The sequence below is a fragment of the Vespula pensylvanica genome, chromosome 4 (genome assembly GCF_014466175.1).
Source record: "Vespula pensylvanica isolate Volc-1 chromosome 4, ASM1446617v1, whole genome shotgun sequence".
NCBI lineage: Eukaryota > Metazoa > Arthropoda > Insecta > Hymenoptera > Vespidae > Vespula > Vespula pensylvanica.
Window position 1 is genome coordinate 2,248,542 of NC_057688.1, and position 69,137 is coordinate 2,317,678.

Consider the following 69,137-nt stretch of genomic DNA (forward strand, 5'->3'; position numbering starts at 1 on the left):
AGGAGAAAAAGGCCATCCATCCGGCCAATGATTCGAGTCGTCCAAGAAACGGGCGAAAAGATTCATATGGTCGAGAGAGTGAGGGAAGGGGGAGGTAAGGGGAGAAACGGAAGAGTTAGTAGATTAGAAAAGTGTCGGGGTTAAGAGAGATCTTGTAAAAATACGCAGTAATTAAATCGATGTCGTTCTCTTTATGCTATACGCCAGAAATCCATATTTTCCGTCCTTGCTAAATTCTCTTTCTTTCTCTCTATCTCTTTGTCCTGCTTCTTATTTCTCTTGATTATCTCTGTATACGTGAAAACATTCACAAACGCTTAAGACCCACACACATAGGCGAACTTGTAGTACGGCAAAAGCCTCGTAACGTGTATCTTTCTCCGAGCAATCTAACAGAGTCGCGGTGGCGCGATAAAGTCTCGAAGTAATTAGCTCGATGTTTACACAGTTTAGCGTTTCTCCTGTATCTTCGGCTTGCCTCCACCTCCAACGCGGCACCTCAATTAAGTTACGGCGTACTTAATTAGTCGTCCGGGCTCTTAGCGTTAGCAAGAAGGTGCAACTGAATCGTTCTTGCCGATGATGATCAAGACGACCAACCAGTTTCGCTTCCATAATATAATCGGTCATTGCAAAATTTTACTTCGGTCGTTTCGCATTAGTTTTTCTCAGATTTCCTCATTTCTTTTCTTTTTTCTTTCTTTCTTTTTTTTGTTCTTATTCCCTTATAATCAGATTTGAATTTGGAAATTAGAAGAATAATAGATATCTATCTCTTGGTATTGTAAAGAACATTGCTGTGTAATGAGCAAACAGGACGTGTCGTTCTAGAAAATTTTTCAACGAGCACTTTATTCATCGGAAGTCCCAACACGGAGAGACAGTTCTCAGCGACGACTCAAGAGAGCAAGTATCTACGTAAGAGAAATTGGAGCGAAGAAGAGGGTAAAGAAACAAGAGAGAAAGAAAGAGAAAAGAGAAGACTGGTGAGTGCCTAATTTACACAGCCGCCACATTCCCTGGAGCCTATCTTCCTCTCGCTTCTTCATTCGTATCTCTCTTTTTCCCTCTTTCTCTTTCTCTTTCTTTGGCCCAGGTTCCATCGTTGGTGCAGCATCGTCGGAACTTTGCCGACGATTAAAACGGTTTAGTAATTAACTAGGTCTCCTCACGTTTCGTGGTAACAGTTGCCAAGCCACCTTTCCCACCTTTTTCGCCTACCCCTTTTCCTTCCACCTTTGGAAGCATACGTAATCTCTCTATCTCTGTCCTTCCTCTCTTGTCCTCTTCGTCGCGCATATTTAGGGGGTCGCTTGGTTAGGGGTTGCCCGGGCAACCACGTCGGGAAACCCTCTATCGTTGCCACGGCAACCACTGCTACTCCTTCATCTTAGCCTCTTACCCTCCGAACTCCTTTCGAGTTTCACGGGAGATTCAATTCGTGAGAGAGCGAGAACGAATCGACTGAGTGGAAAGAGGGAGACGATCTGTTCGCGAAAAGGTGAAGTAGAAAGAGGGATGGAAAGGATACGATGGAAGGCCAACGATGAGGACCGTTCGACGATGGCGTTTAATGTTCTGAATAGAGATCGAAATCTGATTCTGATGGAACGACATTGCTGAATCTAACATTCTTTTTTCTTTTTCTTTTTCTTTTATCACTTTATTGACAAAATTGTACTACTTTTTAAATTTGCCTTCAATTCAATTGCAAATTTTATTGCAATGACAATGCATCTTTGCAATGACAAAGAATCTTAATGTTAACAATGTCCATAAATCTGTAGTATTTTACAAGTAACAAATAAACAAAAAAAATTTCTTTTATTCAAATTCTTTATGTGTCGTCATAAAAATTTAATGACGAATTTTACTGGCATTTGACTGGAAGTCGAGATAATGAATGACGAGGATACTTAAAATTCTTTGGGATAGTATCAAATTAAGAAGAGATCGAGAAGTTTGTCCTCCAAAGGGAGGAGGAAGAGGGGTTGGTCGAAGTACGGAAGAACGTGGAAAGTCGAAAGCTTCGCTTGGAGTAGGATGAGAGAAAAGGGTACGGTATCGGATATTGCGGCGAATACGGGGTTATGAAAAATTGATCGAGCGCGATATCTCTCATGTTTAGGCGGATACGTTGAAAGAAGCAGGACACGCGCGGACCATAGATCACGAAGAGACTACGCCGGCTCTCTCCGAGCCGTGCTTTAATATAAAACTTAAATAACGATACGGTAGCGTCATGGTGAAAATGGGAAATAATCTTATGAATAAGTTCTTCCCTCGAGGGCGTGCTTCACCGGCGCTCAGCTGCTCCTGTGTGCGCGCTCGCGACCGTAAACTTTTCGAGAATTTCTTCGTACATCGAGAGGAAGAATAAGAAGATCCCATCTTGGTGGGAGAATTTTAACGCTCGCACGATAATGTCGATTCTCATTAAACTATAACATACTATCTGGATATACGAAAACGTCCGAAAATTTGCCAGGCGATAGATCAAAAAAAAAAAAAATATTCGAGAGAAGAACATTATCTAATACACGCATACATATATCGAAAAAATTGAGAAGATAAATAATAAATTAACTTGATTGTAATAATAGAAATCACGAATTAAACATTTGCAAAGTGAGTTAAGACAGATTTTGATTTTCGTCAATTCGTCAAAAATTAAATCGACTATTTCTTTTTTTTTTAAACAGAAGAGCGAACATCGATTATACGCGAAAATAATGCAATGTACAAATGGGACATTGACAGGATGTAACTAATCTCAATAAAACTTTACTGGGTAAAACGTATGAAAGAATGTCTTCGAGGAGTCTCCTTCGAAAGACTAGATAAAAGCTATGATCGAGCTGCTTGGATCAGAACTAACTTGGCGTCACGCGCTAAATAACTTTGCTAACAAGGTGCTGCCGCCACTGTAAAAAGATTACGTAAGCGGTAATGGCCGCCGGCTCCTCCTAAATTTGAGAATGGAGCGTTCTCGTGGAGTGAGTGAGATAATACGAAAGAAAAAGATAGAAAGAAGAAAGGAAGCGAGAGAAAATGAGAGAGAGAGAGAGAGAGAGAGAGAGAGAGAGAGGCAGGGGACAATTTAAAGCGGGAGAAAAGGAGAAGAGGGATGGAAGAGTAGCAAGGAGGAGTAAGTCGGGATCGTGGCGGGAGTTAATTTTAATTTCCTAATTTTTCCCACCCCGTGGGCTAAGGTAATTCCGTCCCCAGAAGAGAATAGATGTAATTACTTAACGCCTTCGAACTGGGAGCTCTGCTCTTATTAAAAGAGGATCGCGCCCACGGGGGTTAGAGGGGCGGAAGATACGCCCATATTGGAGTGAAGGAAGAATGGAAGGAAGGAAGTAGAAGGGGTTAGGGGATGAGGATTTACCAGCGAAGTAGGAGAAAGGAGCCAGGTTAGAGTGCCATTACGAAAGTAGTTTGACTTATTATATCTTTTGCTCTTTTCTGTAATCGATCGATGAAAGATCCATTCGTTGATCTAAGATCACTTTGGAAAGCTTTGGATATCAAGGATCTTCGATAATATCTGTCATTCGTCCTAGCTCAACCCGCACTCGTTCCGTAATCAGAGTTCCGAAGCGTGGAATATTTAATAGAGGTGCCACGGGGTCCAGCTTGTGGATGGAATTAGAGGGTAAGTTCAGTGGCATATCGGGTGACTTGGCTAGACTCGGTCGACTTGGTGAGGGAATGAGTCTAGGGGTAGCTCAGTGAAGCGCGCGCGTGTGTGGGCAGGGAGGAGCCATCTTGCGGCCGCTTTCAGGGCAGCCGCCAATTGATTCGTCCCCACCAAGGGTCGAGTGCGAGCAAGGAAGGGGCGTCGATTCAATTCGAGGGCAAAAAAAGCTCCCCGTGGGCGTTGCTGAGTGAGTAATCCGCGAGTCCGGATTGGTAGACGATATCGTGGTATCCGCGATGCCAACAGTGGGACGGCCAATCCACGTTACCTTGGGTGGAAACCCAAACCAGTTTTGGTTAGGCGAACAGAGGGGAGCTCCGTTTACTCGAGTCTCCGGGCAGATAGTGCTGTGCCGTTGGCTCGTGCCGTAGTGGGTCTCAACAACAACTGACAGCTCGACTTACCGAGCAAGGATTCCCTGGAAAATCGGCGAGTTTCGCGTTTGGACCCAATCGACGATTTGTTTTTCTAATTTAGCCTAAACCATCAAAATTCCGGTTTTGATTTCTTTCTTTCCTGAGGACTACCATGAGGGCCATCTAACATGGACGAAAGTGTTGCGTTGACGTTTATTGTTTGGAAAAGACAAAGATAGTGTTAGTGACTCTACCTTGAACCGTCAGGATCCGGTGTTGACAGCAATGCATGAGATTCTCACTGTTTGGTTTTGTTCAGAACCTTTGTCAATCTGTGTTGTCAGTGGAATGACTAAAAGGGATGCTGAAGTGTCAATGGATTCATTGTTCTAATCTTATCATTGTATCTTATCGACCCTTTATTCTTAAATCGACCGAGGTCTAGTCTATGAATCGAGAAAGTACCAAAGCATAGGCTAAAAAGTTTTCTCGGTAAACCCGATCTCTTGTCGCCGGGTTTTTCCTTATCGTGACACCTGACGTATGCCATACACGGCTCGTGCGTGCTACGATACATCTCCACTTTACATAATAAACGTTTTTCTGAGATATGCTTGATAATTAATGAAAACATCATAATACTTATCGATAAGGTCGCATGCTTCAACTCGCACTATCCGACGGACAGAGATATAGCGTCGAGACACGCGGTTGGTTTCTGTCGTTTATTTATTTTTGTATCACGAACATTCGTCGAATATCTGTTCCTGAAAGACTATGCCAAAATACTTTTATATCGTATCGGAGCTTGTGAAAATGATCGTATGAGCTTTGTCGATGCGTGGATCGAGGAATAATCAGAAAATGTGATCGCAAAAACCTCAAAGAGAGAACATAAAAAGAGTATCCAATTCTTGAATCCCTTTGATGAGAAAAGATTGAGACCTCTCCGCAGGAGAGAAGATCAATCATCGAGCTGGTACCAAACATGGTCCTGGAACCAGGAGGCGGTTTATCCTTTCCTTTGCCTCCTGGTAGCGGGTCCACTGCATCCGGCGGCTCGCTTCTGGCACCAGCCAGATTATTTCAAAGAGCGACACCAGTATTCCCGTTTCATCTTACGGGATGGCCACCTCATCATCCGGTTCTTGGGCAGGTCCAAAGCCAAGTTCAACAGACGATGCAGGCGCAGCATCAAGCAGCTGCAGCTGCTGTCAGATTCCTCAGTCATCATCATCCTCATCATCCTCATCCTGCTTTGGGAAATCATCCATTGGTACCGACGATCACCGGTCATCATCCGGCAGCTCATCATCTTCATCACAACACAGATCACGGCGATGAGGACGATGAGAAAAAAGGTACGATTCGTAATATTTGTAGTCTCTTTTAACTAGTATTTTTCTTTCTTTCATAATATTCGTCTTTATCGATAGCTATCGTTCATAATCAACGGATTCCAGCAACATATGTGAGAATCTGGCAGGGTAACATCATAGTTTTCTTCGAGAGAAAAAGAACAAAAAAATCTCCTCTCGAAAGGCGGATCAAAAAGTGGTCTATTGGGAGTGTCGTAACGCGGTCAATCATAAGATCGTTCCTGACGAGCCCTTGGGATCGCTTACAAGCTTAGACCCTATCTGCGACGCCCTTTTTCGACTCCCTATCTAACATAGAAGTCGAGTCAAAATCACGTTCCGTGCCGACGGAAAATCCGTAAGACGATCGAGGGTGGAAATCTGTTTTTTACGTGATCTCATTCATACCCCTAACTCGTGTTTATCCTTCAAAGGGTGCGCCACTTAACCATACAGGATTAAACATTCTGTTCGTCGGCACCGGTCATCTTATGTGCGTTTACTATTTTATTCTTTCTTTCTTTTTTTCTTATTTATTTTTGCTTCTTTTTCTTTTTTCTTTTTATATAATATAATGTCAATTATTCTTGTTTTAATTACTCTTTCGTATTTGAAAGTATTTATTGCAAACGGTATTTAACTCGAGTAGATAGATATGTACGTATATAAATTTTTCTAAGTTAATCGATGGAACGAGAAATTTTCGACGTGTTTCGTTACGATGACATTATCGTCAGTATTTAGAATAATAATATAACAAACGTGTACGGCTGCGTGACTTGGCACTACTTTTGAATTTCCCTACTCGAGTACGTGTTATCGTTCTTTTACATTGAATTTACATCGTAGTTTTTTACTAGAAATATTTCTTCATTTTTCTATGACATATTTAGATAGGTACTTACATGTATGAGAGTAAAAATGAGCTAGCGATAGAAAGACAAACAGACAAACAGACAGAGAGAAAGAGAGAGAGAAAGAGAGAGAGAGAGAGTGAGAATGAGAAAATGAGAGTTTTAAGAAGTGAAAAAAACAATGTAAATATGTATTTTATCAGAAATGACAATTTTTTTAAAATGTAAATACTCAATCGTATATTCTTTAATGTAACGTGTTGCTGTATTGCCACTATGATTTAATCGTTATCATTCTAATTAATGTAACACGCGTAGAGACGTCAGGTAAGTTGAAATCGTTGCCGCTCTTCTGGGATCGAGAGCTTTGCAAAAGTCTCGTTTACATAATTAGTTCAACGGCCATGCTTGCTGTCAGCATCGCGTGCGTGAGTTCTACTCGACCGTTATTCTTGTATCTAAGTTATTTTTTCTTTCCGCTTTCAACTGTATGGTTTTCTTTTCTCGTTTTTCAAAAGTTGTATTCCACTGATCTGAATGTTATCAGTGAAATTCTGAATCTCGTACACGTACTTTATGAATTTTTATTCGAATTTTCGATAAGTTTCAATCAATCGGAACCATTTGAAAAAGAAAAATAGATAGTGTACAAGTTTCATTCGTTTCGCGTTCGAAATAATTAGAAAGACGAGAAAATTAAGCGAATAATTATTTGCCATCAACGAGTGGTTTAGTTAGAACCGATAAAAAAGTTCTTATCTTTTTACCTCATTAAGTAAAACACTTATCTCAATTAAGAGTAATTCGATTGGATAGGTATTCTTGTTGAAGAAACCTTTCGATATTCGTTCGACTTGTACGAGTAAAAAATGCTGCAAATACTGATGATACTGATCGTGAAAGGCCCATTTATTTCGAATTTCCCGCTTTTAACAAAAGAGAAGGGAATGAGAAGGGAACTTTATATCGAACATCCCGTTTAACTTCTCTTGCCCCCTCTTCTGTCTGTTAACCCTACCACAGCGAATCAACTTTTTTTTTTGTTAAGCAACCTAATATACCCTTCTTCGCTCAGTCTTTCTAATCGTAAAATAATGGCTGGATTCTCAACACGGTAATGCCTGAGAAAAAGCTTGTGCCATTTTCGTAGCTTTTTTCTTTCCTTTTTTTTCTATTTTTCTTTCTTTCATATTTCGCAGAAGGCATAACATTTATTAAAGAAAACCAGCGATATCTTCTATTTCAGACGTTCTAACAGAGTGGTGACAAAAAATTAATGGGTTGACATAAAGGAGATTAAACCAATTAGGAGAAGGATTGAAGTTGTGACAAATTTTTGATCAATGTAAAACGTTGTGAAATTTTTACGAATGATGAAAGGTAAAAAGTCAAAAGACGAAGAGATGAAAAAGAAGACAGAGGTATGAACAAGAAAAAGAGAGAAAGAAATAGAGAGAACGAGAAGATAAAGATAAAGAGAGAAAGAGAAAGAGAAAGGGTCATAGTCGTGGAACAAAAGGACAAACAAAACGTACGGGCTCCGAGTAATAACTTAATTTAAACTAAACTACAGTTTAATAATTCTCGGGCTGGCCTGGCCGTAGAAGATGCAGCGGGCAACCAGCAATTTCAGAGCCGCCGTTAACTGCCGGTCGTTAGTCCCTTTTCAAAACTTCTTTCTTTCTTCTACCGTCCGCCTTCTCCCAGCCCTACGTCCTCTCTTTCTATCTTTCTCTTTCTCTCTCTCTCTGCCTGTCTCTCTTTCTTTTCCTTCTTTGGAAATACGTTTGCTCTCTTTTCTTCTTCTTCTTCTTCTTCTTCTTCTTCTTCTCTTCTTCTTCTTCTCTTCTTCTTCTCTTCTTCTCTTCTTCGTATTCCTCTTCCTTCTACCTTCACCCTCATCCACTCTTCTTATTATAACTACTACCATTGCGATCACCAATACCGTCGTCTCTTCTATTCGGTCACGAGCTAATTTTCGAACGTGGTTTGCGTGCCACGCTGTGAATTTCGCCACGGGCCGCTAGAAATACTCACACCACGACCGACAAATTGAATCGTCCCGTAGGTTTATCCTTTAAAAATCTCCATACGAATCAGACTATCGATTATCCAGCCTCGATAACTCGTTTTTCTTTATTCTACATCGAATCTATGATCTATTGGCTAGTTTGTGTTCTTCTTCTTGTAAATAGCCAAATGTGCGTGTATGTCTATGTATAGGTATTTTTTCAACTTTCTTCAAGGATTTTCCCATATCTTTAATGTTTTAAGATATCGTCAAATATTCTAATATAGTATAAAAATGTGTTCCTTCTTTTTCCTCAAATTTGAAGATAGATCTTTCTTTCAATAGACGCATTCTTAATTTTTCAAGAAGCACTAATATCAGTATAATCTACTGTTCATTAAAATGAATAATGATTTTTCGAGGATTAATTTGTCTTAATTTTATTACCTGAAAACATATCGTCTCGATTTTAGAGAATCTTCACTTTGTCATGTTCCACTACGAGCGTCGTTATCTCCTTCGGTCCACGAGAGCGTGAAAAAAGGGATTCTGTATCGTATTTCCCCGAGGATCCAATAATTAGTCTCTGGGGTTTGGTCCCTAGAGAGAACTAAGAGAAAATCGACAGCTTATAAGCAAAAACTATGCCGGTCTTATTATCGCGTCGCACAAGAGCAACGAAGTCGTTCTTATCTCTTGTCCTCGCACGATCTTCTTCGCCTACATTTCTTGTCCTCGACATTTCTTTTTATTTCCCTTTTCTCCTTCTCTCTCTCTCTCTCTCTCTCTCTCTCCCTCTGTTCGACTACTTCGTTTTTTGCTTCCACTTGAAATCGAATCGATCATCATTCGTTATACACGAGAGACTTCATTTTTTCTTTCTATGTTTTTTTTCTTTTTTTCCTTTCGTTCTTTTCGCTTCTCTTCTCGCTCGTCTAAAAACATTCACACAACATAATAATATCTACCGATAGAATGATCGAAAACACTAATAAAAATAGTTACGTCACGAGGAATTTTTTTTTCAAACTATTATATCATATCTTTATTATGATTTATTCGTCTTCGATTCTTTCGTATCTCTTCGTTCTGAGTAGGGGGAAAAACATTAATTAAATAGTTTGAATTACGATAATGGCGCGGGGTTAGTCGGCGAGAAGGAGGCAGAAAGAAAAGGAGGAAGAAGAAGAGAAGAAGAAAAGGAAGAATGAAGCGAGTAAGATACGGCTGACAGACTATAAATACGTCATATTTATATGCTCCGCTAATTGTCTTGGACGATAGGAATCTCCCTTTTATTACTTTTCGAGTTATTTCTCCCGCAAATTCAGCGACTCGTGCCGACTTTCTCTCTCTCTCTCTCTCTCTCTCTCTCTCTCTCTCTCTCTCTCTCTCTTATTTTTTCTGTTTCACCTTCTCTGTTACCGTCAGAATATAATTTCTTCTTGGGCGAAATTATTTCAGAAATTTGTTCGCGACAACGACCAATTAAAATCGGACAAACTTTACGAGGAGATACAAAAGATATATAAACATTAACAAAATAGTATTATCTAATCGTAATAGAAAATATGGTGAAGACCAGTGATGATAGTTGGAATATGAACACCGGATATATTTTCATCCTTTTTACGAATAATTTCAAATTAGATCTTAAGGGTGAAAGCCATACGAAATCATTGGATTATTTTAAGTCTCGTATTCTGAAAATTTCGAATTCAAACATTACATTAACGGGGTTATCAATAAGTAGATATTTAGGTATTCCAAATTGAAAAGATATTCCGTCGATGTTAGCAACGCGAGTAATACACCGGAAACTTTGACGTAAAAGAGAAAAAGAAGAGGAGGAAATGGGAGAAGACGTATTTCTGGAAAAAGTTGTCTTGTCGGAAAAGTAATTACGGTAGAAGCATTTATCATGAATTCCCGTTTGCGGCTGTCTAGCGGTTCGCAACTCGAACGTCTAAGAATCGTTTGTCGTTTATCACGATCATTCTTAAGACGATCGAGAGATCTATCGATAATAATATAAATAATTACAGTTATTATCATTATTATTGTTATTACCATCATCATACTTATTTTAGTGAGAAGAAAAATATTTCAATGACAGCTCGTTAATTATATTTTGGAGGGGTGGGGCCATACGAGTGAAAAAGAAAAGAAGAAAGTAAATACATATTTTCTTTAAATATGTGAAAAAAACAATTACTGGGCCAAAACGGGCGATTTTGCTATTACTCCCGTTAGCATGTCTTTTCCTTTGCAGTTACGATAGTCGGTACGATAAAAGGTGAACTGCATTAAAAATGCATGTACTAACGAGCGTATACTAATGGCTGACAATAACCTGGTAATATCTTACAGTCGAGGATATCTTACGTAGAAAACAATGTAGGAACATACATACCTCGTGATAAGGAATTGAGTATGCAGGATCAATTATTCGAACAAATTAGACATGCTATATCTATAAAGATGTTAGTTATTAAAAAATTTTCCGATATTTTGTAAGATTAAAAGAAGATATAGGAAATGGGACGATGATAAATAAAAATTACTCTACAAACGAATGGTTTTTATATTAGAAAGAAACGGATTTTAAAGCGTTGACATTTGCATTCTAACGAAGAAAAATGGAAATAGAGAGAAAGGATTGTGAATTAAAGTAATAAAACAAAAAACGAATGTTTGTTTAAGAGAAAAAAGACAACAGATATTGTTTAGCGTACATTTTGACACTAAAATTTTCGTAAAATATCAGCACTTAATAACCGTTATTAGAAAATAAAATTAACACAGTCGATAAGTTTATAATCAATTTGATGGTAAATTCGATGAAGATAGAATCAATGAGATAATTAACGTCAAAGTATTTGTTGTTTCTCTATTCGTTTCGATACATCTAAATCAATACAAGTAAAGATATTTATTACGTTTTTCAAAAAGGAACTTGGTGAAATTTAGCCGTGGGCAAAACGCGTGGCTCGTATAAAGATTACGATAATATTTCGATTTAACAAAACCATTTGTAAAAGGTATACCAAAAGATACCGATTATCTTTCTGAAAAGGACACCTGTCGGTTGAACGTTGTCGACGCTTATATTTATTACTTGATCCGTTAGTTTCATAGATCTATTAAAGATAATTAATATTGAGGATGAAGTATCATGGTACATATGGTACACACGAACCAAGTTCAATTTTTAGAAGGATCTATCATCTAGGATAATAATTTTTTTAAATCATAAAAGTTGGTAGCTTTCATTGAAACTCAGGAGCGCATTGAGTTATCAGGATGTAAAAATTGTGTAGTAAAATAAGTCTAATCATCGAGTTTAATGAGTTTAGTTACAATCTATGGAAACAATCTATGGAAAATCATACTTTGTATACTTTGTATATAATAATGTATCTACTTACATAATATGCATATTAGATTCTAGAATTATATAGAATTATATAAAATAATACATCTCTGCTAAATTAATTCAACATACATAGGGTGAATAGTATTATTGTAATTTTCAAAAATAACATACTTTATAAAGTTTGAATTGCATTTTTGAATTACCCAGATATAATAAATATTTCTATTAAAATCTTCATTATTTAACGAAATATGAATTCGTAACAAGTTACACTATTCAACCTGTATTGTTGATTATGTTAGGACAGGCAAGGAGTATTTCTCTAACTTGTCCTAAAGGAGCCCTTTGCACGATTAAGAGAAGCCGCTAAGCAATTACGTCGTCTGTTTCGTGGATTCGTACGTCGCTCTACAAGAACCTTACAAATGATTCCGTTAAATGGACGCGAATCGCTTGTTACTTATCATCGTGTCTTCTTCAACATAGACATGTACACACACACACACATACACACACTTCTATACGTCTATTCACGTAGATACATACGCGCTCGAGCGAGAACTCTACGAATTTCATGCGAAATCGCCGGTGAAATTTCGCCAACGGCTCACTCTGCTTGCCACGCTCGCTGATAATTAAAATTGTTATTTATTGCATCGGCCCTAATCGTCCCGCCGCCTCTTGCGTAACGAGCATTAATTAGCCTCTGTCGGATTACCGCGCTCGCTGTGCGTCGAAGCAGACACTCTTCCGAGCTCTCATAGACATGATATTTCTTTTTTTCTTTCTCTTTTTTCTTTTCTTTTTCTTTTCTTTTTTATTTTTTATTGTTCTACATTTTGCTCCCTTCCTCTCAATTACATGTCTTTCATCTTCCTTCGGAAAATTCCAAAGAATTGATCCACTAAACTAAATTGCCTCAATTGGTTTTTCTTTCTTTTTCTTATCTTATTATTATCCTATTACAAATTATATATTTGCTTCATGATTTATAATTAACTTTTCTTACGTTAACCGTGCCGAGCGTAATTGCATATCAATTAGAAGATTTTTCAAGAAAAGAAAAAAATATTCAATTTACCTAGTTGTATTTTTTCATGTTCATATAAATCGATTCGAGTTTATCTCACTATAGAGACATTTAATTTCTTAGAGCTCAAGGCGAAAAACGAGAAAATTAAAATTCATGTTACATTGCTTCTAGAAACGATCAATCTTGTTGATAATTTTGCTACGTATAGAATGTCGGTCCTTTCTTTTGTTTTCTTCTTTACTTTTCTAAGGAAAAATTTGGATATTTTGATGAAAATTGAAGCATGATGAAATTAAAGATATCTTTCGTCTAAATCGTTTAAGTTCTTTTCTTACAGTGATATGTAATTAACTTAATCGTTGACGCCAGTCGAATCGCTTAAAAAGGTTACCCATAGAAAATTAATTTACGCCACATAATCTATCTGTCTATCTAGAAATATACTTACTCGATGTTCTTATCTCGCTTAGGGTAGCGTATAATTAAAATTATTAAAGCAGGTAGAGAATATCTCGCTTGTTCAACTGTAACTCACCTTTAAGGATAAGAGTCAAGATAGGCCGTGAGTTAAATCCTCTTCAAAAGAATCTATGATCGATTTGATGTCACAAATTAGTTCCAGCTTCGTCGGCATGACCGATAATCCTTTTATAACATTTTCAATATTCACGCAATACAACGTCAAAGTTTACAAAATTTATACGTATTGCTCGATGTTTTTAACAGTTTTATATAAAGGTGAAAATATTCATAATAATGTACATTTCATTGAAATTAATTCAACAGAAATTGTAATAATTCTCATAAGTAGACAGAGGAGGAGAAAGAGAAAAAAGGAAAGAGTTACGTAGGGACATATTTCACAGTATTTTTTCAATGTTACGTTATCATTTAATATTATATTTCGTATTATTCTGATAAAAATTGAATCGAATAGAGATACATTATTTTTCAATAAATACCTTGAGCACGTGAGAATACGTAAAGACGAGTACGAGAATAGAAAGATAATAATCGTAGGCGCGAATAAAGACGAAAGGGAATTCGATTCCAATCGGTCGTTTAAAACAATCGGCCAACTAAGCCTGGAAAAGATCCGTCGGAGATCTCACGCGACGACGGGAGTATAATATCGTAGGGCAAATGACATGCCGCAAGAGTAACAACCCGTGGTTAGTAATTAGGGGTTGTGAGCGAGTAAGCAAGTAAGCGAAAGAAAGAAAGAGAAAGAAAGAGGGAGAGAGAGAGAGAGAAAGAGAGCGAGAGAGACAGAGGGAAAAAGGGGAAAGGGTTGTGCTCGTGAGGGCCGTGTTCACGGCACGCAATTTCTCTTTTTTTATTGGCGGCAAAACGCGATCGAGCACGAGCCGACGGAATTATTCCTTCCTTGATAAATTCGCGCCCAACGAATTGTTAATTAACGATTGATCCAAAAAAATTCGTTCCGTTATTTGATAAACTTCATGAGGAAGTCGTGACGGCCATGTTCGACTTAAGATCATCTTTTAATCTCACATATTAAAATTGTTTCTAACGTACGAAATGCACTCAATAAATATTCTATCGGTAGGCGTGATCCAGCGCATAAAAATTAACATTGTCGGTTCTCTTAACGAGTAACACGTTATTAGCTACAATCGTATCGAATATGTCGAACCCTTTTTATCATGGCAGATGGAAAACGATAATAAAAATAATTCGTACCATTCACTGAAACGCCTTAGCTTTCATGTTCGAATAGCACCTCGATAGAGATCACGATAAATTCAGCTGGCGGGCTTCGGGCTGGCTCGCAAATATCATATTGAAAAGGTGCTTGCTAACTTAACTGACTTTGACATTACTATCATCGCGCATACTTTTGACTGTGTGTATATATATATATATATATATATATATATATATATATATACATATATACACACACACACATAATTATCGTTTATCAACGCGTGTAATGATGATTGATACCATTCGAGAAAGGTATTAAACTTTCGAACGAAGCTGTGCTTCTGCATCGAACTTTTTTTCTGGTTATTATTACTATTGTTGTTATTATTATTAACATTCAAGGTAGGTTGAACAACGTTTCGTGACGAAGAAGTAGCAACGGTGTAGATAATTTAACAATCTCTAACGAACGTGTATCGTTGTGTTTCGTGAAAATTAATTAAAGCGAGAACTTTGTCGGCTTATAGCGTGATGATACTTAATTCGATCGTAACGCCGCGGATGTCGGAGAGGGTGAGAGAGAGAGAGAGAGTGAAAGACAGAGAGAGAGAAAGGGAATATCGTAGCAAAAAAGAAAAAAGAAAAAGAAAAAATTATTAGTGGCCGAGCAAATAATGACGTTTTACGAGCGTCGGAGTAGTCGAATTAGCCGGTCAAAGATTTACAACGTGTTTTCGTCCGTTTCAGCGCATAGCTTTCGGTTGAACGAAATTTCAAAGTGGAAATAAGACTGGTCCTGGGTTACCACGGTAGTTCGTACATTATGCATACGGGTGCATGCTAAGTGGCGAGGATATTAAAATATGATAGATAAAAGAAAACACTGTGTTTTAATTGAGGTTGAGCGGTACAAATTATGCTGTCAGGAATGTCGTTAATTTTTATTCCACCGGGACACGTAAAAAGAGACCGGCTTTTTCGACCGTTAAAAAGGGAAGAACGGAACGCATCGTATTTCTCTTCGCGATATCGACGATTCGATACAGTTTGGAAACGTTTAACAGTCTCATCGACGTTCGATCTTCCGCAAAAATAACAAAAAAAGGAAACAACAAAAAGAAGAAAGAATCGTTCGTAGTTAAAAAACGCTTTGCAAAGGATTAATATTAGCGGCGTTCAATAAACCGGATCCCGAAGGCGATTCATCATGAAAGGCAAATGATCGAGCGTGATCGAGTTCTTCAATCGAGAGGTCGAAATCGATCTTTCCTAGAGCCGATAGAAAGAGAGAAGAAGAGAGAGAAACGAAGAAAACGATCTTCGTGATCAAAGAGGTATTCTATCTCACTCTTTCTTAGAGTCTCGCGTGTGCCTTACGTTGTTCGCGTGTGTTGGCCAGCGAGTAACGACGTCTCAATTTTACGCTCGAAAAATGTAAGAGAGGCATGCCAGGAACGGTCCTCTACTTGGATAGACCCTTTTCGCCATTGCCAGTTTTCTCGACACCCTCCAGCCATCTTTTTCTCTTTCTCCTTTTATTTCGAAGGTTAGACGATGTTGAGAGAGAAAAAGAAAGAGAGGGAGAGAGAGGGAAAGAGAGAGAGAGAGGGAGAGAAAGATCTCGTCTCACTCGTCCCTTAACGTCGACCATACGCAGCCAAGGATTGCACGCGAAGGTATTAATATATAATTAACCAGCCTGCTTGTAGATCGTATCTGAAAACCTCCTTATCGGATGGCAGCCCGTCGATTCCAGGGCTACCCGTATTATGCGAAGACCTTTTACGTTGCCTTCCTTAGCCAGCCCGTTCGACGAGCTGCTGTTGCTATTGCTGCCGCTGTTGTTGCTGCTGCTGTTGATGCTGCTGGGACTGTTACATTGCCGTGGGACTACTACCTTCTCCCCATCCTTCGATTTTCTTTTATTTCTTCAACCTTTTGCATCCGAGAAACATCCAAGGGTTTTTTCAGATCGATCGAGACGCGATACCGCGTTTTATATCTAGTACCTATATATATATATGTGTGTGTGTGTGTGTGTGTGTGTGTATAATATATATGTTGTACATATGTCGTTTAAGAAATTCTTTCAATCTATCGAATGAGTCCTCGGATAGGATTATTAAGTAATTATGATGAGAATCGTTATATTTATTTTGACTTGTTTGTAATAACTTCAATGAAATTTGAGATAGAAAAAAGTAAAAAAGAAAAAAATAACTACGAGTATTTGAAGGTAACCAGTCAGATTTTACCATGAACCAATATCCGACATTATTTCTTGATATCGTTCATTCATTCTTTTTTTCTTGTCTAGTTTTATCTGACGAGGTCATCGTTTTTCATACTATAAGCCTTATTCATGAAACCATTATGTCAATGTATTTACATATATTGTATATTTAATATCGAATACGAACAGGGTTATACGATCGTGATAATGTAATGACGCTGCTGCTGATCTACGTGAAACTGGGTAATAAAATAAGAAAATGAAAAATGGACCGTAACTAACATTTAATGCCGATCGTATAGAAGTTGTCGTGTTTTACGTGCGTTTGTTCGTATACGAATATAATGATTGATAATCGTCCGTCTTATACGTACGGCAAGTGGTATGACAAATAAAGAAAAAAGAAATGTTTACCCGCATCGCGATTCTAAAGACATAATAAGCAATCGAAGGTATTCATTAAGAGGAATTAAAAATATCGTGAGTGATGTTCGTCGTTTGACCAGTCCTTATTGCACCTGTCAGGAATATAGTTTTGTTTTTATTACCAATTCGATCCATCTTACAATTTTAATTACGACCCATTGACATATTTTTTCTTCTTTATTTCTTCTTCCTTTGTTTTATAGCAAATTTTATCTTTATTTAGAAGATCTTTTAATACTCTTGCAAAAAATGTAGGAAAGGTAAAAGAGCAAAAATTTTCAATATACGAAACAACTCTGATAACAATCTCATGAATTTGATAAAAACGAGACTCTATAAGATGTTTACCCACATAACTACATAAAAAAAACGTTTTAAGTAATAGATGATTTCAATTATTGACGGAAATACCCTTAAGAAATTTTCAATTATCCATACGAAGTAATTGAAAATTAGCATCAACTGGCTATGATATACTTAGATTATTTCACGATAAAAAAGTTGATACTATCTCTACGTTAAGAATTGTTAAAGTGTTAAGCGCGTTACACGGTTTTTCTAAAATTTTTACTTTTTTTTCTAAACTCGACTTTTTTAACGTTAGGAAAGATCGAATAAGAGAGAGAAAGAAAAAAAAAGAGAGAGTAGCTATTATTGCGGAAAAGGAGAGGAAGAGAAAGAAAGAGAAAGAGATTAAAATGGAGATAAAAAAGAAGAGAGAAGGATATTTAATTCGGTTCTCGTCAGGGCCGGAGAGACGAGAACGTGTAACCTGGGGCAACGTGAGGTAAGAGAGGTAGAGAGAAAGGAAGAAAGAAAGAAAGAAAGAAAGAAAGAAAGAAAAGAAGAATATAGACGGAGAAAGATAGATAGATAGAGAAAGAGAGAGAGAAAGAGAGAGAGAAAAGGACTCTAAGAGAAGGGCCCCGTAGGATTGCTGAAGGGGTGGTGGAGGGAGTGTAACCGGGCGTCAGGAGGATTGATGGCGTCTAGATGCAAATGCAGTCAGTCTGGCACGCAAGCAACGTATCCACCTACCGACGCCTTATGCCAGTTAACGCCTTACAGCTTAATAATCTTGTTCATTCCTCCCTCCATCTCTTCTCCTCCTCCTTCTCACATTGGCAAGCGAGCACCTTACCACCCTTTCTCCGTTCTATTCCGTGTCTTTTATCACTCTCTCGCGTCGGTTAAATTACTTTATTAACCCCCTTTTCTTGGGTCCTACCTTCTCGCGCATCGTTGGAAAACCGAGCTACTGATGTATGTGTGTATATATGAGAAAGAGAGAGAAAAATAAAGAGGGTGGATCGTATTTCTCTGCAGGAAGATTCTAATACATGGAAAATTGGTCTACCGTTTGTTAAACGTTTCTATAATTAACTTTGTATTAATGATCTTAGAAGATTCATTAATATATATATGATTATTGATATGGAAAAGGAGTGAGGGAGGATTATATAGAAGTCGTTTACAAATTGTTTTCGAGAAGATATTAAATAGATTTACTTGGAAAGAGATATATCATCTTTACTTGTTTTATATCAATGAGTTATGTATATGATACTTATTAAATCATCGGATTCGTTCTTCATCGATTAGATAGATTGATATTTGGATCAATTTCTAAGAAACTTCTCGTAGAACAAAAATTTTAATTTTCTTTATAGATTTTATCTTCGAAAATGGAAAAGTATGAAAATAATTTGAACAAAGAAAAATCTCATGAAAGATCGAATGCATTAACCTTTGCGTGGTATCGTAGCGTGGGATGCATTCTGTGCTAATTCTCTCTCGTATTGCTATATTATCCCTTCTATTGTACTCCCCTTCAACATTGATTCATCGCAGCCCAGCAATATTAATTTCTCGAGTCGATAATAGTGAGCTCTTGCTCTATACCATCAAGTAATATATCTACACCTACCTACGTGTAACGATTCGATGTACCAAATGTTTCTAGCATAAAGTTCGAGCGGTAATCTCTATTTATTGAATATTTATCGTTCCCAAGGTATAAAACGTGTTTTAGAATTTGCTTCGAATACGAGAATTTATTATGGTAGAGACTATTATTTAGTATAATTTCATTAAAAAGTAGAAATGATGATCTTTACGATTTTCCGATAAAAATTCCCGAACAAAAATATTTTATGTGCGTACGTATATATATATATATATATATATATATATATATATATGTCATGAAAGATTGTCTATAGTAACAGGAGGAAGAGCACCTGGAAAGTTCGTGTGCGATATTCCAGGTAGAAAGTGCTGGTCTCAAGGGTGTCAGGATGTCGTTCCTAACGCTAATGACGTCGTTGACTCTCACTTAACAAGAGACTACCCTCTAAATGGGGGGGTTGCGTTCTGGAAGTCGCTCGTCCAGCCTTTGCTCAGCGAGACCATGATTACGAAACTCGAATTCACTTCTGAATTACATTGCTCGTAAATGCCGTTAACGTCTCTGCAAAATCGTCGGTAAATTAGAGAAGCTAGAAATTAGATCGTACCGCACGAATTCCGTCTGTCTCGAGTTAATTAAAAGCATACGGGCGAACGGAGGATGTTGATTTTAATAAAGAAAATATTATCGATTAGTATTTGTTGGTGAAGGAAACAAGTGATTTGGGTTTATCAACTTTCGTATTATTATTCGATGTCGTTACGAACGTGTCAGAAAATATAACGTCCTGTCGGTTGAAAATAAAAAGAAACGTGGAAGGGAAAAAGAGATAGATAGAAAGAGAGAACGAGGAAGGAGAGGCGGAGTTTGAAGTGCGTATGGAAATATTCGGCGTTCTTGACGCGTTGGGCCCGGGCCGCGTTGTAATTACAATTTAATTGCATGTTATACCGGCCAGAAACGTCCGGACAGTCCATCAGGGTTCTTTCATTAAAAGTTGCATTCACAACTCAATTCGGTTTTTGGCCGGCGCGTAATCAGAGAAGGCAGCAACATAGTAGTGCGTGAGAGAGAAAACGCACAATGTGAACGTATAATATAATTTCTCTCAGAAATCATATTACATTGAAATTTTTATTCTTTTTCTTTTTTGTTTCTTTTTTCTTTTCTTTTTTTTCTCTTTGTTCGACTTTATAATTCATTGTCCGCGAGCTACAAACGTAGAGAATTCAAAAATCAACTCCAGAACGTAAAACGAAAAACAAATTGGTATTCAATTTGCTTTCGCAAAGAAATTAGATCTCGTCGGCTGTAATTATAAAACAGGATTACAGGAATACGGTTCTGTCTCGTGAAAATTTGACGTATCATTATGATTATCTCTTCGTTGCATTAATTTTCGTTTCTTATTCTGAAGCTCCCTCGACCCTCTTAGCTATCGTTTTATGTCTTACGTTAGCCGAGCGTGATGTCGTAAAACCAGCGTAAAACCATAAAAATATACTCGAGTTTCTCGTATTACGTACGAAGAACCGTACAAACGATTAAAGGGCACCTTGCCATTTCCGATACGTCCCTTTCCCTTTTTGCGCGTGCGCTCGCGCACACACAAGCCGCGGACCGGTTGTTCCTGTCAAAAGGACGTCAAGATAGCACGTAAAAGGCGAAAGCGTTCGTCGATATGCCGCTCGGCTATAATTTCAATTTAATTGCACGTTATTTCGGATATGCGTAAGTGTATCCGCACGCGTACCTATCATTCTCATACATGTTGCGTATATGAGTATATACATAAGTGTACGCACATCTCTCTCAGTGTGTATCAATATAACACATATATAAATGCGTAAAGACGAGGAGGCTCATTAAACGCCTTAAGCGAGCACGCCATTCCGCAGTTTGCCTGAAACCTGCCACAACTAGTACAACCACCATCACCACCAAAGTTTCGCTGTCTTCAAAGACGACGTATCTGGGATGTGAATCGAACCATGTTATGAACTTCATCCTTACTTCTCAACTTGCTTGTCTTCTTTCCAATGTCTTATTCATCTTATTGCATATTCATGGAGCTATAAGATAATTAGGAAGAACGATTTAATTGTATGGTTGAATGAGAGTTGATATTTTCTAAGTTTTTTTTTTTTGAAGTTTTAATGAAAAAGGGTTGGAGATAGTTATTGTGATTTCATCATTTTGGTTAAATTAAATTCATTTACTTTTTTCTCTTTAATAATTTAGTCGAGAACTTCGTTATAACTTAGGTTTTCAAAAATTTTGGGGAAAAAAGATTGAAATAGAAAACTTCATGAAGAAAATGAATTTATGATTGCACCTTGTAGGTGGATACTCGCCCGTTGCATGCCAGAACAAAATAAGGCGAGTAGTTAATACGCGACGACGTGCCGCGTTTTTCGCGTGGTATAATCGTATGATGATACGTTACAACTGCGTTGGCTCCCTTAACGACACACGCGACCCTGCGCGAATATCGTTCTGTCCTTCCTTTTATTACTCGACATCTTCGTTTGGATGAACGAAGTAAGAGAAAATATATTTCAGTACGAGAATTCGTCGAAATCTTTTTGACGATCGTACTCGGAAACATTCTGACATAATCTCTTTCGTACATTTTTGTAGGTACTAATTCACATTCGCAAGATATTTTAATTTTTATATTCATATTATTATCATGTTACTCTTCTTCATTTAAATTTAACGTGTATGATCTCTTATATATCAACGTGTTTTATTCAATATTTTTTGTATCACGTTAATCCTTTATAAATTCGTACAATCTTTAAGAAACACATTCATACATTTATTTTTGGAATTCTATTTCATTTTTTTCATCAGCAAATTCGTTATATAAATCAATAATCAGTTCATGTTCGAAGATTAATGTTATCTCTAAATATAAATTACATTCGATATAGTGAAGTTATGCTAGTATATATAAATTTCATATTGTATCTATCGTTCTTTTTTCTTTTTTAGACACGAAAAAGTGAAGTTGTAAAAGGTTAATAGTATATTCATTCAGAACACAGAAAATTGGTAGGATACATCGCCAACGAGATTTCGAGATTATTAACGCTATTGAAGGAATCTTTCGATTTAACGTGAAGAGAATTCGAAGGAACGCGTGCGTACACCGGATTTACGAAGACGAGTCTTTACTGAGTGGGATAATCCTTCAAGCTGCCACTGTGCACGAGATCCGGTCGAGTACTTATTATGAATTACGGATTATCAATAACGAAGAGGTTCGATCGATATCCATTCTGGTCTCGGTTACCTCGGTTCGAGCAAAGCGCCTCGGGATAAATCGTATCTAATTACGTTGATTAATGAGCGACTCGATGATTTTTTTCTTCCTTTCGGCGATGTTCAGTATACGTTCACTTTACCTACAGGATTTTACGTAGATGTTAGATCTTAATTGGCCGATGTATGCGTCTACGTTCTAAAGCTATTCATTAAATTCGAATATTATATACAAATAAGAAATCGTTCTTTCAAAATAGACGTTGACCTCTCTTTTGAAACGTTTTAAACCATTGATATATGTTTTGTCATAAATTTAATAAAGTTCATGAGCAAATATTTTTTCATGGTAAAAATTTGAAATTTCTCATTTTAATTATTGAATCTTAAGTAATTCGTCATATTTTTTATCTATTAATAAATTTAAGATTATATTTTTGGATGGATAATATCAGTGAATAAATTAGCATTGATCGTTCTTGAACAAACGAAAAATATGTTAAAGGTCAACAAATATAAGTTTTAGATTGAGATTTCAAATAGTATTAGATCTCTGATAGTTGATGGGAAGGGAGATGTTGACGAATAGTATCCTCTACCAATAATTAAACGATCTTTTGAAAGGAAAGGACGAGAAGAATGAGGATCAGTCGAAGAGTCAATAAATCACAGTTGCTCGCGGTCACGAAACGAAACTTGGCCGAAACGCGAGAACTTTGGCAATTTCTTCGACGAACTTGCCCGTTCGTCGGTTTAACGAGCGAATTTATTCTCTATCTCTCTTTCTCTCTCTCTCTCTCTCTCTCTCTCTCTCTCTCTCTCTCTTTTCTACAATACGGCTTCGGCGTGTTCACGGAAATGGCGGCCAGCTATATGAAAAGGAGAGGAATTTCGGGAGAGTATGAGAGATACTCCGAAACGAATGACATCGTAAAACTGTGGATTGTAAAGCTACGGAGAATGAAACGCTGGCGAAGGTTTGCCTCGTTCCTTTTAATTCGATGAACCAAAATTGAATCCTCTCCTCGTGAAATCATCGGGCCCTCGTGTCACCACGTTCCTTATTACCTTTCGCCAATAACTTTCTGCTTTTTTAAGCGAACAAGATATCTCGTGACGCGTTATTAATTTCGTTGGGCTATTTGTTCAAGTCATATCTTTAATAATAATACTTCGGAGTAGATTATTATTCTCTGGTAACATCTACAACTTAAATTTCGGATGATATTAATGAATGGATTAATTAACGAATTACGTTTCTCTCAGGATAAATTAATTTAGACATCGAAGAGGATGTAATTTGTACACGTTAACCGGTTCGATTATTTATCCTATAGCTACTAGGAAAGAATATTAGGGAACATGAAAAAAGGGGAAAAAATAATTTGTTCGTTAAAATTCGATATCCTTGCGGTTGTACTCGAAAATAACTACAAAATTAGTCGATTCATTATACTCGTATGTATACACTCCGATCCATCATTCGCCGGCTGTATTACCCATCGCCGAGCGACTTCCTCTCCGTTTTCTCGAATAAAAGCAAAAAGAGAAGAAATAATTTGCGAGGAGTAGAACGTCGACTGGTAACTCTCATGGAAAATGGCCGAACGGGAAGACGACCATTACCTGAAGATTGTTTAACTCGTTATCTCATAAATTATTTAACGCCAGCGATGCAGCCGACAATGTTTATCGGCTTTCTCGTAATTACCCTCGATGATAATAATAGAGGGTGCTATGGAATGCGAGTAATAAAGAATAGATAAACGAGTGTCGCGCTTTTATTAACGGAAAGATTCATAAATTTACTTTTAAATCGTTTCGCTTTACTAGTTCGAAGCTTTTCACGTACTCTTCTGTCTCGATTAACATAATTACTGAGCTATCATAAACTTTCGTAAATCATTGTTGCGAACAAAAAAAAAAGTAACTTTGGAGGACATCATTGGAATACATAATTAGAAACATTTTACCCGTACGGCATGAGGCGCATAGCCTGAGAATTTAAAAACTTAGGAGTAAGTACCTAGATGTCGATATTTACGTCAAACTCGACTGAGTTTTTTCGTAGCAGAATTTTCGTAAAGAAATAGAGGAACTAGGTTCGCAGCAGCCGAGAATGCCAAAAATTTATTGTTCGTGGGTATATTCGGCATAACACGCAATAAAGACGAACGATAATACCACGAGCTTCGTTTCGTAATGGTCTATTTTCGTGATCGAGCCTGGAGTTTAGAAGAGAAAGGATCTTTCGTCGTCTCCTTCTTTGCCGTTTCATCTTTATTTTTATATATGTATGTCTAGGTATATATACGTGCGTGCACGAGCACACTCATACACGCAAAATGTACATATACGTAATATATACGGATGTCTATATATCGATTAAGATAAGGATTCTCTCTCGGGCGAGTATCGCCAAGTCAATCATAATTTCCGATCTTTTATTCAATTCTGTGTGTTCCCTGGTATATTAGCATACATATGTTTCTATGTATGTATGTGTATATATATAATATATATATGAGCACTGGTAAAAGAGATTCACCGTACGACAAGGAGGAAAGAGGACGAAACGATTACTGGGACTGGCAGATCCCTGAGGAAGATACGGACCTACCGTATGCTGGAGCATTCTCGTAAAATCACTGAAATTCCATGTTTATTCAATATGTCGAGATTTCAGATTCGTATTTCGCTTTATCTGCACGAATAGAGAAAAAGAGAGAAAGAGAGGAAGTTAAATGTTAGGTGGTTTGGAAGGGTGGTGTAGAAGAGAGGGTAGATCGGTATGATGGTTGCTCCATGTTCGTCGACTATTTTCCTACAGATAAGCCTCGATTCTCGATTCGAACGTCTTCCACGTTTATAGAAGGCAGACATAGCACGAGTTGAGTCGGACATGCGACTCACGAAACGTCTTTCGTAGACGAAACCTTTTCGAAGCACCGTAAGCATCTACGAGAAAATACCCTCTCGAGGTCAGCGTTCTCATAAATTCGTTTCGGATAAAAATTGATTCGATTATACAATTTCTGCTATCTCTATTAGTATTAGACGTATCGTATTTCGTACTTATATACACGAATTAGCGAGGACGATGACAGCAATCGTCCAAAATGTTATTTTGAATATTGCATGCTAATCTTTCATATATATTTGCATATATCTATTTATAAAAAGCGAAGGGTAAACGAAATTGATATGAATTAATTTATGATGTTTTCAAATCGTAATCGAAACAAGTTTTTTCTTTCCTTTTTTTCTTTTTGTTTTTTGAGTTTTCAATAGCAATAATTGCCCAGTTTATAAACAGAAGAGATTAAAAGAGATTTCTCTTGGTTAATTTTATATTAGGTCATTTAATCAATCGATTTTTGTGTGTTAAAACAATAACGTTCAAGGTGACAATTTTTTTTTCCTCGTTTCAGGCTGCGATGGCGAATCCGACGAAGGTGGTAGCAAAAGACGAAGGAGCAGGACTAACTTTAATAGCTGGCAACTGGAGGAATTGGAACGAGCCTTCTTGTCGAGTCATTATCCCGATGTATTTATGCGGGAAGCTTTGGCAGTCAGACTTGAACTGAAAGAAAGCCGCGTCGCTGTGAGTACCCTATTCCTTCCTCCTTTTTCTTTTTTCTTTTTTCCTCCTTCTTCCCACTCTCCTTCTTTTTGTTCCTTTTAAAGATTATTAGCCTGATCAGAATACCAAGACAACTTTTTCTCTGGAGATGATCCTCTTACCACCGGTAGTACCGACGATAAAATATATTCTTCTGCAGGTGTCGTGCCTGGATACAAAGTCTTTAAGCTCGTATCAACGTTAAAGCTTGATATATAGTTTGTAAAGTAACCTACTAGCGTGCTACTTTGTGGACGGTCTTAAAATATAGATAATACCCGAGTGCCGAAATTCCTTCCTCGTGAGATGATCCATTTTATAACTTTCTTTATTGTTCAAGATAATTGTCGAACAGGGGACGACAAATTATCATTTCGTTCATTTTACGAGGATCAAAAGGAAATAGATGTTTTTTTTTAAAATTGCAAGTGTAACAATGTTTTAAGAAATTGTTAAAAAAAAAAAGAACAAAACGAATGCTTTTCAAATAAAAAAGGATCGTTGACGTTTTAGATACGTATGTATAAGGGAAGTTATGATGTAAAGAAAATGTAACTTTATTCGGCCATTTTCATAATGCGAAGGGAGACGGAGAAAGAAAGAGAGCAGCGTCGATTCGACGACGCTTTACATTGGCGTATTTTTCGTTTATAGACACTACACTTCGAGATCGGTCGTTGTGATATGCACGAATTTAAAGTCACTTCGGAATCGTGTTTCGAGGGTTGATGCTCGACAGACGTCGGGGGTGGCTCCGCGTTACCGACCTTTGCCCCTTGGCCTGACTATCTCTCTTTCTCTCTTTTTCTCATGGGGGTAGTTAGTCCATCTGCTACATTTTGAATACGGTTACCTCTGAAGAAAAGCACCCGAATCCCGGTCAAATATGTTCGAGGGTGCTAAACCGAAAGAGATCTATCTCGTATAACGTACCCTCGTCCCTCTTCAAATCGATCGTCTCTATTTAAATAATGACCGGGCCCGGGATGTTTAAGGTAGCCTATCGACAAAAGGGAGCTCGTAACTTTCGATTCTTCAACGTCATTTTTATCTTTCTATCATAAGTTTGTTTCTCTTCCGCATTTCTGAATATTTTTTTATTATTATCTTTTATCATTAATTTATTTTTACAAACGAGAGAGAAAGAAAGAGAAAGATTCTGAAATAAAGTTATATCGATTAATAGTATTGTAAAATATATAATTTATATTATTGTGTATAAGAATTAAACCATCTTATTTTCTTTCCTTATCGTTTTGCATGTATTTTTATTGCTACTTGATTGCTATTTTTTTTTATACGAATTAATCTAAAACGAAAAACCCATACTTGTGAACTAAATCATGAAATATGTAATTTATATTCACTGTAAAGTTTTATACCTTAAAAAGAAATTTTTTGAAGGAAATTTTATATCATTATAAAAATCATATAAAAAGTTATTAAATATCGAACATTCCATTTTCTCTATCAAAGAGACTTATCGATCTCTCCATCAGAGAAGAGAACCAACTTAGGGTGGACCCTTAATTTCACGGCTGATCTGCCAAAGGGCTACCCTCGAACTAAGAGGGCCCTCTTCGACAAGGATATTTAAATTTACGCGCTTAGACACGCTTCGAGCAGTTTCCGTTCGACTTCTACCGAAAATATCGACAGGAATACGTTTTTTGATGGACAGAAGCATATTCAAAACGAGTACGTTGAGTACGTTGAGTACATAAGTTGAACGTAATAGAATCATGATAAGATTACATTAGTTGAAAGATATTCTTATTATTAATAAAATTTAAAGTAAAATGAGATTTATACAAGATTAAAGTCGATTAGAAAAAAAGAAAAATTGTTAGGTTTTGAGTCAATAACAAAAAATTATACTCTTCTTTCTAAGAGTATCAGATATAAATCTGAGACCATGTGAGAGAGAAAGACAAGGAAAAAGATCGTGGATGATAACCTAAACTGGTGACACGGTGTCACACAGCCGGTGCGTCTCTCTTCGAGAAAGGGACATCACCGCGATGGGAAACGGTTCTTTTAGATTAGATAGACTCGATCCCCGCAATAGATAACCTCACGAAATACGGGTGCTTTTGGACGAGCGTTTAAAAAATATTGTCACGTAGAGAGATAAGCGGATGACATCGTCGAATCGACAAAACTGGGAGCTCTTCACGAAGGATACGTGAAAAGATTCGTTTACGGTACAACGAATTTGAAACGATTCATTTTCCTTTTTTCCTTCCTTTTTATCATGCAACATATATAAAATTCACATTACAGTAATTTATTTCGAAACATTACATATAACTTACCCTTAATCATTTTTATATTTAAAAACGAAGACTTTTGTTCTTTCCTTTTTTCATTTCCTTCTTTATTTTTTTTTCAATAATCTTACGATTAGAAGGGAAGACACGAAGTTATCGTTCAAAGATAGCTATAAACGCCACGTAGGGGAACACGAAAGAGGATGCCACTGGTATTTTCCTGACGTGTGATTGGTCGTAGAACAGTTTGTTAGACGTTATCGTTAAGCGATAGTTTCTGACATGTAACGGTAATAACCTTACGCTAACGCTTTCCCACGCATCACTCTTAACAAGCCACAGCTGCACCCATACCGATTTCTCCTAATGCTCTTCTTCGTTCCTTCGTGTGCACGGAAGTGCCGATAATTATCGGTCGTCCGTGCATACCCACGCGAAATGTAAAATGAATTTACATAATCCATACTCTTGTTGGATCGATCGATCGATCGTTCGTATTGATTAATTGTTAATTACGTATCGTTAGTAACCGAACTTCCTTAGCTAATAAATTAATTTCTCATATATATATATATATATATATATATATATATTTATACAAATATTAATAAACGTATAAGAGCTATAAGATATTGTAAATTGTTTTAATATTAATTTTAGCTAATGGTGCTATTAATTATGTTTGAACAGAAAACGAATTTTCCTGTTTGATTTCCTTTAGAAGAAAATAAAGGAAAGAGAGAAAGAAAAAGACATCAGGAAATTTATGGGGACGTTTTAACTGGTGTTCCTGAAATTCCAGCGTTGTTGAGCAAATTGTAGGAGAGAACGCACGATTAGAGATGATGGTCGGGAGAAGTCATAAAGGCGTACGACGTGATGAAGGTGTTTCAGCGGTCGAAGAGGGCTATTGATCTTTGGTTGCGTGTGAGAGCAGCGCCACGTATTGGCCAACCCTCGCAACTAATGTCTTCATCCCTCTCCTCCGACCGCCTACGCGAGCCCTGTTCGTTTCCTCTTCCTCTCTTCTCTATTGTTCTCCTCTCTTTCTCTCTATCTCGTTCTCTTTCCCTCTCTCCTCTTTCTCTCTCTCTCCCTTTCTTGCACACGTTGACTCCGCACGCCATCCCTAAATCGTGCTTCACGCTACGCGAGTATTCACGCGAATACGACCAAAGGGTTAGTGTTCTTGATGTATCAGGACACCCTCGGGGGTCGTTGGTCCTTCGTCCAACAGCAAGAGACAGACATTGCTTCTTCTCCTGTAATTTTGAATCTGAACATCTTTATTGAGACTAAAGAAAAAAAAAAGGTGGGGAAAGGGAAATCTGATATCGTTCAAAGTATGCAAATTTGCAAACTCGTAGAAAAAAATTAGAAGATTCGTCGTTGATTGCGAGCTCTTCTTGTTCTCTGTTTCAGGTATGGTTTCAAAATCGAAGAGCAAAGTGGAGGAAAAAGGAACATACGAAGAAAGGACCTGGTAGGCCGGCACACAATGCTCATCCTCAGAGTTGCAGCGGTGAACCGATACCACCCGAGGAATTGAGGAGGAAAGAACGTGAAAGGCGGCAAAAGAAATTGTTGAAAGCTCTTGAGCGACAACAACGAAAACTCGCCGCTAAGGTAAGCAAGAATAATTTAATTGAAGTTGTTAGATATTTTCTAATGATTTCTGAAAGAATCTCAAAATCACTTCGAAAACTTGTTTCAATTGTTCCAGGGTATAACAGTGGACTTGTCGACTTTAAGAGCCGAGTGGGAGTCTCGAACAGCTGCGGCGTCAGGTAGCAATTCTCTAAGCGGCCATCTTGGAAATTCCTTTGGGCATTTAGGTAGTAACAACGAAAGTAGCAGCGTCTCCGGTTCTGGTAACGACGCTAACGAAGAGATCGACGTTGTTGGGGGTTTGGATTCCTGTAGCGAAAGTGGAAGTGAGAGAGTCGATTCAGCAGCCGACGGTTCCATTGATGGAGAATCTTATCCAAGATTGGTTAATGGCAGTAACGATCAGACAGATCAGAGACAGAGCTCGAATCACGCGAGTACCAATACACAAAATCCGAACTCGTCTTTGAGTCTGGATCATTTGAATCATCAACAAGGTATTCATCATTGGGGTTTGAGTCTTCTCGAGCGAAGACGGGAATTAGTGAATATATCTGCGGTCCGACAGGCAGCGAATAATAGTAACAACAACAATAACAACAATAACAATAACAATGTTACTCGACTGATTAGGCAACAAAGTAACGAAGAGGACGTTCAGAGTAGCAGCATAGACTTGTCCGTGAAGGGTCGCGAGGAGAGAAAAAGGCTGAATCCATTTTCTATCGACAGTCTACTCGGTAACAATAACAGGACAAGTACACCTGTAATTAATCAGAACGAGCATCGAGCTTCCACGCCTACGTTGTCAAATGGAAGGGAGTCAAGTACTCCGACGTCACCTATTTCGGTGCCCACTTCGCCGTCCACGACGTAGTGACGTTTCGATAGTTTAGTCCGATTTTCTGTATGTTCATTTTTGACGAAGTCGAATGAAGAAAGACGTTGACGTGTCGGTTTCGGACTTTTGATATTCTTTCAATTCAAATATCGTGATCGTCCGAGTAATTAAACACGTTTATCAGAAATTACAAATGAATACAGGACTTATCGGTAACTTCGATAACTTTTCGCGACCGAAGTAAATCTTCCAAACTTCCAAAGACTGGGGCTATCGAGAAAGAATAATAATAAGAAAAAAAAAAGTATAAAAAGGAACTTCTCAAAAAAGTTACGAGTCTGTAAAGTGTTTCCAAGATATCACCTAAGGGATAGACCAACAACAACGATTTACTTTGACAAAGCGAAGGAAGAGAAAAAAAACAACGCCTATATCAGTTACGACATATCTGCAGCGAGTGGACGCCGATTTGAACGAAGTTTATCTTTCGCTAGGGCATACGCGAGGTGAAAGATAAATGAAGAGGAGAATGTGCAATAAAATACGAATGGGTAGTTCGAAATGACTTCGGTCAATAATCGGAACGATGTCGTGATCGATAGTACCGAAGGTAAAAGTGTGAATCGTGCATGCGTGGTTCTTTGATGGTGTGATAGTGATAGAAGAAGATAGCTAAGAAAAGATGATGGAAAGAGGAAAAATATCGAATTAAATGTGTGCGCGCGTGTGTATATGTGTGTACGTGCGAGTGCATGTTCGTATGTACGTGTGCGTGTGTGTCCATACAAGAGAGAAAGAAAGAGAGAAAGACAAATAGAAATGAAAGACAAGCATGTGTATTTAATGTATATAATTAGATCCAAAATAACGGAGGATTCACGTTTTATTTAATTCACGTAGCTGATAAAAAGCAAGTGTTCGTCGAATCGCGGATATTATTTAAATTTTAAAGCAATAGAGATTTCGCCTGGTATACCTATGTATATAATAGAAGAACTTATAAAAGATCTAGGCAAGCGCGATAAGCCGAAATAACGACAAAGGGATACAGAAAGGGATGCGTTTTCCTTTGACCCTCATTCACACATTCACATCGAGCATAAACGTTGGCCGGTGGAAAGTTGTGGGAAAGCGAGGGAGAGAGAGAGAGAAAGAGAGAGAGAGGGAGAGAGAGAGAGAGAGAGAGAGAGAGAGAGAGAGAGAGAGAAGGAAGGAATGAGAAGAATAAAGCGATGCCATAAAATCCAGGATGCAAGATAGTACGTATCATATATCCATTAAAAATATATTAATTTATTCTCAAGACTATGCTGCTCGTTCTATCCTAACAACCTTATCCACTTCTTCATTCATTCATAGGCTCCATATTATATCCGAAACAAACTTTTGCTTCGTGCTCCTTTTCTCGCCATTATCTTGATGAAATAATTCTTCATCAAAAATCTTCATCCTACCAATAATTTCGAGAAACAAAAATTATTTACTCGAAACGCGCTCAAACATTACGTCACGATCTTAATTGTTCGCTTTGAACTTTTTGATATTTAGACTGGAAATGATAATAAATTCATGCTCAAAAAATTTCGGTACTTTCAGTCGTCTCTGCTTCGATTATTAATATTCGAATAATAATAATAAAAATAAAAATAATAATAATAATAATAATAATAATATTAATATTAATATTAATAATGACAGTAATAATATTTTTATTAATGAGAATAATTAGTTTTTTCAGAAAGTAAAACAAATTCATTCAACATGGTTTGCATCATTGTGTTACTTTTTGTCTTCTTTTTCATTAATCTTCGTTCGCCTCTTTTGCGTTATCATATCAAAGCTATGTTAATGCGCGAAATCGCAAATCCGCCGAGTTTGCGCGTGCATATACACATACAAACGTAGATTGTATGTATCTACGTGGGTTACCCTGTCCCATTCGTAATAATTTAAAGCGCGCGTGCGCACCTAGTTAATTACACGTTTATCGCGGAGCTCTGCTAGTTCGTCGTAATTTACGACGAGGCGATTGCACCCGCGCTCGCTCGTGTCTCCGTGCCGAATCGTGGACTTTAAACGAGATCGAATTTTTTTTTTTTTTTATTTCCTTTTCTTTTTTCTCTGTTTTCATGTGCTTTAAGTCGACATTTACTTTTAATCTTGCGATATCAACTCGAAAACACGACATTAACTTCAAGTTGATTTCCGATTTTCAATCAACTTATTGCATCATGTCATTTTATTATTGTTATTATTATTTATTCAATGTACAAGACAAACCCTACGATACTTATAAATAATATTATTGGAATGAGCTGATATTTTCTTCATATTGATGCCAATTAAGAATGATCGTTAATGAGATTTCTGTTTTCGTGCTACGTTCTACATGCATTGTGTTGCTTCTGAGCGTACGTATATGTATTTATGTATATAATATATGTATATTAGCCTCTGAACGTTACGTTGCGTTGGTACGATAAGCTTTGAATCGAAGTAATAATTAATAAATCACGGGTGTATTATTTCCGTAGTGAAACAAACCAATAGAAGTTGACTTTATCGTGTATCGTAGGGATATTATTGACATGAAACGCATTCCGTACTCGCAATAACATTTACAACTTTATTGAAGCACGATCCCTCGTGGATTGATTCATTTCATCCGCGAGAGATAGGACGAACGAGAAAGGGAGAAGGCAAAAGCTTTGAAAAGATATTCCAGCTTGTCGGTTTCATCGAACAGCAAAATATAGACTGCTCGAGAAATTTAATTTATATTCCATTATTAACCAGACAATGACATATTACAATCAGTAATGATATTTCATTCTATAGTGACATGGAGAAAGAGATGAAAGGGAATCGACTGAAATCGTTGTAAATTCGCTCGCAATATGGTGATGCAAGAAATAATCTGTCCAATCATTCCAAGTAAATAAAACTTTTCCAATTGCAACACGGTAAGTCGGATATTTTTAGCAATGATTAAAAATAATCAGAGTTAGAAAATTTACATAATAGAACGTACATTATTTGAAATTTATGAAAAATAATTCGTAAAAATAAAATGAAATCTTTTTTCAAGATACGTTTTTATTAAACTTATTTTTTAATTAGAATTTTCGAAGAATTTACTGATTTTTTTATCGAAGAAAGAAAAATTGTTAGTTCATTATAAAAGAGAAAGAGTCGAAGCGAAGGAGTAGGAGTAAGAAAAGATGGCGGAAGACGGGGGTCGTCGTCGTCGCGCGATTTATGTGCTTCGCGTGTGTGTTAGTTCGTGCATGCGCAGCGTTTACGCGCGCGACTGGACGCCTCCTCGACAAAAGGCCATTGTGCGCATCGTCGAGCCCTCTGTAATATTATTATTCACGTAGAAAGGAGCGTCGCTGTGCTCGATGGACCGATACTTCTTTCGTCGCGAAGATAGTCTTCATGAACGATCATCGAAAGATTTTTTGCCGATTATATTCGTATGACGCATTCTTCAGGTAAGTTTATTTTTTTTTCTAACCCTTTCTCTCATTTTCTCATTTTAAACATCTTCCGATATTATAATTTTCTTAGATATCGAATAAAAATAATCGATTACTTGCGCGATAATATATTTTCTATTTCAAACTGCAAAACATAAATTATTAAAATGAATTCGATTTCGATAAAATATTATTTCACGATTTTAATGAAGTTTCAATTAATAGTTCAAAAAAATTAAAAGATAGAGATCACATGGCTATTATAATATTTGTATAGATCATAATAGGATCGATCAAATGCTATCTTATAACAATATAACCTTTAAAGTTAACGAGTAATCCGGGTAAGCTATTTACAAACATTTTCTTTGAAAGTCTTCGTGTTGATAGATCGAGGGTAATGGTAGAGAATAATCGGAGAAAAAAGGGAGTGGGGAGAGAAAAACTCAAGATCAACAATGAAGGCGTCTCTTTTCTTAACGAAGGAAGATCGTCGACGATCTCGTAAATCCTTGGATTATTAATACCTGGCAGTCTTCGTGCGTGAATCCGGCAGGTGGTTGGCCGGCCACCTCTAATCGCGATCCCCGAGAATAATTTACGTTCGTATTCCTCGGGTGCCGAAGAAGGAAACGTTAACGACTATCGGGGGGCCTTTCGAGCTTCTCTCTCTATCTTTATCTCTCTCTCTTTCTGTTGCTCTCTATCTCTCGCGTGATTTCCTCGTCGATCGTGTGCCGAGCCAGGTGACCGGGACTCGACTCGATCTGTATTTCCTCTTATCCTTTTCCTATTTCTTCTCTAATCTTTTATCGTTTCTCTATCGTTTTTTATTTTTATTCTGTCGAACGGAAACCCGATCATCGCAATTCTTAGATTCTGATCTCTAAAGTATTGGATTAAGAAGAATTGTAATAGAATGGGCGAAAGGTGTCTTACGTTAACAGTGTCGTTCATTTTAAAAAGATGTCCAAAAATATTATTCAATGGAAGCGAGATTTATCAGACAACGAAGACTCGTAAAAAACATAATCGTTCAAATCCTTAAAGAACAAAGAAGATAAAGTTCCAGTCTCCTCGTAAGCAAGGTGTAAGACGATCGAATTCGATCCAATAGATCAGGCGGCAGATTCCTTACCAGTTATTACAAGAGGTCGAAGGTCGATCGCTCGCATAAACCATTTAGGCCCGATCGACTATCGATACCGATATTTCCCAGAGGTATCGACTATCTTCTCCGTCGATCTCTTGCTCGGACAGGACCTCGTTCTTCTTCCTTTCTCTCTTTCTCTCCCTCTCTTCCTCCCTCTCTCTTTTTCTCATTTTCTTTACCATCATACTTCCCATCTATAGGACCATCCACTCTCACCCACGCTGGACCAGATATCAAATATCTCCCCTTGACTTCTTCCCTTTCACTTTTTTTTTCCTGTATTTTTTGTCGTACTATACAACGTGTTCATGATAAAAAACCAAACTGCGTGGATACCCATTACTGTGTATTAATTAATCCATCTAATTAATATTCCGTAAGTAAATATTCGATAATATTCTATTATATTCTATATATCTTATATTCTATATAGTAAACTGTCATGAGATATTTATAAAAATTGCGATTGAACAGCGAGAATTTTTTCGAGTGTAAAATAATTAAAAGAAATCTTTAATGATATTTATAACGAAGAATGAAAAAAAAGAAAAGAGAGATCGAGTGAGGAGGAGAGGAAGTTGGAGAAAAAAATAAAAGGAACGCGAAGATTACATACAGCGAAATTAATGATAAGTTCAAGTGACCAATGCGGATTATTCATTTTTCTTCTTTGATATCAGCATTTGTAAGTATAGAATTTATAAGAATATGAACAGGATTTAGAACAGAAAAAGATATAATTTATTCATTAATTTTATTGATCTATTACTATACGTTACTTTTGTTATCTAATACTTTAGTTATAGTAATATTTTAGTCTTTTTATTCTACTTAATATTTAATGTTTATGTATATTGCGAAAGATGAATAATATGTTTTATTATCGCAGCTTAAAGTAATAAGTATTTTTTGAGTCGACACACGCACACACACACACACATACATATACATATGTATATATATATATAAGATATTTTGAATGTTTTTAACAAGGTTGAATTCTTTTAAGAAGTTGTTTTTCATAGCTTAAAAGAAAAACATTGTATTTGATTACAAAGTCATAAAGAGACAGATGTTTATTAAATGGTTATTCATATTTCTTATTCAATATGAGTAATCACGTTTCTTAGAATTATCAAAATAATGTTTACTAATAGATTGTTAAATATGTTTGCCCTTCTGGCGTAATGTATTGTTTGCCGTACTTGTGTATACGTATATGTTCGCTTTGACTTCTATCTATAAGCAACGATATTTAGTTAGATATTAGACAGGAAGATGTATAGACGTAATATTGGTTTCTCGTTTTGTTACTAATTATCTAAAAATTTTTCTCTATCTGTTTTACACTCGAATACGATAATAAGTTATTATTCAACGTGTAAGTCATAAGTTTTAAATAGGAAAAAAAGAAAAAATTATCTCTGTCTTCGGAATTATCTCGAAAGGTGTGATCGTGCCAACGGCTAGTAGAGAATTCTTTAAAAAAACCTATAAATGCGATTCACTCTATAAGACAGATATGTACCATAATGGGATTATAATTATGACATTATAATTACGGCATTATAACGAACAGGCAAAACTATCATCAGCGATTGGAACGCATCCGAACGAATAACAAATTCGATCTATCTCGAGATGACAAATCTTTTCCTATTGTCGATAATAAACCAAAAAAAAAAAAAGAGAAAGATAGATAGGAGGAATTATCCGGGTAAAAGAATCACATAAGTTATATCTCGCGTAGAACGATTTAAGTCATGCAAACAAATGTCGCGAAATTGTGAACGTTAAGTACTATTATCTGCGTGCATATACCTACGTCATGTCGAGAAAGTCAAAAACATGGATCCAGCCGTGAAGAGGAAGCAAAAGGAATAAGATTTATTACAGCGATTACGGGTAAGTAAGAGGAACGGACATCGTTCGATGCTCCTTATCGAGCTTATTAACATTGAGCGATAAGGTGACTGACACGCTGATGGTTCCAGGAAACTGAAAGTCACTGCAGCGAGAGGAAAAGAGAGAGAAAGAGAGCAGGTGTGTCCGGTTAGATCGAACGACAAAGTAGCGTGCGATTTCGTGCAATCTTGTGTCTTCATTTTGTGAAAATATTATTTTTCGAAAGAGAGAAAGAAAGAAAGCAAGCCTGTGTATGATAAAAAATAAAAAAGAAAAAAAGAAAGAGAGAAAGAGAAAAATTAAGAGATACGCGATAGATGTAAGAAACGACTTAATAGGCGGAGTACGAAATGTATGCTCATCCAATTTATGTACATACATAATGGGAAAGCGTTCCAAGAAATCTTGAAAGAGCGAGTAAGATTTTATGGCTGTTGTAGGATATTGAAAATCATCTTTCTCTCTTTCGACAATAAGAATTGCGAACGACGCTGTTGGTGGTGGGTTTCCAAAAGGGAGTTTGAGAGGTGCTCGAGTGGTGAAGATGAAAGATAAAGAATTAATAGGCGCTTTTGGCAGAGAGCCCTGTCTGCCTAACTGGCGGGAACAAATTTTATTACCAAATTTTATCCACGCCCGTATGCGCCAAGATGGCTGATATATCCGTATCGGCGCGTAGTACCTTTTCGATCGCGACTTCTCTCTTTCTCTCTCTCCCTCCCTCCCTCCCTCTCTCTCTCTCTCTCTCTCTCTCTCTCTCTCTCTCTCTCTCTCTCTCTCTCTCTCTCTCTCTCTCTGTTGGATGGCTGCAGCAACTACGTATCTGCGAATGTGTATATACTTTTTTTGCGAAAGAAAAGATGCATCTTAGAAGGCCACACAAGCTGGCAGGATCAAACTTCGATCCTCGTTCGTTTCACTTTCTCGTAAAAATCGATTTCCAATCTTTCCTACAGCCTAAAGCGATAAAAGATAGAAAGGTTTGCTCCTGAGGAGTTTGAAAAGAGTTTGCCTTCGTACTCTTTCTTACTCCTTTCTTTTACCTTTCTACCGAACGCGAATCAACAAGGTAAAGAACTGTGAAAGGAGGATTCACGTTTGTATTTCCTTAAGAAGAGCAAATGAAAAAAAATGTTGACCCGGTTTAACGCAATCGACCGCCGCGAGTCATATTTCAGCGAGACGTTAGAATCGTGGATAGTTTTGAAGTTGGACTGAACAGTTGAACCTTTGCTTTCAAAGTTACGAGTTCTTCGGTCGTCTTCTCGAGCCTATACTATAACATTTGTAAGTCTGCCGTTCTGTGATGTTATTACAAGTTCGAACCGATACAACTGAATTCCCTAGAACGTTATACTTCCAGGAGAAGATCTTGTGATTCCATCGAGAAAATGAAAGGAATGGCGAAAAGAGAGAGAAAGAGATAGAGAAAGGGAGAAAGAGAAATAGGGTTCATCCTTTTCTAAAGAGTTTCTAACAGTCTTTCTTTCTCTCTTCTCTCTTTCTCTTTTTTCTCTCTCTCTCCCTCTCCCTCTCTCTGTCTCTCTCTCTCTCTCTCTCTCTCTCTCTCTCTCTCTCTCTCTCTCTCTCTCTCTCAGCCCTCTTCGCGGCAATATCGTCGATAAGTATCTCGAGATGGTTCTTCTCGCGCTATGTATAAAGGTGTAGGATATCTACGTAGTGGTACATGGTACTTTGATGGCGGCCAGCCAGAAGTAAATCTAAGGTTTACGAGGCAGTACCGCCTCTTACTAGCACCTCCTCATACCGCACCGGCCTGCAGCGCCGCGATGTACCGGGATGCACCAGCAGAAAGGGAAAGAGGGGCATACCGCCGTTTGCTCGCTCATAATTCTCATAATAAATCGCCTTGGAACAACTGACGCGGCCGCTCCACATACAAAGGGCCGACTAACTTCGCAGATTTTAACTAATACTATAACGATGATTGATCGAGGAATGTAGGTTTATATCGATTTCGAAGGAAGAAAATTTATGATATTTGCGTTGATTCTTTAGCGAATCTTTCTTAAAGCATATGTTCTATAGATCGAAGATCGGATCGATTTGTGATTATTAGCTGAATCATTAGTAGATTATTAGTTTTATTATTAGAGAAATCATATGACAATTTTAATGATGATAGAACATTCATTACGGTAATTATATATTGCAATTTGATTGCATACACTGCAATTAATAACATATAATTTTCCTATGACATAAGCTTTCCTACTTAACATTTTTATTTTATTATTATATATTTCGAATTTTTAATGTTTTTTCTATCGATCATTTAATATAGTTCTTCTGTAGGATACGTCACGTCTCTATATTATTTTGTATAGTCGACACTGATACTTAATCATAACATATTCCACGAAAGGAAAGGAACTTGACGTGTCGATGAAGAACCTTCGAGGAAATTTCTATTGAAGGGCCAATCTTGAACATCTCGCGTGCGCGGCTTCCGTGGGTCTCATTCAAACTAGCCTCTACATTGTGTCGCGTTGTCGGACAATTTACTTCTTCTCTGTTCAGCTTATGGGTATAGCGTGAGTCGTCGTTACTTAGTTGTTGTTGTTATTATTGTTGTTGTTGTTGTTGTTGTTGTTATTGTTGTTGTTGTTGTTGTTGTTGTTACCCTTTCTCAAAGAAAGATAAGAAGAGAAGAAGAAAAAGAAGAAGCCTAGGACCAAAGCGCGTGGTCATAGGGTTCGATAATATAGTTATTACCAACGGGGGGCCCCTCAAGCTTGAAGAAAGCGACGAACCCCGCATTAAAAACCAATTTTTGGTCCCGAAAAAACCTCCGCTCTTGGTCGTAATAACAGGTCTGGTAATCTATAGTAGGTTTTCTGTCGAGGCCTGAGGACCGACCTGCCAAGGCCCCCATTCTCTCCCCATCCCCACAACATGCTCCTCTATCCACATCTTTCTATCTCTTTCTATCTTTTCTTCTTTTTTCTTCTCTATGAACTGACCCAGTATAATCGAGCAAATTGATGCTCGCAGCCTCCGACAGGATGACTATTTTCAATTAAAATGATCCAGAAAACGAGCGACAGCTGTCGAACGTGCCTTACAAGGACGATAAACTTGATGGTTGATGTCGTCCTTCGTGTTCGAGGATGCTCCTCCCACTTTAGTGAACTTGTTGAATGATTCTAAGCGAAACGCTTTGTATGGTGTACATTTAATATATGCGAACGGGTTGTACATTTATGTATACATAACTGTAAGTATAAACCTAATTTAACTTTTAAAAAGGCTTGTTCATTTGAGAATAAAATTTCAACGCCATTATTATATGTATATATACACACACACACACACACACACACACACACACACACACTTCGTTGGTTTTAAACAATGATTAATACGGACGTTTTGAAAACTCTTTCTTTCATTGTTTAATGCACACTTAATGCTCTTTTAATGAGACGTATGATTGTTATTTTTCAGGTGTTCTTCAAAGCCACGAAGATTTTAATCTGCTCGTCTGCTTTCTGTGACGTAACCAGTTAGATATTTTTAAAGGATTTATTGCGATTAAGATAAAAATATCTCTTCAATATTTTCATCGTTAATTAAGAAACATAAATTTATATATATATATACATATATATATTTTTTTTCTATGTTAAAATATAACATCGAATAAATTCCATGAATCTCCAAACTTCATAATTTATAAAATTCGATATAATATATGTATACATTATTTCATAGATAACACTTCCTTTTTTTTATTGACGTGACTATGGCACTGCGTGCCACTAAATCAAGTCAGACCTTAGTCGCCGGGAGGGCCCCGCTTCTAATAGAATTCGGCCAATTATCCCCCGTGGATCATGGGCACCCCGTTACCTATTTCTATTAAGCGTATTATTATAAGTATTCCGCGGAACGATGGCCAATTACGGAGAAGGAAAGAGAGAAAGAGAAGACAGGTCTTAAGGGAAAGGGATGAGAATTATTGTAAAAAATGAGTCTACCACGTTATTACCGGTTTCCTTGGGGAGAAACACCGAATTTCTTCTCTGAGCTTCTATGAAAATCGGAATCTGAGAATTCAACTTTTAACGAACGAATTGATGTTCACAGGAAGGTAACAAATTAGCTTTTTTCCGAGGTTATTTTATTTGTATGTTTTACAAAATTCTTACACGATCGCACGAATCATCGTTACGTTCCAAGAATTTCAGACATTGTAACGAAGAAAATAATATAATCGGTACCTTTCTAAATAATACTTTTGATGCTCGTAATCATACGCAAAGGAAAATGACATACCTGTCATGCGTTATACCAAATGTTACTAAAACAATACGATCAATCATAAAGGAAGATGACTTTTATTTTACGAGTTCAAACATTTATAGAAATTTTAATCCTTGATAACAAGCTAAGCGACTTCATTATTTTCGTTTATTCTTGCATAAGGTATTCGTAATACCGACATATGCTTAGCAAATACATCGATATTGGATTACCGGTGACCATATCTGCGATTAGTCGTTTGTCATTGAACAGGTATAAGCGAAGAGCCTTCGGTCGAGCGAGCATCAGTAAATTTCTATTAACGGCGTGCGGCTTTCGAAACAATTGGCCATTAAATCGAACGGTCCCGCGGTAGATAATAACTGGCAATAATCAAGCGCCAGGGCCACCGGTTAGTTTCGACGCCGCTGTTGGGACCCTCTTTTCCTCTCTCTCTCTCTCTCTCTCTCTCTCTCTCTCTCTCTCTCTCTCTCTTTCTCTCTCTATACCTATCTCTCTCTCTCTCTCTCTCTCTCTCTCTCTCTGTCTCTCTCTCTCTCTCTTCGCTTCTATCTCTCTTGCTTGCTCTCTTTCGTTCGGTATAACCGGAGCAAGCCGAGCATCGGTAATGAGAGGCCAATTAGAACACCCCGTCGATGGAATTATCCCTCGACGCTTCGAAATTCAAACTGGCTGTTGCCGACGCCGCTGCTTTGCTGCCGTGAGCGTTCCTCGTAATACCTTCGAGGCACGCAAAAGAGAAGGAATAAAAGGGAGGAGAAAAAGAAAAAAGGAGAGAGAGAGAGAGAGAGAGAGAGAGACCGATGGAAATTTTGTATCTCACCAACAGAAAGATTCGCGTTTCCCATCTTCACTCTTTCTTCGAGAAAGAAAAAAGGATCTTGCTGAAATAGTTGGCTACCTCGATCGTTTAGAATATTATGCCGATTTAATGCGACGTTCGAGTTTGTAGCATTGTTAAGCTCGTTAGGAAAGCAATGTTCCAAACGACTCAAAAGAGAAAAGGAGAGAAAGAGAGAGAGAGAGAGAGAGAGAGAACTGGATGGAATCCTTGAAAGGAAAGGATTTTTAAGCCGCACGCTCGGATTATTAACATTTTAACCGACTTGTTGACCAAGCTCCCGAGTCTCTTTCTCTCTCCATCTTTTCTTTGGCCACAAGCCAATAAACTCGCTAAAATTGTAGATGACAAGACAGCAACGACTAGCCCTTGGAACAGAATTTCTTCATCGTGCCAACTTCACTCAACCGACTTTGTTATTGGTCAACGTGTTATTACACTCGAGAGATATCCTTGAACTGTTACATTCTAATACACAGGGAAGGTAACGTTACATTTTTTATTGTTTTTTCTTTTTTTTTCTTTTTCTCTTATCAAGTATTACTTTCCATAGTTTTTATGAAGCAACGATCATAGACAGCGAATGACAATTCGAAGAAAACAAGCACATCCTTCATGAAGTAATGGTGGCAACAAATATAGATGACGATCGAACAAGGAAAAAAGAGAGAAAAAGAGAAAGAAAAAGAGAAAGAGAGAGAGAGAGAGAGAGAGAGAGAGAGAGAGAGAAAGAAACGGAGGAGGACAGAACGACTCGTTACTTCGGTCTCGCTTAATTTGCAGTCGCGTATAATTAACCGGTGTGTGAAAAACGGCCAGCCACCTGCTACCGTCGCCACGTAGTGCTCGCTTCAAGATTTATAGTTATTAATTTCGTAATAGACTCATCAACAAGTCAGCGTACATCGACGCATGCATCAACATACATATATACATATATGTAGATATATACTAATGCGTATAAATACGTCCTGCGTTAGATTCGTCTAACGAAAACGTTTTATGGATAACGAATGGTCGAGCCAGTATTCCCTCTGGGAAAACGATTATTATGATTACAATGAAAATGTGTTCTGATATTATCCTGCTGATATAAAGAAAAATTTTATTCCACCTCGTATATCCTACATTATATTGCAACACTATATTGCCATTTAAAAATCAAGCCAAAGAATCAAGTTAAATTTTAATTAGACACTTGTCTCATATCTTCCGATTCGACCGAAAAAATGTTACTCATTATATTAATTACATGTCTCTACCTTATGTTTTTATCGGTCAATTATTATTATCGTAAGAAAAAACAAAACTTTTAAGAAAGTTAAATAGCTTTAAATCGCCATTGGAGATTACTTGTCTAGAAGTTGGAAGTATTAGATTCAAAGTTAGATACTTACTTTGGTGAGATCCATCGTCGAGTCATCGATAGGGCATTTGTCTTGTTTCGCCTTCGTTTCGCGTCGTTTACGGGGGTCGTTAACGGGGGCGTGCCGAACGGCCTTTGTCTTATCGTTGAATTCATGGTAACCGGAAGTAGACGATACTCGATATCACCCTTCGACGAACCGAACACAAATTAATCGCCGTTGACTGACCAACCCACAATAAAGTATGCGTTGTTACTGACGTCACTCTGACAGGTATATTTCGCGGACGATTAATTCATCCATGAAATTAAAATGTAGGCAGGTATTAATTATCAATAGTTAATGGTTGAATTCGTTCTTTCCATAATACGAATGGTAATTATTCTTTCGTGTTTTAGAAAAATCGAAACAATATTGGTATCTTTTACATGAAAAATCCTCGTTATTTGTAATAGGAGGCAAAGGATTAAATACAAGGTTGGTAAGTTAAGTTTGATAAATCGTGAACAAGGAACTAACTTGTCTTGTGTTATTTGTACAACTTCCGGTCGAAGAGTTTGTTATCGATGAGACGTATTTAAACTCGCCAAGGATAAGAAGAAAGAAGAAGAATACGAAGTGGATGAATGAAGACCGGCTACTCTATGATATACGTGTAGACCTATACACTCTTACGTATCTCTATATGCATACAAGCGAGCGCGGTTCAGCCCATCGGCTCTGATTAATTTGTTAAGAACAAAAGGACGCGGCCCCGTTGGCAGCCGCACCGCAATCATTCGTATGATTAATGGAGTAATGAAATCTCGTCTAACCTTTTAATGGAATCATGAGTTGCGCCAATACGTAACTCAGGCGAACATAGCGGACGCAGCTGTCCGCTTTGCTATCTGTGTCGGGAGGAACAATAGAATGCTTGGAGTTTATGCGATCCTGCTGCCTAAGATAGATCTTATTTCGATAATTTAAAATTTCCATTAACTAACATTCTTTTACTAATATTGAAATAGTTATTCGACAAAATTCAAGAGTATATAAACTTCCTGATATAATTAATTAATTGAAATACACATTTTCACGTATAAAAGAGAACATAGCGAGTCGATTTGAAGGACAGAAGAAGATAAAAAAAAAGGAAAGGACCATAGGTGGACCATAGGAAACCATAGAAGGAAAGATCGAAAGATATATGATCGTAGTTATCCCAATGATATTTCGACAGATCGGTCAGCATTTAGCCTCACAATGAAGACTTAATGTACCCAGTCGAGATTAATGATAAGGGCGAGTCCTATCGTATCTATCAAATAAATAATAAAGAGGAGTATCCTTCGCCGTTCGCCATTCTTGACGAGCACACGGAAAAGGTGTGAACTCTTTAAGACGAGGTGTTGGCTCGTCAGCAGTCAGGAAAGGTGTTGGGGCCACGATCATTTATTATCTCGAGATTGAATTTCTCCTCGGCGCAGCCAGCTCGCCTCGGTTTAATTAAAATATCGTTATGGGTAGGCGTGGATTCATGCCGCCGTATAGTATTTCGCCTCGTCTCTTTCTCTTTTCAAAAGGTATCCACGAGAAGAAAGAGAAAGAGAAAGAAAGAAAGAGAGAGAAAAAGGACGAAGAAGGAGGTGGACGTGGGTAAAAGTACGAGCTTCCGTTATCTATCTTAGACAAGGATAGCTAATGATTCAGTCGAATAGGCGATATAGAAAATTCGAAACTTATTAAACAATATTAAAGATAGTTTTTGTTATTTTTCATTACATTTACAATTATTTGTCGTTATCATCGTTTTCGACGACATGCTCTTTACAGATGCTTTCAAATTACCTATCGAAATATTTAAAAATATCCGAGAGGGGATACAGCGGTATCTGATTAACGTTAGGTGTTTTCAAAGTTCTACATTATTAGATATTATTATTATTATTATTATATTCGAAATCTTATCGAGAATACAGAATGGCACATCGATATCGGTGTACGTAAGCCACCGAGCGTATTTCGTACCATGATCGTTCCCAGAAGGATTCGTAATTAAACGAGGAGATCGCATTTCGATATACAGGGCCGTATCTCTTTGGAGCGGGCGCGATCAGTAGTGAGCAATCGTAAGCGCTCGAATTCAGCTTGGAAATCTCCGTCCGAGGAGAAAATATTATCTTACGATCCCTCGTAAATATCGTTCACTAATGCTTTATTAATCGATTAAGCAACGTTCTTTCGAATCGCATCCGTACCTAACCGATAAAATTTTTATCTTAAAATTCTACAGAAAATCTAATCGATTTATTATTTTTCTAAAATGTTCCAAAGCGTTTTATTTCTTGTATCGGAATTAGTTCCTGGAGTTTACCCACCTACCAATTATACCGTTAAACGGCCGACAAAGAACGTACGAGAAAATCGTTGGATAGTATAAGACGAAAAGGATGATTTTGTTGAGATAGAAAAAGAGAGAGAGAGAGAGTTTCGCGCCTATCGCGATGTCTTGCAGAGAGCCGGGACATGGGCTTAATTAAAAATTAATCGGCGTAAATTAATTTAAATGCAAAAAGAGTGCGCTCGTAAGGCCCCCGGAGAAAGAGTAAGAGAGAAAATAAGAAAAGGATAGAAACAGAGAATGCGAAAGAGAGCGAGAGAGTGAAAAGAAAGAAAGAAAGAAAGAAAGAAAGAAAGAAGAAGAAGAAGAGGTGGAGCGACGTTTTTCGTGGGCGGGGCAACGGAGTTAGGCGATCGTTACGATGCCTAGCGGGCGATAATCGAAAAGCTCGAGCGATTCGAAACAAAAGAATCGAGATCGGACCCACGATGGCCTCTTGGAGTGGGGAGCAGGCCCCGCTCGGCTCTGCTTGCTCCCTCTCGGCCTCGAACTGGTTCGACTTGGATCGTTAATACCTCGTTATCGCTTAGGTCAGGATCGAGCCGTATCGATCGCTCTTTTCGATCACGGAACGGACAATGGGAGAGAGAGACCGGGTCAAGCGTCTATGCTATAATAAACTTTTAACCGTTATTGCTTCTCCTTGTTATTGGCAAGCCTTAAAAGTAAAAATGTTCACGTTAGAAAGTAAATAGATGGTTAGACACGTAAGAATTCCCTTTGGCTTTCGTTGTCGATAATTAATCGGTCTCATTGTAATTAGATAAACATCCGCTTGATTATCGGATTGTTCATTTGTTCTATAGTACTTCCTAACAAACGTATCTATTAGCCTTCTAGTCTAATAGACCGATTACCGGGACACTGATCGAAAGGAAAACGCTTAACTCTCGTCACTTTCAAAGTAATTATTTTCAATCGTAGAAACGAACCGTGCGAAATGATTTGTTAGTTCGCTACTGTTCGTTCGTCTATCCTATGTTTCAAACGGAACGAATCTCTCAAATTGTTCATTATGCTATTTGCGAAGCACGAATTATGCACGCATTAGTATCATACGAAACGTTTAGAAAGGAGCGTACGGCGTACAATTTGTCGTCCCTGAAATATCGTTAATAATTTATTTATAAGCGTGTTACGTATAATTTAATGGATGTAATTAATACACGGATATTAGAATTCTCTCGTGATCTTTGCACTTTGACGTACGTCTACGTGATTCTTCGATCGTTCTATTTTTTTTTCTTTCTTTTTTTTTCTTTCTTTTTTTTTTCTTTCTTTCTTTCCTGTTCTTTTTAATTAGAATGCCATATTAAATCACGTCATTAAGGATCTTTAAAGTTCCATTAAAAGTATTAATAAAAGATCTCGAGCGAAGTGCCTGCAAGTGGAGAAGCGTGCTCACGAGTTATTTGCGTAGAATCTATGCTGTGCTCACTCGCCTTAGGAATATTAAATCGTTGGTGAGTAAGCGTGAATTAGTATATAGGTGCGTACTCGTAACTATTTTATGAATCAAGGTGAGCCTAAGATTTACGAGAAAAGCTTTTGCGATATCGACTATTTTTTTTTCTATTGACATCCTCCTATCTTTATCTACGAAGTCCGTTATATATTATAAAATATTATATCCTAGCTCACCTTGAGTCCCTGTTGACTATCGGTTCGACATTAAGTTTGATGACTACATGATAAGCAAGTGTTATCGCGGAATTAACGAGCACCGATAGCTTTAGCGAGTTAAAGAAGAAGACAAAAAAAAGAAAGAAAGAAGAAAAAGAAAAATGAGAAAAAATACGATAGAAAAAAAACAATATGGTTGGCACACCGATCGGAAATCGTTCTGTAATTAGTAGCTCGTTATCGTATCGAGGCGTGGGAGAATCTAATTGAGAGGACAGAACGAAGAACCGGCCTGATTAAACAACGTTCGAACTCGCTCCTTTCCTGGCTGCCCCGCGGGGAACACCGATTATAAACGATTATTGAAAGCTCTTGCTCTTTCTCTTGCACTATCTCTAACTCTCTTTCTATATTGCGTTTGTCAAACGGCACCGTAATACGGTTGCTCCTTGCGTACGGTCGATGCTAATTTAGATAACAATCTCTCTTACTCTTCCTGTTTCTTTTTCTCTTTCTCTATCTCCCCTTCTTCGTTCGTCTTTTTTTCGATTAATCGCATACACGAGCAGTACAAGATATCACGTTTGAAATTAGATGCGACAAAGGGTACTTTGAAGTCTTCATTTGTGCCGTAAATAGAGTGACCGTGAAAGTATTGTCGTGGCTCCTTTCTGTGTAATAACTTTATATCAAAATGAAGTGGATTTTTATCAAGTATTTCGTTGAATAATTTATTAGAATAAAAGCTCATGTAAAATATAAAGAAAGTTTCAGAGGAATAATTTTTAAAAGTTGTTAGAAAAATGATTGCAAAAATGTTACCTATATACACACACACGCACACACACTTTGTAGAACCATCTTTTCGTATTTGAATAGTATTAACATCATTGTCAATGAAGTTAAATTTAATTCATTAGTCAAGACTTTGAGACGGAGAAGAAAAAAAAGAAAGTTACAACAAAGGGAAGAAGAAAAGTTAAGGAAGAAACGGAAGAAAAATTTTTTCTCTCGCATCTCTTGAGGAGCAAAAGGCATCGCGGCGTGCATAAAACGGCCGTAAAACGCTAAACGGCTGTAAAGTTGCCGCCCCAAAACGCGCGTACAAGGAGCTCGCCGTTTAGTCGGTTGTTGCGCCGTTGTTCTTAATGTTGTTGCCGTTATTGTTGCGACTCTTTTTTCTCATAGCCAGTTCCAACCAAAGAGACATGCAGAGACTTCGACATTAAATCATCAGGCAGTGACCACGCCCTCTCTTCTGGCGGGACTCTACAATATGAAGCATGCTTGAAGGTTTCTTTTTAAATCATCATTAAGCTCAATCCCGTATATTTTTCAAAAGGCACTCTTACAACACGCATAATACACGTAAAATTCCTTATCGAAATCTACAAACGAACGTAAAAGTTGGAATTCAAAGATGACTTATACTCGATTCTTTTGTATCGTTTTTATTTCGAAGATAAATTAGGTTAGTTTCGTAGACGATAGGTCTAGATTTAGGGTAGAGAACAGTTTCGGATCGAAAATAAAATGTTGTTCCGAGGCAGCCTCAATTCTGTAGACATAAAAAGCGTATCGCGATGTGGAATCGAATCAGAAGTACAGTGACCGGTCTACCTCGGACAACCAATCATCCGAGCAACCCAAGGAGGATACTACTATGATGGTAATGGTGAGGGCGACCAAGGGAACGCAATCTTACGTATCAATTAGCCTCACGGTCCGCGCGCGCGAGGGGCTTACCCCCCGCGGGCCTTTGACCGTTTGCCGCTTCGTCTTCGAGGTGTGAGAACCGAGACACGAACGGCGTGTACGTTCGTTTTACAACGTCTTCATCGGACCTTCTTCTTCTTCTTCTTCGTCTTCGTCTGCTTCTTCTTCTTCTTCTTCTTCTTCTTCTCCTCCACCTTCTATTTCTTTCTCTTTCTAGTCTTAGCAAAGGGTGCGAGAACCAGCTGAACAGTCAGGTAAGGCCAGAAAGCCTCGGGCCTCATCCTCCCACCGAAAACCAATGTCGGAAACTTGATAGGTCATCCTTTCTTGGCGGGTGCAAGTTTTGGTAGCTGATGGCCCCTTGTAAATTAGTATATCGACATAAACTCCAAACGATATCGATTGCTACAAAAGAGAAGGGACAGTTATAATTGAACACGAATTTCGACTCTACCACTATATATTTATATGACTTTGTGATTATTCACTGAACTGGGTGCTGTCGTGGTAAAGCGAGATAAAAAATAAAAAACAAAAAATAATTGTGAGTTAAGACGAATATAGTAATCATATTCTCAGTAACAGGATTAGTTTTCTCTAATACCTTCAGTAACCTTTGTTGGTGTATTCGATGATATCCTGGTAGTTGGTAGCAAATATCCCATTGTAAATTAGTATCATTTCGTATTCGTTGTGGTTTCATTGTCAGCGAAGTCTCAATCGTTGGATTAAGGTTCGGCCTGAAGAATGGGAATGATGATTCGAAATTGATGAACTCTCTTGAATATATCCGAAGACGATAATAATCTCCCAATGAAATCCTGAGTAGGATTTAATTTCACACCTTACATTTCTCTTCTTGTAACGTCTTCATTGGAGGTTGCTTGCAGTTGTCGAGTCGAAGGCGACCAAAAAGAGACGCCGAGAGAAAGGAAGAGAAAAAGAAAAAGAGGAAGAAGGAAAAGAATGAGAAGGTGACTCGAGAAAGTCAAAGAACATCCGAGAAGAGCTTTGAAAATTTCATCGTCATCTCCTATGGCGTCCGGTGTCGTGCCGCGATCAAACGAATGTCACTCGTATTAGTCTGATCACGCGTTGACCACTTCATACTGATTCGATGGGAAGTTAAATGGAATTAGACTAATGAAGAGATAGAATGAATTACATTGACGTGTCTACTTTTAATTGCAAGATCTTCGATAAATGTCCTCGACTGATATTATTGTTTATATAGATTAAACGGTATCGAGCTAGGCTTTCTTATAGATATAAAGGACATAATTCTAAATAAGTTAGTTTCGAATGTTGCTTAAGATCTGTTAAAAAATTCCAGATTCTCGAACAAATCATTAGCTAATTAACATACCTTAGTAATAGAAAATTTATATTCCTGAATTAAGAAATAAAATCTATCTATTATTTCATGAATTTATATTAATTAATATTTGTCACAATCATGTAAAAAGCGACAAAATATACATATTTCATGAAGATATTTGATAGTATGATAATTACTACTTTCGAGTCGTGAAGTATCCAAATTTATTCACGGATCTTAAATATATTCATGATCTCTTGTGAATTTTTAGAAATCTGGGCAGACATGAAACTGGTAAACTGAGTCCGTTGAATTTCGATAAAATTTTATGAAGTTAAATTTTCGCTTTATGAGTACAGAGACGTATTAAATAGGGGTCAAGAGACGAGATAAGAGAGAGACAAAGAGAGAGAGAGAGAGAGAGAGAGAGAGAGAGAGAGAGAGAGAGAGAGAGAGAGAGAGAAAGAAAGGAAGAGAGTTCAATTTTTACGAATAGTTCGACGTCGAGGGTGAAGCAGTGGCACGATGTATTTCTTAGTAGGAGGGGGTGTTAACGAGTCACGATCGTTCTCTTCTTCGAGCGAAGGGATGAGACCTTTGTAGAGCCGTCCGCACGCCGCCATGGTGCCAGGTGTTGGCCACATATAATATATTACTTAACACCCACGAAAAGGGACTCAACGGTGGACTCACCAGCAAGCCACGGGGGTCCATCTTATCCTAATCCATCCGGTTTTTGCATCGACCTTCTTTCATTCTTTCTCTCTTTCTCTCTCACCAACAAATCGTCGATCGTATAATTTCTTTTAAAAGATCTCGCGAGCTATATTAAATCTTTCCGCGTGACTCATTCATATTTTTCTCCTTCTATCGTATTAAAACACCGCAACGATACAGTGATTCGCAAAATATCTTTAATAAATATCTACATAGATATACAAATATATATATCAATCGAAGAATGACTAGTAACGTGTAATTAGTCATATGAAAAAATATCGGTCGTCATTATCGTTAACATCCTTATTATAATACATATAAAAAGATTGACGTACGTATTATACATATATATAAGTATATATATACGAATACGAGGATAGTTTTTTCTGGATGAAAGAAAGAAGTCAATCATAAATCTACAAAGTTCAGGGAGTTTAAAAAATTCAGATGGATACGTTCGCACCTTTTGGCTGATTAGGCCGAGCATAATTTTCTTTGAGACCGTGCCAGAAAGACAGGGCCGAGGGATGCGAATCGTTGTCGTTGTCGTCATAGTCGTCTCGTCGGAGAAGGACGGGCCTTTCTAAGAGAACGTGGTGGGGAGTTGCGGGCAAGAAAGTGGGGGAAAGGGGCAGCAGCTTTCTCTCTCTCTCTCTCTCTCTCTTGGGAGACAGAGAGAGAGAGAGAGAGAGAGAGAGAGAGAGAGAGAGAGAGAGAGAAAGAGAGAGAGAAAGAGAGAGAAAGAGGAACCGATGTAGAAGGTGTCGGGCAATACTTTTCAGGTCGTCCGTCGCCGCTTGACGTCTTAATGCACGTCGAGAATAATCTCACCACCAATTTATTACACTCTTTCTCATTTCTTCCCTCCTTCTTCTTCCTCCACCCTCTCTTCTATCTCTATCTCTTTTCTCCCTACCACTTGAACGTGTTGCGCACCTACCAAGACCCTTCCTTTTATGCCTTCTCTCCGACAAGCTTCTCTCACTCTTTCTCTCTCTCTCTGTCTGTGTTGTTCTATCTCTTTCTCACTCGCTCTCTCTCTCACTTACTCTTGTTTTTCTTCATCTGCAGCCCTTCTTCGTCTTTTGCTCTCCTCTCTTCTTCTCTTCTTTCTTTCTTTCAATTCTTTTCTTCCTTTTTTTCATTCCAAACCGCCACATTCTCTACCACTCGGTCTCGCACCTAATAGAATACGTAATTTGAATTTTTGAATTATACTGCGGGCTCGTATGAGGTAGAAGGACCCAGGGTATTTCTTCCTTGGTGCCGAGAGCCTATCGGGCGACAGACGCACCGCCCGATAAATTTATGAACTTTATGGAGTATTTCTTTCTTTATTTTTTCTCTTTTCTTTTCTTTTTTCTTTGATTTCTTTTTCCAGGAGGTTCAGCCGATTGCAAAGAATACAACCGATCTTGATTCCCATCTATGAATTTCGTGAAGCTCCGTTCCTTTTCTTCTTTCGTCAGATCACACGCTAGCAAACTCGTCATCAACAGACTGCAACCATTTCTTTCTCACTCTAGCGATCTAATTTTAACTGATAGATCGGCACACCTGGTCGGTCGTTCTTAATGAGACCGTGAAGAGATTATCCAAGGTCATTGATCCTGGATGACGAAGTGGTCTGTAAATCTTCTCTCGGCATAATCATTTAATAAGGGGTCTTCGTGTAGCTATGCGAGCCCAACACTTTATTTATAAGCGAAGGTTAACGTAGCCACGATTCTGTCCTCTTACGCTCATAAATAATCGCCTTGGGATTAAGTAGGAACGCTCGCCGTTTAAAATCTCTACTCTGGTCCGGTCCCAAGTATCCGGAAATTTGGGCCGCAGTCTTTCTGAATCGGGACTTTGAAGTGACCCGACGCGAAACGAGCACCCGTTGGATAAGTAGAAAAATGTCAAGCAAAAAAATGTAATCCCGATCCTTTCTTCTCTTTTTATATACCTCTTTCTCTCTCTTTTTCTCTCTCCCTCTTTTTGTCGATGATTTTCTTTAACGAGTCGGCTTTGCTTTTGCATCGATCAAGAATCTTATCAAGACTCTTTGTTGTTGAAAATAATGTAGACTCTCCCTCTCTGTCTAGAGAGGTGAGAAAGAAAGAGATGGTTTTGCATTCGTTGGTAAGAAACGTCGTCGTTGTCCGTTTGCGGCGAGACGGGGTGTGCAAAAAACAAGAAGACCCCAATGAAGAGGAAGAAGAAAAAGAAAGAAAAAGTGTAAGAAAAGAAGAGTTAGAGAGAGAGAGAGAGAGAGAGAGAGAGAGAGAGAAAGAGAGACAAACAGAGAAGAGAAAGAGAGAGAGAAGAAGAGGCTACGACGCGGCAGCTGTTGGCCAAATTAAGTGATCATCTCGTCATCATCAGTGAGGCCGCCACAAGCCGGAGGAACGAGTCTCCCTCTCTTTCTTTCTCTTTCTCTTTCTCTTTCGAGTCTCTTGTAGCCGCGTACCAGTCCCACGTTACTGCCATGTTGCTGCTGAAGCGATAGGCTCTACAAACCCCGTGAAATTAGCATCGGTGGATTGTAAAGGTAGAGCGAAAGGGAAAGAAGAGCGGCGCACGTTCCAAGCTTCGATGCAACTGACAAGTGACAGTGTCCTGTGTGTATATGTGTGCGTGTGAGAGAAAGGGAGGGAGAGAGAGAGAGAGAGAGAGAGAGAGAGAGAGAGAGAGAAAGTCAAGAATGAGTGGTCCAAAAGGACAGAAACATGTACAGAAGACATCGTATCCGTTCGGATTTAATAAGCGCGACCCATAATCGTGGTATTTACGAGCGACACCAGAGCTCTTGCCGCGAAATTAAATTATTATCGTAAAAAAAGGTAGTCGGCGATCCTGTTGGTGTTGACGATCTCAATCTCAATGTTTGAAACTTCGTTATCAACGACAACACCGAGTTGTAAAGAACGCATTGAAGCTACGAATTCAAAGGGAAATAAGTTGAAAGAATTTAGATGTGATATTTTTTCTTTTTTATAAATATCGTTATTATTACAATCGATGCTTGTATTGAAAGTTCACAAAAGTTTGATTAGCCTTCGTAAGAAGAAGTTGTATATATCTAAGTATATCTACATGCGTATATAAGTTACTACTATTAGCTTATTCGCTAACGAAGCGATTCGCGATACGTTTTCCGGTTCTCCGTCGAAGAACGTTGAAATTTATGTCGCATAAATTCGAGATTACAACTCGCCTCGGTGACTCCGTACCTATTTCCGATGGCATTTAAATTTCATTCGGTAGAAGAAATTGATAATCGACGAAATACAAGCCATTGGATTATGATAATGAACGGTGATATTGTAATTAAAAAAAAAAAAAAGGAAAGCGATCTAGAAATGATTTCGTAAAGTAAAAAAAAAGAAAATATCGAGAGAGAATTCAATGGTCGATCGAATCGTCGAAGATACTTGAGAAGTGAAGAAAGAGTAAAAACTTGTACTTGGTGAAGTTCGTGGACGTTTTTCTTTCACGTAAGACGCTCGACTGACTTTTTTTTAAAGATGAGAAACTAGAAATAGAGGGAGAGAAAGAGAAAAAGAGAGAGAGAGGGGGGGGAAGAAAAAAGAAAAAGAAATGGGGTAGAGTGAGAGATTAGGTTATACGTTTTCCGGCAGAGCCGGCGTTGAAACAATGAACCAACCAACCGGCGTGGTTCGTGCAAATCTCCAGGCTTAGCACCTCCATTGTCACCCCCAACGTTCCTCCAACTACCCTCGTTGCGCTGCGGAAGGGTGCTCCGCGGATTTAGACGGTCCTGTCGCCATAGCAACTGCAGGCGGCGCTTACCTCTCGAACTTGCTTGAAGCGTATTCGGACGCTAGAAGCCACGATACTCTCGACGACCAATTTTCAAGGACGATCACGATGAATTTGTCGTAAAACGTTCAAAGATCCTTCGGGAAAATTTATTCTTATAAAAAATCTCAATGAGGATAAGAAATTGAACCGAAAGATCATGTAGTTATCAATTAGTTTTAAGAGATCATTATATAGTTTATTATTGATTAAAAAATTTGTTAAACTTTTGTCAAAAACACTAGTATGGAATTTGGAATGAATTATCGTATCGAGTGCCAAGATATTCACCGAAAACGATTCGTGAGAAACTCTCTGGAATAACCCTCAGGATAAAGAAGAGAAGATAGACTTCGAAAAAAGTCGAGCCTTTTGTCTGGCAAATGGAGACGTTTTCGGAACATTCATTCGTCCGTCGTCCGACAGGATGAAACACCGAGAAGGTTATTTTTTCCGTTTACCCCCGAAGTAACCTATTCTGACCCTTGCTCTTGGCAACCCTCTTCCAACTTTTAGGAATTTTACGCGTTTATCACGCCCTTGGAAGCACCCGTAAAGCTCGACGTGTTTTTCTGTTTCATTTTCAAACTTTCTTCACCTCGATGGAATAATTTCGGTGATCCGAGAAAATCTTAGGGGAATCTCGGCGTAGATGAATTCTAAAATCTGGAAACATTTATCTTTTATAGGCCATATACGAGAAAAATCTATCATTCTTAAAATGTTGGCGATCATGATCGAACGTATTTCTACCTTCATAAAATTTAGTGAAAAAGAATAAAAAAGGAATACTTAGATGAATTACATCAGAAGGTAATCAAAGGTCGCAAATCACCGAAACCATAGTCCAGGCTTGACGTTAAAATCCGTGCAGATAAGGGTGGTAGCCTCGCCCGCGGCTCGCAATTCCCTAAAAAGCTCTGGTTTTACGGTAAAAAGAAGTGAATGGCCGAAAAATGGGAAAAATGTTTCGCAGATAGAAGCAAACTGCGGTCAAGCGTATTTACTTCACTGCCATTCTACTCTTTCCTCTAGAAATTCTCCGAAATGAAATTAGCCTAGAAAGCCGTCCACGATTACAACTACCTCGCGTGCTATCTATGCGTAAACTTTTTTCTTATTTTTATCTGAAACGAAAGTTCAAATTTATTTTTGTCTATATTACAAGAAAGAAAATAAAATCTTACGTGAAGCCTGTCCATAACGAATTAATTAATAGAGTTGATAGTAGAAAATTGACGATTAGTGATAATTAATACGGAAGAAACTAATGAAGAGTCTTGGAAGTATTTAAAACTTAATTGTGAGATTCGTTGGAATAACGTAGGTGAAAGAATATAAACAAAAAGGTCGGTAATAAAGATATACTAATCAAGTGTGCAAGAGAGAGAGAGAGAGAGAGGGGGGGGGAGAGAAAGAGGGAGAGAGAGTGAGAGGAAGGGAGGAAGGGAGGAAAAAAGAATAGAAAAGTAGAAAACATAGAGCCCGCAGCAGACAAGCAGCTCCGGAGCCAGGAGTCGCTGCCAAATGAAATTATCCTTCGAAAGCACCAGCAATCTCGAGGGTTAATTCCGCGAGAGAGGGCTGGTGGAAGAGGCCCACGCTGTTTGTTATCGCGCAACATCGGTATCACTGGCGGGCAACGTTGCCTCAGGCTGACCATAATTTAATACCGGCTACTAATACGTTCCCTCCATCGTTCTCTTGACCAGATAAGAGTACCACCCTTCGTTCGTTCTACTTGCGTTCACGGGGTGAGTGCATCTATAGCGATCTCTCGACGTTCGAAGGTAACCACATTTGCTCGTCTAACTCGATTGACTATCATCTGTCTCACAGCTTAATGGTAATTGGAAACGTGATGGATCCCATCATAATATCAGCTTCAGGTAGGACCGATGATGCGTAGTTCATTTGACTTGGAATTGACATTCGAGTTTCTATTTTCTTTGCGAATATTTGATGTTTTATCTATTTGTCTGTGTTTGTATGAAAAAGAGCATAGAAAAGCTCAGAAATTTATCTTTTTAATTTGAAGCATGGTAAAGACTAAAGGTATAAGGGACATCTTAAGACCCAAGGGAAAGGTGGATCTACGTTGTTCTGTTGAGACACTGGGGTTATGGAAAAAGAGAAACGAAGTGGAAGCAAAGTGGAGCGAGGTACATTCATCATAAGTTATTAAACAAGGTAACAAAAGGCCACAGTGACTACGAAGGGTGTACGAAAAAAAAGAAAGAAGAAAGAAGAACGAGAAACGGACGGAAGAAGATAGAATCGGCTAACTGGTAGACTTTCTGCGATGATAGATGGCCAGAAGGATTAAGATATTTTTCGACTCTCGACACCCTTCCTCTCCTCGGAAATGTTGTTCCGGAATAAAGAAGACGATAGATAAGGTAAAAAAATTTCGTAGAAGATAGTCAGATATGAAAGGATTGTTTCACGTTTATCGAAATATTTGCTGTAAATATTTGCTTGATATTTGAACAAATTCGTTCAATATTAGATAAATGAAGATAGATTTTTTAATTTTCGATTAAATTATATTTTATGCATTTATTCGTGCAGAAAAAAACATTCGTAATATTATATATAGACTAATTATTTTTGGAATACAGTTTACAGTGTAAAAAAAGAAAGAAAAAGCAAACATTTCAGACGAGTAGAATTAAACTAAAAAAAGAAAATAGTCAAGATAAAACAATTTCTATCACTAATTTTACATGTTATAAAATATGAACGATCTATGAAAAAGTGTCAAAATATATTACATTATAGACACCCATTCACATGTCAATTTCGTTATGAAACTCGTTGAATCAAAAGAGCTGCGAAGAAGAAGTGGTGTCGATGATTAACGCGACTTTTGTAGGCACATTGAAGAGGGATATTCGTGTTTTTGGAATCAAGGGGTGGGTTGGCAAAAGTTGGAGCTCGAACAAGAACGTGCCTTGCTGGCATACTATCATCCTGCCATAGCACAACACAACCCTCTATTTTCGATTCTCTTCACCCTCTACGTCCTACCTATACTCCTCTTTCTATCTGCAATCCTCCGACGCGGCACCTACCCTCTCGTACCTGTAACATCAATTAAAATTCTCGTGGTCGATGCGCCGCTGTTTCGTGCGATCGTACGCCGTTTTTAATTGGATTAGAGCGAGACGGCTAGAGGGAGAGCACCGGTGGATGCCAACCGGTGGATGAAGAGGAAGAGGTAGAGGAGGAAGGAGAAACGAGCTGAGGGTGCGAGATTACTGAAAGGGGTTCGTTGGATATTCGAACGAGAGGGTTGATAGTAAAAGAGAAAGAGAAAGAGAGATAGAAAGATGATCGTCCCAGGTAAATAACAGAGACAAACAAGGTTCCATCTCTTTTTTCATTGTGATCTATACCAAAAATTGTGTTAGATCAATTTTCGATAATAAACAAAGAGTCAACAATTTTATATGAATTAAATAAATATTATTTCTAAATTGAACAATTTTACTTTCAAAAAGAAAGTATTTTTTCTGCTTTAAGTAGACAAGCACATACGCACGCAATGAATGTAAGCACGTGGTATTCAAGATTGTACAAGATTTGTAAGCAACTTTGAAGATCTCGGCAGACAAGCTAGGTAACTTTGATGAAGACACGTTGTAAGGTATGAATATTATAATAAGGATAGTCGTAATAGGTTTACTATTTTAAGAACGTACGGAAAGATGTTTCTAGAAGTGGTTAGAAATCAAATTTAAACTTCGTACGTGTTTGTCTTTTATAGGTATATGTGTGTATAAGTTTATATATATATGTATATGTATACACACACACACACACACACACACACACACACACACACACACACACACACACACACACACACACACACACACACACACACACACACACACACGTATATATATGCATGTATACGTATATATATGTTTTAGAGTTTAGTTGAGAAGTAACTTTGTAGAAGATCCGGCATCTTCGTTTTCTTGTCAGCTATTGTCGATGTTAGAACGAGAGAAGCATATCGAAGAAACGTGCCAGTACTAAGGTATACGCGTCTCTTTTATAGACCATTAAGTCTTTCTTGGAAGTTTTCAATGTAGACCTTCCTAGTGTCCGTCTAATATAAATAAATCATTCGGTCGGTGCGTTGAAAGCGCGCTAAGCCGCCCCGAGCTCGCTTCACGCTCGTATCTGCATTCGTAACATGCGGCATTAATTATGTATTCAATAAATTTTAACCGCATTGAAATGAATTCAAATTGCAGATTAATATTAAACGATGTGCTCTAATTGGCCGGGCAATTATGCGGTGTTAATTAAACATTAGGAGTGGGCCGGTCCAGCCAGATAATGCAAACATGGACGAGCCATCTAGCGAAACCTTTCTAAAATTTACCTCGATCCTCTTACGCCATCTACTTGCTAGATTATCATGTTAACGATTAAATAATGAAAAATTTGTCAGTAAGTACTATTTCGGCTATACTTCGGAATGCTTCCTGATCAAGAACTTATGTTAACTCTGTGAATATAAATCGCTTAATTATTTTTAGAAAATATCATTTTATTTACCGTTAGTAACAAGGACGGAGAAATAAATAAGGCACCTTAACTATTAATTTGTAATTTATGGTACTGGATGACGAAAGGAGACGTCTTCATTTTTACAAAAGAAACATTTTATTACATTCAGCTACGATCATAATATAATAATATATGCAGTGCAAAGTGACATATACAACAACGTATGGCTCAGTTTAAAAAAGAAAAATCGCTGTTTAATGTCAGTTCTCGTTTTTCGAAATCGTTCAAATACTTTCAGCGTCCTTGATTTCTTCTCTCGGTGAGAAGTGTTCAAAGTAAACGAGAAAATAGGAAATAAATAAAAAGTTAATGAAAGTAAATGGCAGTCAGCTTATTACTATATAGGTAACACAAACATTTTCCTTTGCCCTGATATGTTAGAAATCGGTAAATACGATAAAAGATTTTGCCACGGATCGGATACGTAATAAGTATAAATATTATACGAGTAACGTGCTCTTTAATTGTAGATATTGATATACTGTGTGTACGTCATTTCACGAATCATATAATTTTGCTTTGTTAAGGTTGAATATTTTATCGTTTCACAGAATTAATAGTTTTCATTTTATTTCAGTTACTATAATTATTAGTTAAAAAATGCTATATCTACGTACACACATATTCTAATAATAATGGAAACGTGTCAGTGGCAATTTCTTTCACGTCGAACATAGAGAGTCTTATTTATCACTCGTAATGCTCTTCTTAATAAATACGATTATACGTGTCCATACCACGTAACTTAACGAAATCTTATCGACCATCAAATATATTACAGCGTATCGATTACTTAAGTTTACTTTCTCAATTACGATTATTTATAACTTTGTTCCGTTGATTATGCTCTCGAAACATGAATGAAAATTATGATTTGATTATGGTCAAATTTAATGATTACGTATTTGCATTAATAGCGATTGACATGTTTTTTAATACACCATAGATGTTCGTTAAATTCTGAAGTATAAATAATAAATCATGAGAATGATAACGTAGAACGTATTAAGCAATGATTGCAACGATTATAACATTGGGCAATTTGTTTTTCTTCGATTGCGAGTAGTCTGTCGACTTAATAGTTTTGATATCGCAAAGAATCACGAACTATTTATTTCAACGTGAGAGAGAAGCTTTATTGTAAATAGCACGTGAAACTTTGCCAGTGAGTAGAACATGGTATTTCACCATCTCGTATGGTGTATCATTTACATTTATGCTACATCTATGTTAAGCAAACTACTATTGCGTTTCTTCCTTCGTATCTTCTTGTAACTTCTTGATCATCCTTTTTCATTACAAGTAGAAGTTAGATTAATATTGATTTCATGAATGTCAAATACTTCGGTGATCCATTTCGCTTAATATAAATTTATCGAAGATACATTTTGCTCTCTCCTCACATTGATATCTTATATATCTAACTTTTAGGATAAATATTCTATATACATATTATTGATCCAATATGCGGTTGAGTGACCATTCATCAATTTGGTATATTCAAGTTATGGCATCGATTCGCACGACATTTTTTCATGGTCGCAACATAGCTTTTATCACAACATTAGTAATAAGATTTTGATCATTTCTTGTATCATTGGACAGGGATATTATCACAGGAACTTGTAAATCCAACTGTGGGTAACTTATCACGCGTGATAAGGCAATGATCTGAATTGGAAACGGTTAGGGATCTGCACTATCGACTCATGCTAATGTTGCATTCATTGTCCCCTTAAAAACACACTTCCTCCAACCCATATAGTAAAAACGCCACTAACAATTCTCTTTATTTGAATTAAAGCGGCGTTTCCTCCTCGTGGAGTTACCTCGGGGTCGGAGGAGGTGGTGGTGGTCATACGGCACTGCCTGCATAAAATCCAGCTTTTCCTACTAAGCCAGGACCGCGTTTTTTCTTCTCACATTCCATCGTACTGAAAGTATTTTGCGCGATTTGAGATTTTCGTTTAGGATTCTGCAAGGTCATACTTCTTTGACTCGAATTAGAACTCGAGCTGGTACCAGGCTCGGATACCCTTAAAATACCAGAATGTATCGTACCAAAGTTTTGATAAATGTACTGTGATTGGATCGCTGATACTGACGTATTTTGATGTTTCAATGTGATAGGTACAGTTTGTCCGGCTAAGCTATTGTAGCGTGTATCATAGCCAAGAGGTGTATCCAGTAAAGATTCATTTCTCTCGGGATATCCCGCGAGCCTGGGATCAAGAAGACCTTCTTTCTCGGCAAAACCACTAAGTCTGGAGTCAACGATGTTTGGTTCTGTAGCTCTAGCTGCGAATTCCGTATATCGCGGTTCTTGACCAAGAATTTGTTCTTTGTTCTCAGTAAATGCAATCATGTTTTGTCTCGAATCTGATAAAATCCTTGAGTCAATCAAACCTTCTTTATCGGCGAAGCCGCTTAACTGTGAGTCGACAACATTGGCATCTGGCTTATCGACGTAAGTGTATCGAGGGTCGGTATTCTTTGGATCTGGATAAGCTGGAAGAACGTGGGAGAGATCTGCTTTATCCACATAGCTGATTGCTTGCGGGTTGGAGGCACAAATGTCAGGGGCTGACTTACACAGTAGAGAAGTTCCTTCTTCTGCTACTCTCTGGGGAGCTAAAACATTAATTGCGTTTCTATTTAGAAGTTCTTTTTATTCAAAATTATTAAAATGTTTAAATATAACATGCGTAGTACCGAGTACACTTTTAGTAGGTTGGTTAAATCCACGAGTCTGAGGTGGACCTGGCGACTTTTGATGTGCTCTGATGAGGTACTCTGAACTTACACCTCTTTGCTCTCTCAGTTTTCTTTCTGCTCCTGGTACCATAACTCTCACCTAAAAACGAAAGAAAAATATAGACCATATTATGAAGAAAAATCCAACAAAGATAATATTTCATGATTAAGTGAAACTTTCAACGTAGCATTACGAGTCTCTACTTTTTTTCACTTTCCAACTTTTAATGTATCATAGTACAATATCTTTGACCTTTCATTCATTATAAAACTTGTTATATAAAACATACTTTATATTTTATAATAGTGATAAAGCATTTTGTATCGAGCGATTAAACTATGAGAAGTTTACATATTTACCATATCTTCGACAGTTGGAAATCGTGCCATATATCCAGACATGGTTAAAAGTGCAGCTACTTTGGCCAGGATGAGTGCTAATCCTGAGAGTTGTAGACACCAACCGTAGTGATACTGAGGTAGACCGTTATCGTCTGTTTGCATATTTGCCGTGGAAGGTAGACTATACTTTCGAGGTAATTCCAAAGATGCGTCAGATAAAGCTGATGCTAGTACTATCAGTCCACCACCTAACAATAGTCCTGTAAAACACATAAAACATATATATTAATTTATAGCAATAATTTTGTAATCATCATTAACAGAATATATAAACTCTTTAGCAAATGACTAAATATTCTTTTAAGGGGAGTTAAATATCTCGAAATTTTCAAAAGATCTAGTAACTTGAAACATTCTTTCTATTTGTCGTGGGAACTTTCACTTATCAGTGTTAATGAAAAATTGTAAAGTATGACAACCGACACAGCAAGACTCAAATCCATCCTTTTTAAAGTTCTTTCTACTTTATGTACGTTAAGATCGTAAAACAAGCACAACGAATAGAGGTTGTTTGGTCCTTTCTTTGTGGTCGTTTCAAAAGGATTCTTTCCAGCCTTTCTCAGACACAGACAAACAGTTTTTCTTTTTTCTTTTCCCTTCAACCATTTCCTCCTCGTTCATACACAGAGTGGAACGTAAAAATTTGCATAAGCGTAAAACGAAAATCCTCGAGCTTGCAAATTGCTATTGTAAAAGCGACCCAATTTTATTAGTACTATTCTGAGTTTCTTTCAGATCGTTTTCAATGAGAAAAATTGCACGTATGTAGTTACAAAACTATGGTCCTCGAATATATACAAAAAAGGAAAAAAAAGAAAGAAATGGAAAAAAAACTCGCATGTTGCGTGTTAAAACGGTTATATATGTATATTTCTTTTCTCGAATAGCTCGAGCAACTATTTTACAGGCATCTCCGGTAAGATATTTTCAGCCTAAGGCTGTTTATCAATTAACCCCGGGTGGCAAGCACGACCCAGTTTAACGAGAATCTCTCTATGCGCTGTGTTGTCAGAAGTAGCTTTGGAAAGCTGCTAATTGTGGAGAGGAAAAAGGGGAAAGAAGTTGGGACTCGTTAAGGAACACTGGGTGTAAGGAAAGATAGTGTATATAGTATCTGGAATCTTTAACAAAAGCTCAAGCTATTCAAGGGATTCATAATCTCAAGAGCTTCAATCGTTTTTCTTTTTGAGAATAACGTCTTCCGAGGATGGAGTTAATAATGTGAAAGATTCAAAGTATTTGATATCTTTTTCCTTTCGTACATCCTTAACGAAAGCAACTTGATCGGGATCTTTCGCAGTTAAAGATGAAGATCGAAAGATAAGAGGTAATCTTCCAAGAAAGAAAGAAACTCTTTACGATTGTGAAGAAAGCAGACATTTCCCCTGGATGTGCCATAATATAAAGGCTGAGGGGTGAACTGTAAGAATTTAAATGGGATGAGAAAAAGGATATATTGTTTCTTCGACCTCAAGATACGATATATTTGATATTTTATTACAGACTCATACGTGTTACTTTCATTCATTTCTTTAGACAATAAGTAAGAAAGTTATTATAACGACATTAATAAATAAGCGAACATTAAATATAAATCATTAGAAAAAAACTACAATGAATATTTCATAAAATCTACGTTCGTTGCCACACTTTATATTCATTTAATTTATAATTTATGCATCTCTTTGATATGATAAAATAATTCTGGCCGCACAAAAGAATGTAAATAAACATGTCGAACCGTGATAAGTGAAACAAAAATGACGGTGAGTCTTCGAGGGAATATTTTCTTTTGACAAGACTTCTTTCTTCTCTTGGTTTCAAGCATCCAATATTCGTACATTTAGCTATCCATAGTTGAAAAAAGGACGTTAGTGGTTTCGAGAACACGAAAGGAGCCAAGGGTGGTTGCTGGTGTCGATATTGAACGAAGAGATCCGTCATATCTGCCATGCTCTCTTGCCTTTTGGCCTTCTGCGTTTATTTTCAACATGCACACATATACTATAGTATATATATACATACACAGACATATATGTATTATATATGTATGTGCATTACATATAAATATATATATATATATATATATATATATATATATATATATACACATATAAATTCGGTTTTATTTGCGAAACGCTATTCTTGAACCCGTTCTCGCCTCAATCTCACAGCAAATATTTGCCGGGCTCTTCGATTCCCTCTTCTTCTCTTTTCTTCTTTATCCTGCTGAACCCTTGAACGCGGCAGCCATTCCTTTACTCAAGGGCAAATAACTTTTTTGCAAGTCAACTGGTAGTTTCAAGATGGAACACCTTGGCATTGTCTGTGATGGGACTGTTGTTGATACTTCGATGTTGTAAATAAAAGCGAGAAAGGATGCAAGTCGTTTTAAAGTTGGTTTATTAAATCAGCTTATCTCTTCGATTTTTTATGTATCTTTAATGAGATGCGAAGAAGCTTTGAAGTATTTACCGTAAGAGAATCGAAAACAGTAGTATCTCCTATAATACTTTAATATTTTCGGCAATCAAGATTGATAAGTAATCTTTAATGAAATAAATGATTGGTGAAATCGTTGATGTCATCGAATATAAATTATATAGCGATCACTAAATAGAGAATTTTTTAGCTTACATAAAAATAAAGATAAGATCATTAAATCTTCGTTGTTTCAACTTTTCAAAGCAACTAATAATGCGTTTGATAAAGTAATCCAATTAACGCCGGTAGCACACCCAACATCGATAGGTAACTTCACGCTCGAGAGCCTTGCATCGTACTTTCTAAACTCGACCGAGTAATTGCTGGAGCGCTTTCAATTTGTCAGTTTGCAATTGTGCCATAATTGACGAGTGGCCATTATAATCTGGGGAATGATTAGCGTGCTATTCGAATGATCCACGATTAGGCTCGTATTTCGAATTGGCTTCGTTTAATACGATAAATACACGGGATATCGATGATGGACGAAGTTTTAACATATTTGTTTAAAAACATTTACTTTCACTTTTTCAAGTTTTTTTCCTTTAAAGTCGCTTGAAAATATTTTAGATGTTAAAACATCGAATTAAATGATAGAAATGATTTAATAGAGGAAGTAAGTAATGAATAATTATCATCTATGATAAGAACATTTATATGGAAGTATATCAAGTCAAGTCAAGTGATACTCTTCTCCACTACAATTTCTACGTTGATTCAGTCTCGTCTTGCTTTGTCCCCAGACTCCCCAGACTCAACCCTTTGCTCAATTAATTAGCAGTAATTGCAATCTAGTCGACGAACGTGGAAACAAGGACAGCTCTAGAATTTCCAAACGTTTAGACGTGTACGCCAGACATCCTTCTTTGTGCGTGAGTATGTGTGTATCGTATGTGTGCAATAAAGGATATAACCACGCGCGCACACTATCCTAAAAGGGATGAGAATAAGAGCTGAGTGCTTCCTCCGGAAGCCGAACACGATGTTTTATTACGTGCATACTAAGTTTATGATCATCACGAGCTAACAAGTTCGTCGACGTTTCAACTCTTTTCGTGAAAATTGTTCTCGTCATGTCAGATTCTCTCGTTATGTTCAGAAAAATGAAGGAGGGGGTAGAGACAGATAGAGAGGGAGAGAGAGAGAGAGAGAGAGAAGGTTATAAGATAAGACGGGATAATCCGGTGACTTTAAACATGTAAGGGAAGCCACCGGTTGCTGAAACGAAAGAAGAAAAAAATAAAAGAGAACCATTTTATCCTTCCTTCCTTATTTCTCTCTCTCCTTCTCTCTTTTCATTTTCCTTTTCTCTCCTACTCAGTACTTTTCTTCTCACTCTCGTTTCCAATTTATTTAAGCGAAGTAAAATTACGTAGAAGAGTATTTCCTACAGCACGTAGAGAAGCAAGCAGCACCTTAATAGAATTTTACATCTGTAAAAAGGTCTGTCCTTTTGTTTTAACGAAGATAAAATATTTTTAAACGGTTTTCCAAGAGAAGCATTTCTTCCATGTATATGTTCATAGATAGTCCGCCAACATCAACGAATAATTTTTACAAATTAACGATATTATAATAGAGTGAAAGTGTTTGTGCAAGAGAGAGAGAGAGAGAGAGAGAGAGAGAGAGAGAGAGAGAGAGAGAGAGAGAGAGAAATATGTACGAAATTAAAGTTCTCTTCCAAAGTAAAAGATTTAATAAGGATCGGAGATAGAAAGGACATGACAATGAAAAGAAAAAAAGAGGGCCAGAGAAAGAACAAGAGCAGAAAGAAAGAGAGGGAGAGAGGAGAAAACTGTTCCCAGAAGAATATCTCGTGAATTCTTTCCTTTTGGTCATCGTAAGGGAAGCACAGGAGAACTATAAGAGAAAACTATAGGAGAGAGTACTCCCGAAGAAGAAATAACTCAGGAGACATCGGACCACTTCCGATGGGACATCCGCACAGGTTCGTTCACCTTATACTCCTTCCAGAAGTACCGGTCGCACTTTGATTAGCTAAGATTGCAAGACTCCGACTTGGAAGCTTCGATCTACAACCTCGGTCTCATCTTGAAACGCTTCTGGAGACTGTAACTTCATACTCTCTGACTTTCTCTCTCTGTCTCTCTCTCTCTTTCTTTCGGTCTTCCTCTCTTTCTCTCTTTCTCTCTTTCTCTCTATCTCTCACTCGCTCACACACACACATATACAAATAGACAGGGAAACACAGATACAAATTCTGTTCCCTTCGGCTATATCGATAACACAAATTTATCGAGCGGATTGAGTTCGTCAACTTTGATTCGACTCCATTTTCAAAGGTCTTTCTATTTATTTGAGTATCTATGTTTTTAAATAGGGGAAGGAATATTTCAATAACAATATTTAAATATTCTCGTTATTAACGATCGTATGAAAACAAAAAACACTTTAAGCCAAATATATATCTATTTACCATAAATCTCATAAAAAATATGATATTGAGATTAAATCATACCTATTGTTATATATACATCTCAGCTTGATATATATTTGTCCTAAAGAGATTTTTATACGAAAATATATTACAGAAATATTAAATTTTAACTTTTGGAAACAATATTCAGCATAATGATTACAGGATGAATCGTTCAACTCGAAAAATTGAAATATATTGAAAATAAATGAACTAACAAAAAAAAGTTATAAACAATTTCTTTGAAATGATAAGAAAGCGAATACGTTACCAATTTTTAATTCCAGGTTCAGTATGGAGGGGAATAACAACGCCAAACTTGAATTACAAGTCAAACTAGAGATTTTAACTACAAAAGCTCGAAGACACCTATTCAGAAGAATACAAGGACGTAGTACATACGGTCATTTGAAATGCTCCAAATTATAAATAAATTACGAAGATTTTAAGAAATATAATTTCATATCATACACTAACAAGATGAATGCTGTAAATAAAGAAGAGAAAAATATACAAATCACATAGAGCAATAATATGAATAAAAATTATACAAAACAAAAGGTATCTTTTGACTACAGCAGTACTATAAAATCGTATATTGTAATATATTGCACTACATTACATTACTGCACAATTTAAATAAACTAACAATATACATAGTTAACGAATGTAATGTACCTACTGCATTACCAATAAAAAGAAGAATCAAAATATAATAAAAAAAGGAATCATATGCGTCCATTAAAAAATTTTATTGTAAGGAACAATTCTAAAAAATGGCAACTACATGTAAAACCAAAAAAAAATTCATTCCGTAAATACAGACTTGTATTAGGATAAGGCGAAGGGTAAAGAAGTAAATCCGGATTAGTAATAGGATAACATGAGAGTAAAAGAGCTGGCACGAGTAAACGTGGCACCTCCAGGTAGGAAATACCCTCCTGTTAAGAATGTACAATTCAGGAGTTTGCGAAAAATTTTTCCGTAGATCCAGATTTGTAATGGGATAACAGCAGAGTACAAGAGGTGGCACGAGTAACCGTGCCACCTCCAGGTATGTAATACTCTCCTGTTAAGAATCTATAATTCTGGAGTTTGCGAAAAATTTTACAGTAGATTCAGATTTGTAATAGGATAACAGGAGAGTACAAGAAGTGGCACGAGTAACCGTGCCACCTCCAGGTAAGTCATACTCTCCTGTTAAGAATATATAATTCTGGAGTTTGCGAAAAATTTTTCCGTAGATCCAGATTTGTAATAGGATAACAGGAGAGTAGAAGAAGTGGCACGAGTAACCGTGCCACCTCCAGGTAGGTAATACTCTCCTGTTAAGAAT

At 37.4% G+C, this 69,137-nt stretch overlaps 2 protein-coding genes across 8 annotated transcripts in view; one reads left to right on the plus strand and one right to left on the minus strand.

Annotated features, from left to right (window-relative positions):
- The first annotated feature begins 3,912 nt into the window (after nucleotides 1–3,912).
- LOC122628539 (homeobox protein 2-like) lies at nucleotides 3,913–30,831 on the plus strand. The gene is made up of 4 exons (XM_043810940.1): nucleotides 3,913–5,420; nucleotides 25,629–25,801; nucleotides 29,512–29,715; nucleotides 29,813–30,831. Exons 1-4 carry the CDS (start codon nucleotides 5,048–5,050, stop codon nucleotides 30,572–30,574), a joined length of 1,512 nt encoding a protein of 503 aa, XP_043666875.1. The 5' UTR covers nucleotides 3,913–5,047; the 3' UTR covers nucleotides 30,575–30,831.
- Nucleotides 30,832–59,801: 28,970 nt separating this feature from the next.
- The window catches only part of LOC122628537, a 159,311-nt gene continuing 149,975 nt past the window's right edge, over nucleotides 59,802–69,137 (minus strand). For 6 of the 7 annotated variants that reach the window (XM_043810933.1, XM_043810931.1, XM_043810935.1 and 3 more), the window contains 3 exons: nucleotides 62,839–63,080; nucleotides 62,437–62,578; nucleotides 59,802–62,355 (listed from right to left, as the gene is read on the minus strand). In XM_043810933.1, coding sequence (XP_043666868.1) covers nucleotides 61,580–62,355; nucleotides 62,437–62,578; nucleotides 62,839–63,080 — 1,160 coding nt within the window. In that variant the 3' untranslated portion in view covers nucleotides 59,802–61,579. The remainder of the gene's footprint in view (nucleotides 62,356–62,436; nucleotides 62,579–62,838; nucleotides 63,081–69,137) is intronic. The other variant, XM_043810937.1, reaches the window with a different exon arrangement.

What these genes read in the sequence shown, in the direction of transcription:
- LOC122628539 (XM_043810940.1), top strand. Translation starts at nt 5,048, where the DNA reads ATGGTCCTGGAACCAGGAGGCGGTTTATCCTTTCCTTTGCCTCCTGGT. An exon ending in TGAAAGAAAGCCGCGTCGCT is followed by an intron (nt 25,802 to 29,511) that starts GTGAGTACCCTA and finishes TCTCTGTTTCAG; the next exon opens with GTATGGTTTCAAAATCGAAG. An exon ending in AACGAAAACTCGCCGCTAAG is followed by an intron (nt 29,716 to 29,812) that starts GTAAGCAAGAAT and finishes CAATTGTTCCAG; the next exon opens with GGTATAACAGTGGACTTGTC.